The sequence below is a fragment of the Hibiscus syriacus genome, unplaced genomic scaffold (genome assembly GCF_006381635.1).
Source record: "Hibiscus syriacus cultivar Baekdansim isolate YM2019G1 unplaced genomic scaffold, ASM638163v2 tig00110670_pilon, whole genome shotgun sequence".
Taxonomy (NCBI): Eukaryota; Viridiplantae; Streptophyta; class Magnoliopsida; order Malvales; family Malvaceae; genus Hibiscus; species Hibiscus syriacus.
The window spans coordinates 129,102-188,671 of record NW_024062818.1 but is presented as its reverse complement, the minus strand read 5'-3'; the positions used below and the strand labels follow the sequence as shown (position 1 = coordinate 188,671).

The window sequence follows — 59,570 nt, the reverse complement described above, 5'->3', positions numbered from 1 at the left end:
AATTCAAATCTAACTTTGAATTATGTGGAGGTGTTGACTTGAATAAGGGTCAATTGAGAGAAGACCCGACCAATGGACTATCGGGACTATAAACGATTCAAGGTGTAATGTTAGATACAGGTCATCTGAGGTGAAGCATAGATGTTCGATGAAATGCTTGTGAGAAAAAAATGGGGTTATAAATGCAGAGTTGACAAATACTACTAAGATGAACTAAGTATCATTGTTGAAAGTCACCAACAAAGCTAGAATTATTTTGTATAAATGTCATATAATAATTTCTTCATTTAATTCTTGTGGTTAAATATTTTTTAACAGATGATCAAATATAATGAAATCTCAAACAACACATTCACCTCTCAGTCTTTTTCGCTCACATGCACTATCGTTTAGTTTTTGTTCTTCAATTTTCTGCCATGTAAAATTATAAACCCAAGCAGTGCTTTGTCTTTCAGTTTTTTATTTACAAAGAAAAAAATGGAGGAAGAGTTGATGGAACACAACACTGATTGCGTTTATTTCTTAGACTCTTCCCTCACTTGCAAAAAGGTATTTATTTTCTCTTTTGGGCTATCCAGAAGTAAGCTTTTCCTCTTTCGCACTTTCCCATTTTCAGCTCACATTGTGTGTTTTTTGTTGAAATTTTTATGCTTCTGGGATGCATGTCAATAATCTGGATATTCAGTGTTAGTTTTGAACCAAAACCATCTAATTTTCTTTTTTTCTTCTTAATCAAAACTTTTACTACTCCTTATGAAAGATATTCAGTCCATCAGAATAGAAGTGAAAGATGGTCCTAGGCTAAATTTTTTTGATCTTCTTCGGGGAATTGGTTGTGAGTATCGCATAGTGAAATCGCCAGGCTCAATTCGAGAGACTGCTGATACTAGTTTACTGGAATTGTATTGATCTAACTTGTGGTTTTCGGCATCCTGTGAGCTCGTATTCTTTTTAATAAGTTCATATTGATTATGAGACTGATATATCATGAACGAATTGGATTTTTTTACATGTTTTGGAAATTGAGGACTATGTTGCAAGTTTTAAAAGTTGGGGAACCTAAATGCAAGCGCCTGAAAAGTTCAGTGACCATATTGCAAACGTACTAACAGCAGTCTAACGACGTCAAACGGCCGGTTACGTCGGGGACCATATTGCAAACGGACTAAATGTTGGAGGATTGTATTGCAAGTTTTAAAAGTTGAGGGACCTAAATGAAATCTTTAAAAAAATTCAGTGACCATTACTATACTTTACCCTTTATTAAATAAATATAAAAAAGTATTATTCTTGTAAATTATTATTTTTTAATTACAAAATATCCGGCGAAACAAATATTAGATGAGTGGTGCCGCATGTTCTTCCTCATTAGTCCCCAACAAAGATGCAAAAAGCTTCACTTCTGTGTTCTTCAATTCCAATATCTTCACCGCCGGCTTATTTTCACACTTGTCGTCCACTCACACCTCCCATTAGAAGCCGCCTCTCTCGTTCTCTCTTTGCTTTCTCTTCTCTCCGCTTGTCATTGAATAGTCTCCACGGTCATGGCCATGGCCTTTCTCCTCTGCACAGCACTGGTAAACCTTGCTTTTTTTACTTCCATTTTCAGAAGTTTTGGCTCAATTAGAGGGTTCTTTACAATGGCTTTAGCTTTTTTTTTGTTTCACATTTGTTGGCTTGTTTGTATTTCATTTCTTTTCAACCGTTGTGTCTATTGACATTAATTTGGCTACTTCAGCTACTGAAGAAACTATTGAAGCTAGCAACAACGTGTCTGGTTTTGTTGAAATTGGGTACATATCCAGTGTTCATGGGTTACAGGGAGAGCTTTGTATAAAATCCAACACTGATTTTCCTGAACTGCGGTTTTGCAAGGTAGGACATGTTCTTAAGGTTATTATTGGCCTCTGCCTCAGCTTAATGTCTTTAAAATTTTTTATTTTTTTTTCTTTTATCATGAAATTGGTTCACTTCCAGGCTGGGAGAAGATGGTTAAGGCAACAAGTTTCAGGTGAAGAAGCAATTAAAGAAGTAGAGCTTGTTGAAGGAAGGGAACATCCTGGAAAGAAGAGTTGGATACTTAGCTTCAGTGGGATTGAAACAGTGGACCAGGTGAGATGATTAGAGAAGTTTGTTCTTTATATTTGTTTACATCTTAATGAAAGCTTGCCTCTTTACTTTGGATATCTCCTTTGATTTTTCTTTCCCTGCTTTCATCTTGATAAGTTATTGTTGTTCAGGCTAGGCAACTTGTAGGTTCAACTTTATTGGCCGAGGAAGAAGACAGGCCACATCTAGAAGAAGGTGAATTTTATACTCGCGATCTTGTTGGAATGAGAGTCATTCTCAAGGTAATGTACTTATTGGCTCATTAGCCCTTAATAGTCCATGCACAAATCTGGCAACTCCCATAAATGCATCATTTTTCTTTTCACATTTCAACACACCTTAACTTTTGGATTTGCCTTCTAAAGCCTATTATTGTTGTAATTATTTTACAGTGATAAGTATATTGATTTGTTTGTTCTTTTCAATTCTTTCTCATGGTTTTAGATGATTGATTATTTTATTTGTTAATCTTTGTTATGATTGGTGAGGCTTAATTTTAAGATTTCTATATACCACCTTCTTTCAGGAAACTGGTCAAGATGTGGGGACAGTTGTTAATGTTTTCAACAGTGGAGCTAATGATCTGTTACATGTCATGCTCAATTCAGCTGTACCTATGCCTAATGGAAGTGAGGAGCCATCTACTTTGGCTGAAGCTAATGATTCTGGCCCCCTTGTTTGGGTACCGTTTGTCGAGGAAATCGTTCCTAATGTTGATTTGAAAAGAAGAGAAATGCTGATTACTCCTCCAAGGGGACTCCTTGAGCTAAATGTACGAACTGATGAGAGGTCCAAGAAAGAAAGACGCCAACTTGTAAGCTAATATTATTTTGTAATCTACTTGATTCATTGTTTCATTTCTTGCAAGATTCTCCAAAATAGTATTCTGCTTACTTATTTTCTTGTCATCTGGACTTTCCTTTATTGCATTTTTCCTTCTGCTTCTGTTCTCCCGTATATTATTAAGTAAATATTTTTTTTGTATAGAGTACATTGAAATTTTGATATTTATTTCATATGCTCATCTTCTCAAGCTCTTCCATTGATTCTTCTGTCATTTTTTTCACAGTTCGTGTGTTTACATTTTTGTATCAATCAGGTTCATGTCTTGATTCTTCTGTCAACATGTTTCAGGAATGGAAAGAAAGAAAAAAGTTTCAAAAGCGGTTAATATCTGCAAAAAAGAAATTGATTGAAATGGAGCAGCAACATGTATTTCATGGGTTCGGATTTGGAGAGAAGTCACAAGTGAGCCTACTTGCAGATCAGATTGTCAATGTCAATTCCAAATTGCTTCAGCAGGCATTGGAGAATGTTGAGATAGCTTCAAAGAGGTGAAGCATTTATATATGTATATGTAGTGTATAAACACATTTTTTCTCGATTTGCACTTATCAAACTTCCATTTAATTTTTGAACAAATTCATCATCAGTTTCAAATATGGTGGCAAAAACCCAGTTGTTTTCATCTTAGAATCCTTTCAGTTAGAAGGCATTATCTGAACTGTATAAGCGGTGATGGTGATTTACTTTCTATGTTGCTTCTTGAATCAGATGGAGTATAATTGAATCGCTTTCTGGGACTAAGCTGGTGAGAAATAGACTGAAGATATCAGAAAAATGTTTTACTCCATCTACAAGTGGAGAGAAGCTGGGAACAAATTTCACTTTGCACGAAAAGGCACTTCATCTTGTTTCTAAAGGCAAAGTTGCTGTTGTTTTAGCTATGAGTGACCATAAGAACTGGGGAAAAGAGTATGACCTTGATCTCGGTTTCTCAACGAGCACGAATAATTCTGAAACATCCTCCCTTCAGACATTGCTTTCTGATGATGAGAGGTTTGTGAAGGTGGTGCCAAGATAAGAACTTACGTTTGGGAAAAATTTCTTAGTTTGTCAGTTGTTACTGGTTCATGCTACAGAAATTTTCATTTATAAGCTACTGCAATTCATACTGAAGTTCCAATTTATGAATATAAAATCTTATTGCTCGATGCTTGCAGGTAGAACATCGTTCATCTACGCCACTGGTTTTGATTAGTCCAGCCGGTGAAATCAATTCTATGAATAAGATGTTCTCAAGTAACAATTATTTTGGATTTGACCCCGAAAAGGTCAGTATCAGTGTCATTGCCATGGAATATCTTGTGATTTTCTTTTCTGCTCTGGGTTGTAGTCTTTGAATGATTCACAAGACTAAAACACAAGGTGCTGAGTAAAGTTATTTGTAATGTTCATTACAGGCTGTAGGTTTTGCTATCATATTTCAGTGCGGATAGCTGTAGTTTTCAAAATGTTCCTTTTTGTTGTGTTTCACACCCAGAGTGTAAATTAGAATTAAATGAGAAAGTTTTGATAGCCATGCATCTACTTCAGGAATCGGGGTCTGATTTTCAACTAATGAAAGCTTCCAAGGCACTTACTCTTTTAACATTTAATAATACTGGCTGATTCCAACTTCTGGTTTTGGTCGAATCCCAATGCTACCCAGAAAGTTTTCTCATTTCTAGCTTCAACTCTACTAAGGTGTTTGGCTTTCCGTGGCTATCATCTTTATGATCTGAACATTTTTCCATCGAATTCTTGAGGATTCGGAGATCCCTCTATGAGAAAATCCATAATGTTGGGATTTCACTGGCTAGGCCCTAGCAATCATGCTTGTAACTTTGACGTAAATAGGAATTGAAAATGATAGATGTGAACTGCTTTTATCCTACGTGTTTGATGAATATATGTAAACTAACACCTTTATTTACCCAACCAAATTACAGGTTTGGTTCTTGGAAGAAGAGAGGCTGCCGGTTGTTAGCAGTTTGCTGGAACAAAACAGGCATAAGATTTTGATGAAATCACCTTGGGAGATACTGCAAGCACCAGTTGGCTCTGGAGGAGTCATTAGCTTGCTTTCATCTGACAGCATTGTGGAGAACCTTTCCCAGAATGGCGTAAAGTATATTCAGGTTATAAACTTCGTTATATTTTAAACCAGTTCAGTCCTTTTTCCATGAAAAAGAACAGACTAAGGCTTTTAAACTGTTTTATTGATGCTTTCTCTAAACCTTTTAGTCAATAATATATGCTACCAATTCTATGAAAATATCATAAGAGACTCTTGAATCAAGTCCAAAAGTAGGTTTTGTTTCCATGAGTTCAAAGGTGCACATTGCCAATTTTTTCGGCTGTAATCTATTGCCCTTTATTGATGTAGTGAAGTTGATAACTAAGTGAACTGTAACTTGTTAGAAGGAAAGGCGTTACGCTTCTTTTGTGTGCAAGTTTATGTCTTTATAATAGATCCGATAAGCAAGTAGAATGTCTTTCTACAGCATCACTTAAATTCGTGACGTTTGCCCACGCAAACAAGTTCTTGCGCATGCATTATATAATTCAATGCTTGTCTTCTTAGCAGCCTCGTCTTTAACATTTTCCCTTGATTCTTGTTTCTACGGCTCGCATCTTGCAGGTATGCCACTGTGCAAGATATATCGGACAGAGCTCACTGCTGCTCCTTGGGTTGGTCAATGAAAAGGAAGCGGAGATTGGCATTCAAATTTTCGAGCATACGGAGGATGTTGAGGAAGGTTTTGGCATGGTGTTCTCGTTGGATATAATGAAGAAGTTACAAGGAAGATAAATAATCTTCAATTCTATGCCATATCAAAGCCGAATCCGCATGTGGAGCTAGTCGAGAAAAAATGGGTAGATGTTGAACCTTCCTCTCCCAACTCCTACGAGTTTCATTCTACGATTTTCAGTTGTCTAAATGCATGTTCTTTGGATAAGCTTTGCGTTATGGAAATAACAGAATAGAACGAAAATCTTTGCTTTGACTTCATTAATATTCTCAATGTTTAACTTTTGTGTTCATGGGAAAAGCAAAATTCAATCCTACCATCATCATGTGTGTATATATAAAATCTTTGAAAAATCTAATAGAAAAAAGGATGCAATTTAAGTCGATATAAACTAGGCCTGCAGTAGACATCCCAATATTTTAAGCACCAGGTTTTGCCATCTTCTTTATTGTCGACTAATGGCATTCCAAAGATACTCGGCCGCTCGAAATCTGCCATTATAAGAAACCCGAACGTCGGCTACTCAGAGGTTCCATTAAACGAAGAGTTTAACTATGACAGTTCCTATCAGTACTGCTGGATTGGCCTCGAGAAAGAAGAAGAAATCGTCTAGAAGACACCGCAGATTCTTGGGAGTTAGGCAGAGACCATCGGGGAGATGGGGAGATCAAGGACTTTTTGCAAAAGGTCAGGCTTTGGCTTGAAACTTTCGACACTGCCGAAGATGCAGTAATGTCGTTTACATTATCGATTCATTATATTTTGATTATTGAATCCTAAGCTCCGACGCGTTAGTAAAACTGGTTAAATTTTATCTTAACCTATACATTTTAGGCAAATATTAATTTGACCCTAACTTTATATAATATACTAATTTAATCCATAAACTTTGGATAGAAAATCAATTTGATCTTTAAATCTAGTCAAGATTCCCATTATTATTGCTCATCAATGTCATCGATCACCATTTATCATTGATTGTTGTCGCTATCAACCCTTAAATTAAAATTTAGAGCTAAATTATTATTATGCTAATTTTATCAACTAACACATCACACGCGTTAAGATTTTTCTTAATAAAAATAATCAATTTTTTTAAGTTGAATAATTATTTTATAATTTTTCATAGCCTAAAGATTCAATAAATATGTTCTATAATTGAAGGACTATTTACATATTTTATCTTGAAAATTATATGAATTTGAAAATCTTACATACTTTTTTTATAAAAAAAAGTGATATTGAGATTAATATTTAAAATTCAAAATCTTGACACAGTTGAGAACAAAAGATTATCAGTTTAAGGTAATTTTCATGAATTAAACGTGGTAATATAATGCCCAAATATAAAATTACTCCTATAAATCTTAAATAAAGAACTTATGGTACTAAAGTGAAGGGACCAAGTTTAAAATTCTGAAGAATAAAGAGGCTGAGGCCGAAATTAGACCTTTAAAACGAACAAAATAATCACCTATTTTCCACCGTTTATCTTTCCCCACGAGCATCCGTATCTCTCGACCAACCTAAAAACAAAAGATAAAGCCTTATATATAACCAGCTGCAGCTCACAGCAGCAAAATCGGGCGGCCAACGTAAACCCTAATTTCCCAGTAAGCATATATGCACACCTCCCTCTTTCTTTGCTTATTTATATTTCTTAATGATTTATTATTCCATCGGCTTTAGTAATTTTTTTGTTTGTTTGTTAATGGCGAAGGAGGTAAGAAGAAGAAAAAGAAGAAATGGCGGTGCCACTTTTAAGTAAGAAGATCGTGAAGAAGAGGGTCAAGAAGTTCAAGAGACCCCAAAGCGATCGCAAAATCTCCGTCAAGGTATAATCAAAAGTTCCTCGTTATCATTTAAGTTTTGATTTTTTCTTTTCAGCCTTTTTATTTTTGAGCTTAGTTTTTTTAGAAAAAAATGAAAAATGATGATATTGTCGCCCCAGTCTTACTTTGCATATATTCAGTGTCGGTGATTGGCATTGTTATCTGATTTCCATTTCTTTAACTACTAGCTGCAGCTTCACTTGCTCATAAATTATTATCTGGTTTCCATTTCTTTAATGAATTTGAGTGTGGATATGAAGATAGATCTTTTAACACACAGTCTGAGTTTCTATATGCTGATTCAGTATAGATCGACTATCTGATCCAGTGATCCGTTTACCATTGCTCCAATAGGGGTCTTCAGCCTTATAAAGTATACTTTTTTTTAATTCTTTGTTTTACAAAAAGAAGTTGCAATGAATTCTTGTAGTTCTCGCCTGTGGTATCTGATGTCCAGTTTTTATATGTATGTAACTGGGCATTTCGTTTTAAGGGCGAACAAAATTCGTTTACTAGGTCTTGTGACACTGTTAGCTTTTTTCAATCACAAGCTTTCTATGCTAAATACCTGATCACATTGATTTTCCTCATTTACATGTTCATTCTACTTTGTTCGTGTTACTTATCATGTTTATCCTGTTGATTGATGACAGACAAACTGGCGTAGACCGAAGGGTATTGATTCTCGTGTAAGAAGAAAGTTCAAGGGATGTACTTTGATGCCCAACATTGGTTATGGTTCAGACAAGAAGACTCGTCACTATCTTCCGAATGGCTTTAAGAAATTTGTTGTGCACAATGTTGGAGAGCTTGAACTCTTGATGATGCACCACAGGTAACCGTTGTTAGCTTACCAAGAATTAGTATCATTACCGATGTTATATCATTTATGTTTGTGTTATCAATGTGATTTGTTGCTTATCAGGACGTACTGTGCTGAGATTGCCCATGATGTTTCCACGAAGAAGAGAAAAGAGATTGTGGAACGAGCGGCTCAGCTTGATGTTGTCGTTACTAACAAGCTTGCCAGGTTGCGCAGCCAGGAGGATGAATGAAAGCAAAGTTTGTACTGGTTATATTTATTGATGAGCTCTGTTTGTTCAGGTTGGTTTTAAGTTTTTGGACAATTTTGTTGTTTTAGATGTCGAATCATGTTCTTCACTGTGATTTTTGTTAGACATCAGCGAGCTGAACATTATTATAGTACAATTCTAAAACATTCTCGTGCTCTTAAAAACACTTTGCAAGTTTTACTTTACGTCACCTCATGGTATCTGAATTTTTGTTTCTTGTCGGTTGGATATGTGAAAACGTTTGATATATGAATGTTACCTATGGTGGCTGAGTTCTAAGACTGAGTGTCGAAGCATTGGTGATGCATCTGGGGAGTTTGCCACTGAGTGTTTCTGATCTAGTTTTCTATTTTTCATCTTTCAATTCATTATTACCTAAGAGTTACATATCGAGACCGGTTAAGTTTCTGATGCTACACGAGATTCCACCTGTGAATGTGTATGGAAAAATCTAGATTCCGAAACTTGTGGCATCCAAGTTGGAAGGAGCTTCACCATTTAACTGATTTTGGGCCAAGTAAAGAACTTCAAGCCTTGACTGATTACCACATATGTTAATCGGGAGAGTACCGGAAAGACTATTGTTTCCTAGGAGAATCCATTCCGATTAAGATATATCGAAGATGTTTTCAGGAACTGGACCTGTAAGGTTTGAATTTTGACCATCAAATATCAGCGAATTACTAAGATGACGTATTTCCCTCTGTATTTCACCTGCAAAGAAGCGTTCCCAATATATGTTGCTGCAATATGTAGTTATCTTAGCTAAGTTAAGTTCTCAATGTTGCTTGATATACTTGCGGCGAAATTATTTGACAAAGGAGGAAATATTATAGACGGAAGGAGGATGGGATTCAAAAGCTCGGTTGTATGGCCAACTCAGATGGAAAATTGCCATGAGAATCGTTTCCACTCATGACAACAACGAGAGGTTCTCCAAGGGCAGCGGGGTAGTCCCGTGCAGGTTCATGTCGGGGAGATTCACTCAGCCATTAACGCTGCAAGAAATGCAGGTCCAGCTGCATACAGTGGTGGTCGAAGGCCAACTGTATGGCCAGACATTTTGAGGATTGGAAGTGATATGGGTTCCGAATTGGAGAACAGATTGTTCGTCGTTGAAGCTTATCTTAGGGACCATTAGTCTATGGGTTACGCTGTTTGTTTCTGGGTCATCTAAATTAGATCTGGAAGTACGAATAAATTTATAATTACTTTAATTGTACAATTCTAATATCCGATTATCATATGATATAAAATAAATTTTAATGTTATATATGCATATTTAAAACTTTTATATACCATTATCATATGAATCTTTATTATATCTGAAATTGAATTAAATAGATATCTAAATATCTTTTTAGATTTTTTTAAATATGATTTTTTAGAACTTTTTTGAAACAGTTTTTTTTAAACTTACATGCAAATAATTGAGAGTTTAAAGAATTTAAAATTCCCACCATCTACAAAAAAAAGGGATAAATTTTATATATTTAGAACCCTAATTTCACCCCTACATATCACCTATTGAAAGTAAGCTTTAACATTATTCATTTTGGCGCCTGTTCTTCTCCGATGTAATCTCCACCCTTGAGCTTGACCGTCCCATAAAGAACACGGCAGTGGCGGCGATGGCAACAGCTCCGACCGATGCAATTATAGAACCCCAATTGATCTTACTACCATTATCCTCCTCCCCCTCCTCTTCTTCTGCATACTCTTGTGGTGGTGGTTCTCGTTCCTCATATTTCATTTCACTTTCTTCCTCCTTTTTCGCACGACCCATTAATTCCTTCCTTTTCGTACTTTTTAACTCAACAATGGCGTTCTTCAGCTGCCATAACTCGGACTTCAACTCAGTCATCCTATCCTTGATCTCACTCACCATCTTCTCCGATCCTTTCATGGCCTTGACTTCCTCCATCATCATCTGCAAATCGAGCAACCCGTAGCTTCCCCTCTCCAACATCGCTTCCAGAATTTCAACTTCTTTACTCAATTTCTTCTCATCTTTATCGCCGTTATCATCGCTCACCTTCATGGCTTCGTCGATCATTTTCCCGGTTTTCTCAATTTTCTGGGCAACTTTTTTCTTATTGGGATACACTTTACGTCTAGGTACATCAAGTTTTGAAATCTTACCCTTTCCAGATTTCTTCACCCGTTCTTCAGCTCCGATCTCTAATCCTTTCAATTCATCAGTCAATTTCATCGCTTTCAGAATATCTTCATCGTCTCCAACTTTCCCCAAATTTTCATCTCCTTTCAACCCTTTCGCGATCATCAACATCAGAACTTCCCGTTCCAAATATTTGATTTCGAGGTTCAATTGCTTTTCCCCTTCGTCCAATTCTTCAATCCCACGGTTTAACGACGATAACATTCTCCCGTTCTCTAAATTATCAACGACCAATCGAGGCACCTCGCGTCCTAATATCTTACTAAAACGTTTCCGATCCGAAAGCTTACCTTCCAGCTCCATCCCCAAGCGATCCTCACCTTCGTTCTCCGCCATCTGATGAACCCGCGACGACGATGAAGATGAAGACGGCGAAGATGGGACGTTGATGATCACGGAGCTTCCCATTAGATTAACCGAAGAGATTCCCATCGATTCATGTATCCGATAAAAAAAAGTCAAGAATCTGAAAATGAGTTTTGAACATGAAATTGAGCTTTGAATCTGAAAATGATTTATGAATCTGAAAAAGAATTACGAATTCGAAACGTGAAAGAACTGGCTATGAGGATCAGAAATATGATTGAAAGAAAATGAATATTTTATTAATTATTGTGATTTGACATTTTATTGTCATGATTTTTACAAATATGTATCATATTGGTCTTTACAGATTTTAAAGATGATAAAATGATTGATTAAAGTCGAATTGTGACTTTCGAAAGTTTTATATAATGAATTATATTCTTTTGATTTTATTAAGTTGTTAATATTGTATCTCACATTGATTTGTTATAATATCTTATTAAGTTATATTTATCGTGTGATGATTTTTACGTGTATGTAAAAAAATATAAGAATGTGAAGTGAGGAATACTGTGAGCATATCTCTTGGAAAAATTATACCGACATACGATATCAGTAAAACATCCTTAATATTATTTTGATTTGTTAGTGGCATGCATATTATGAATATTATGGTTACTCTGATAAAATTGCTTTAATATGGTTGGTAGAATATATAAATAGTAATATAAATGAATAGTAATTTATATTACTATGTTTTAAAAGTTAATTGATTGCTTTTTAAATAAAGCGGTATTTTGACAATTTTACAAGTCATATGTGCTTTCAACTTTTAAAGCTTTTAAAGTGCAGGTAGAATTTGATTATGGAAATAAGTTTAAGTGTTTCAGACCAGATAATGGAGGAGAATACACAAGTGAATATTTTGATGATTTTTGCATGAAAGAATGCATCAAAAGATAGTTCACAGTTGCAAACACTCCTCAACAAAATGGATGGCAGAGCGGATGAACACGACCTTGTTGGAAAGAACAAGAGCAATGTTGAGGGCTACAGGCCTAGAAAAATCATTTTGGGCAGAAGCAATCAACACCGACTGTTATTTGGTGAATCAGGCTCCATCAAATACAATATAGTTGAAGACACCAATGTAGATATGGACTGATAAACCTGTTGATTATTTAAACCTCCATGTATTTGGAAGTATTATGTACGTGATGTACAACGCCCAAGAAATTTTAAAGTTGGATCCAAAATCCAAGAAATGCAAATTCTTGGGGTATGCTTATGGAGTAAAAGGGTATCACTTGTGGGATCCCACTGCCCGCAAAGTGATTATCAGCAGGGATGTTATCTTTGTAGAAGATAAGCTACAAAAAAAAATAAGAAGATGACAACACTGAAAAGTTAGAGACTACATAGATACATGTGGAAAAGGAATTTGAACAAGGAGATTCTTCTGAAGCAGAACCAACACACGATGATGAAAAACCAGGAAGTTTTGAAGCTCCAATAACTCGCCAATCAGATTGTGTGAAAAGACATCCCAATTGGCACTCAGATTATGTTATAGAAGGAAATATTACATACTGTCTTTTAACATAGGACGGTGAGCCATCAACATTCCAGAAGGCAATAAATAGCTCAAATGCTTCACAGTGAATGACGACAATCCAAGAAGAAATTGAACCCTTCATAAAAATAATACATGGACCTTGTGACACTACCACAAGGAAGAAAGTCAATTGGTAACAAATGAGTCTTCAAAATTAAGCGAAATGGACACGATCAAGTGGAGATCTTGAAGAAGAGCTTTATATGTTACATTGAACTTACATCTAGAGCAGCTAGATGTTAAAACAACTTTTCTTCATGGAGATATTGAAGAAGAGCTTTATATGCTCCAACCTGAAGGTTTTAAGAAAAAAAAGAAGAACTTGGTTTGCAAGTTGAATAAATCTATGTACGGTTTAAAGCAGGTGTCAATGTGTTGGTATAAGAGATTTGATTCCTTCATTATGTGCATTGGATACGACAAACTTAATACAGACCCTTATCCTTATTTCAAGATGTTTGGTGATAACGATTTTGTTATATTTCTGTTGTATGTGGATGGCATGTTGGTTGTAGGCCCCAACAAAGATCTTATTAAAGATTTGAAGGCACAACTGGCTAGGAATTTGAAATAAAGGACTTGGGATAAACAAACAAGACTTTAGGGATGCAAATTCAACGAGACAAATGTAATAGGAAGATTTGGCTTTCACAAAAAAAATTACTTGAAGAAGATCTTGCCACGATTCAACATGCAATACTGTAAGCTAATTTCTACCCCTCTTACTATTAACTTCAAATTATCCTCCAATATGAGCACTGGCAGTGAATAAGAGAGGATGGAGATGTCTCGAGTATCATATGCATCAGTAGTGAGAAGTTTAATGCTCGCTATGATATGCACAAAACCATACATTGCACAAGCAGTGAGAGTGGTTAATCGGTACATGGTGAATATAGGCAAAGAGCATTGGAATGCAGTGAAGAGGATCCTGAGATACATCAAAGGGACCTAAAATGTTGTATTATGTTACAGAGGACAAAAATTAAGCGAAATGATGACGATCAAGTGGAGGTATCGTGCAAAACTGATGGTCAAAGGATATGCTAAAAAGGTTTATTTCAATGAAATCTTTTCTCCTGTAGTTCGGCTAACAACAGTTCAGGTAGTCTTAGAAATGTGTGCTACATTAAACTTACATCTAGAGCAACTAGATGTTAAAACAACTTTTCTTCATGGAGATTTTGAAGAAAAGATTTATATGCCCCAACCTGAAGGATTTGAAAAAAAAGGAGAAGAACTTGGTTTGCAAGTTGAACAAATCTCTGTACGGTTTAAAGCATGTGTCAATGTGTTGTTATAAGAGATTTGATTCCTTCATCATATGCCTTGGATACGATAAACTTAATGCAGACCTTTGTGCTTATTTCAAGAGGTTTGGTGATAACGATTTTGTTATATTTCTGTTGTATGTGGATGACATGTTGGTTGTAGGCCCCAACAAAGATCTTATTAAAGATTTAAAGGCACAACTGGCCAGAGAATTTGAAATAAAAGACTTGGGACAAACAAACAAGACTTTAGGGATGCAAATTCACCGAGACAAATGTAAAAGGAAGATTTGGCTTTCATAAAAAATTACTTTAAGAAGATCTTGTCATGATTCAACATGCAAGACTGTAAGCCAATTTCTACCCCTCTTACTATTAACTTCAAATTATCTTCCAATATGAGCCCTGGCAGTGAATAAGAGAGGATGGAGATGTCTCGAGTACCATATGCATCAGCAGTGGGAAATTTAATGTTCGTTATGATATGCACAAGACCAGACATTGCACAAGCAGTGGGAGTGATTAATCAGTACATGGCGAATCTAGGCAAAGAGCATTGGAATGCAGTGAATAGGATCCTGAGATGCATCAAAGGGACCTAAAATGTTGTATTATGTTACAGAGGATAAAATATTTTATCGATGGGTATGTCGATTCTGGCTATGCAAGTGATTTGGATAAAAACAAATCTACTACATGGTATATGTTCAAAGTTGCTGGTGGAGCTGTAAGGTGGGTTTCAAAACTGTAGTCAGTTGTGGCTACGTCAACAACAGAGGCAGAATATGTAGCAGCTACACAAGGCAGTAAAGAAGTAATTTGGTTGAAAATGCTATTGGAGGAGCTCGAGCACGATCAAGAGCTCTTTGTTTTGTGACAGTCAGAGCGTTTTGCATCTTGCAAGGAATCCAACATTTCATTCAAGGAAAAAACACATACGAGCTCATTACCATTTCGTTTGTGAAAATATGGAAGAAGGGACGGTACATATGTAGAAATTCATACCAAAGACCACATAGCAAATTTCACGACAAAGACGATCAATGCTGATAAATTTACTTGGTGTCGATTCTCTTGTGGCCTGTTATAGACGTAATCAACATGAATGGTACAAGGTATAAAGAATGGTGTGAAGATATGATTGTTCCAATCGAATATTCAAGTGGGAGATTGTTGAAAGTAAAAAAAAAAATGAGGCAGTTCTTGGTGTATTAATGCACCAAATTTTACAGTGCTGAATTTCAAAAATTGTTGTTGCAATTTGTTTGAAAATTGAAAAGGTAAAATTTTTGAATTAGTCCCTAACTTTAGGTTATTTACAAGATTAATCTCTAAACTTCAACTATAAATAGCCTAGGCCTTTGCCATTCATAACCATCCCAAAATCATTCAACTTTCTTCCATCACTAGAAAAATTAGAAAGTTTTCTCGAGAGTTGTTTTCTCCTTTTTATCAAGAGATAATTTTCATTGTTTTTCCTTATTAAATCGAGAGAAGTTGTAATTCTTATTTTCTCATAGTGAAATTATTCTACATTTGCCCGTGATTTTTACCCTATATTATTTAAAGGTTTTCACGTAAAATTTGTGTATTCTTTATCTTTATTTTATTTTCTCAAATTATCAATTACGATTTTACTCTATCCGATAGTTGAATTCTACAACAGAAAGAACCATTAAAGAAGGTGAAAGAGAAAGGAGAGACGCAGTTCAATAGGGAAACAAATTCCCAAAATACGACGTAAATATTGTCTAACTACTAACATTATTCTTATGTGTTTCAAAATTGCAATATTAGTTATTATATTTTAGTTTATTACAATTTAATCCTTATACTTTATAAATAGTTGAGACATTAGTATATATAGATTTTAATAAACATGCTCCTAAATAGTTAAATCAAAAAAATTGAAGATCAAGACTTAATTTATTATTTTGAAACTAACATGGTCCTAAATATGAATTAAAATCAGAATTTTTTCGAGAAAAATAAGTTTAATTATAATGATTTCAAAATTATATGCGACTTAAAATGAAATTAACCATAAATTTTATTACAGAGGGTTATTACTCTTCCATGTACAATGTATCTCCGTCCCTCAATCCACCATAAGATTGGATTTAACGTGAATAAGTTTAAAGAACCTGTATATGGTTTATGTAGAATGAGACCCGAACTTGTATGCATTCTGCGCCTGCCAGAGTGTATTGCCAGAAATCATGGATTGACATACTTAAAGTTTGGATACAGGGAATGAAGGTATTGGTCGTTGTAGCATAGGTAAACATTAACTGTTAATTTGAGTTTACTCTATATGAAAGTACAGTCATTTCAATTCAATGTCCAGGACACAAGGAGTACACTCTTGTAATGAAACCGAGTTTTTCAATTTTCATTTTCATTATTGTTTTCGATTCTCGTAAAATCAAGGTAAGCTTTGCCGTTTACTTTCTGAGCAGATAATTCTTTGAAGTACTTCTCCAACGGGACTTGTTGAAAAATCGCAGGGTTATTTGGATCGATAAGGCTAAGTGCACGGCCTAATTCTGTGTGCAACTTGGAGCTATAAAACGCTGCAATTGATAGCCTCTCTTTGGTTGAATTCACAACTGCTCTATTTTCAATGCTGCGGTACTATGTCCCATCGCTCAAAATCTGAGAGAAAACAGGCATTCGAGGTGAATGATACTATCTGCACGATGCCGACATCGCTCTGCACCATCGAGAACATGAAATTGTTGGATCAAAATACCCTTTGTAAACACTACTTTTTATCGAAATATCGGTTTTGAAATCAGTTTCGATACCTTAGCTTAAGGGAGAGTTTATCGAATAGGTCAACCTTACGAAGATCGAGTGGCAACGTGGTTATATAGAACATATCAGACCAAACTAGCTTCTGATCTTCTGAAACAACAAACAATTGACCAAACCCTTCATTATCATCTGGTGTTTGCCAGAGAAGCTGCTTATCTTCATGGGTAAGTTTGAAGAAATTTTCAATCTCCAACTTGAATTCCTACAATAATTTTACACTAACACCATGATTCACTACCTATATATATATATATGAAACAAAAACACTTGCTTCAACAGTTTCAAGCAACAACTGGTGAGTAGTACTATGTCTTACCTGGAAGCAGGTTTTGAGTGGTACCTTGCTCCACACGTTGGCTATTTGACTGACACCCATTTTTTTAATTTTCTCTTTCTGACACCGTTTGACCAATATTTCTAGAAGTAGCACCATTTCTGCTGAGTTGGCAAAGGCGCGTCCCCGGGGACGCGCTTTACCCGTGTTTTCGCTGAGTTGGATGCCACGTGTGGAAGGCGCATCCCCGGGGACGCGCCTTTGTCAACTCAGCAGACACGTATTTTGTTTAATAATAAATAGTTTATTTTTATTATTATTATAAATTAATAATATATTATGTAAAATGTTTCGATTATAATGTAAGAATTATTAAATGTATTTGTTAATGTGTGTTAAAGGTGGAGTGAATTATCTACATTAATATGATATAACAATATATGAAAACCAGTTTTGACTTTATTGTAGTTATAGGAAAAATGTATGAAATTATAATATTACACATATGGTTATATTATTATTTTTGATTTTGATTATCGATCTATTAATTTTATCAGTTAATTATTTAAATGTTATCAATTTAGTCATCTCATATCAATATTTAACGAAAATATTGATGCATAAGTTAATAAATTAGTATAATTACATATTTAATCTTCAAGACTTACATATTTTATAAAATTAGTCTTATTGAAAATTTAATTTAATAAATTTAATCCTCCAATCAGAACATGAAATGTGTCATCGTATACATAAATTTTTTAATAACTTTTAATTTGTTTAATTTAATATTTTTCTCTACTTAGAAGGTGGAATTATTATTATATTTTAAAAAAATTATAACTAATAATATTAATTATTATATTAAATAAATATATTAAATATATTTATGTATTTAAAAGTTAAAAAATTATTTAGGTGTACATACATTGACAAATTATATAAATGCAATAACATTAAATTATTAGAAACAAAAACATTCATTTAAATACAATATTAATTACATAAGAGTTAACGATTATATGATGATAACAGAGCTGGACATTTTTTTCTATTGTGCCCGATGTTTCTACAATGCCCACATCATATTTCCGTCGACGGGAAGCCCCAGATGCATAGAGACATCCTCCAATGTAATTGTCGCATCTCCACATGGAAGGTGAAAAGTGTGTGTCTCGGGCCTCCACCTCTCAATCAGTGCAGAAATTAGGACAGATTCGAGTTTGTAACCGCCTATAATTGTTGCAATATACCCGAACCCGGCAGAAGCCAAATATGGCAAAATACGTTCCGGTGTCGGTATACGTGGATTTTTAATAAAAGTCTCTAAAATACGATCAGTCCTAAATAATATACATTATAAAAATAAAAATTAATATAAATTCATAATAACTTTAAAATAAAAATAAATTTAAATATTAACATTAATTATAAAAAATATTACCATATCGCTAAAATGTCTGGAGATATGATCAATATCCAATCGCAACAACATTTCGTTTTCCATTATAACTGTAGACAAAACAATATAATTAGCAAAAAAAATTAATAATTCTAAATAAATAATAATTATATAAATATTATTTTAATAAAAAAATAATATTTACATAAATATATTAATATAAAAAATAATAACTATTTAAAAAAATACTAACATAAAAATAAATTTCTTACCACTAATAACAAATTTAAAACTCAAATAGTTGGAGAATTTGAGTTATATAAGAGAGGAGAATATGATTTTAGTGTGAAGAATGAGGGATGGTTGAGGGGGTTTATATAGGGGAGGAGGAGGGATAGTTAGGAAAAACGGATGGGGACATTTATGACATATAATGGAAGGCGCATCTCCGGGGATGCGCTTTCCACACGTGTCTGCTGAGTTGGCAAAGACGCGTCCTTGGAGATGCGCCTTCCACACGTGGCATCCAACTCAGCGAAAACACTGGTAAAGCGCGTCCCCGAGGACGCGCCTTTACCAACTCAACAGAAAAAGTGCTACTTCTGGAAATATTGATCAAACGGTGTCAGAAAAAAAAATTAAAGAAAATGAGTGTCAGTTATGTCAAATAGCCCCGCACGTTTCCATGTATATCCCTTGATAGTCGTCAATTGATGTGCCACCACCACAGTTGTACTATTCGCTATCACTTTTACCAGTGCTTCTTGAACTATTCTTTTTGATTCGGCATTCAAGGCACTTGGAGCCTCATCGAGGAAGATCCTCGGGTTCTTCAAGATGGCTCGTGTTATTGCTTTTATTCGTTTTGTCTTCTCGAAAGTTGAGTTCCATGCTCTCCCACCATAGATAAGGGGAAAAAATGATACATGCTGGGAGAGCATGAAACTCAAAGTTCACGAGGGCAAAAGCAAAGAACGGCGATTGCAAGAGCCGCATATTTGGGCGTCTATCTTTCCCCGATCACCTTCCGATATATTATATCCGTAAAATACCACACACATGTAAGTAGTTCAATTAAACATGTAAAATTTGTTAGTATTACTATTCAAATATAACTACACAATACGGCATGTGTATATAAACTTGAAGCAATATTTCCCACCATAATTATACCTTAAGTCCACCCTCGGCCATAATTAAATGAAAAATCAAATACAATCTATTGAAAAGATTCTTGATGCATTAACCATGGCTGAATCTTTAAAACAAAGAAAAAATGAGTTAAGTAATTTTAGATGAAGAACGTCTCGATCAAATAATAAAGATTTCAATATATTTTATTTTTTAAGATTTCGGTTTCAAAATCTTATTTAGCGGTTTCCGGTTGGCATTTCAATGATGCCTTTGCTTCCACGTGAAGCCACGAAAGAAAACATCCAAAGAAAACCGGGAGAGTTGTTTTTATATAACCTTTGAGACTATTTTAATGATATAGCGGCAATGGTTCCCGTCGTTATCAAGAACACACAATCGATGAATTAATATTGAAACTCCGGTTAATAAAGGTGATTTTTAAGATGGCACCTTACTCCACAAGTTTCCCTAAATGAACCGGTGTGCCACCACCACAGTTGTTCTATGGGCGGCCATCACTTTCACCATTGATTCCTGAACGATTCATTCCGATTCGGCATCGGATTCTCAAGTTCTTCAAAATTACTCTTGCTATTGTTTTTCTTTGATTTCTCCCTCATGAAAGTTGAGCTCCATGCTCTCCCACCAGGGATAAGGAAAAATATCAGACATAGTGGGACACCATGGAACTCAACTATCAGGAGGAAGAAAGCAAAAGAAAAGTTATAGCAAGAACAATAGCCGCAAGAACACATCCAACTAATCCGCGAACTCTAACATCTCGTAAAATGACACTCTGTTGATCGGCATTTTCTTCTTCTCGTTTTCGCCGTTGTTGTTGCTGTTATCTTTTGCCGCCATTGCCTTTGAAGATTAAAAGAAGGAATATAAAAGAAGCGAATGGAGAGAGGGGGAGAGACGCACTTAAATAAGGATGTAATTTCACAAAATACAACTTAAATAATGTCTCATTACTAAAATTATCCTTATATTTGTTAGATTTAAATATTAGTCATTATATTTTAATTTATTACGATTTAATCCGTTAAACTTATAAATAATTGAGACATTAGTATTGATTTTAATCCTTTTAGTCTATTACATGTGTTTTTTAATTATTAATTAAATAGTGATTATCAGTTTAAATAATAAAGAATAGCTCAAATATAATATTAAATATATTCAAAATATCAGTTTCCCATAATAATAAAGATATAGCTCAAATATAATCCAAATTATGAAATGCCCTCTGTGGGACTTGATCCCACGACCTCAAGGTTTAGAACCTTGTGCTCTACCAACTGAAACAATAATATTTGCATGAACCAAGCGACCTCAATTGTTAAAGGAATGCTTATTATTCTTAGAGGTCTCGGGTTCGAGCACCAATGACTGTAAGTGATTTAAGCGTTCACTGTCAAATAGTTTAGAGAGATACTATCATTTTATACACCCCAAATCAATAAAAAAATAATATTTCTAATTATTAAAAAATATGGTTTATTTTTCAACATGTTGGACACAAATTGTTGATGCAATAGATGTAGGCATATTAAAAATTAATGAAATGCTTTAAATTTTGAATTGAAATGTGAGAGGGGTAAGTTGTATAAATTTGAAATGAACGTGATCTTAAAAAGTAATTAAATCATAAAATTAGGGGATCTAGGGTTCAAAGTCGATGCGATCGGTGCCGACCGGAGTGATTCTATACTCTATTTCGACATTATCGCAAACAAATTGCCGGAAATCATGGATCAACATAAATAAAGTTTGGAGACAGGGAATGAAGGTATTGGTCGTTGTATGTAGCATAGGTAAGAATTTAATGTGAATGTGAGTTTATTCTGTATGAAAGTACAATCATTTCAATCCAATCTCCATGACACGAGGAATACACTCTTGTAATGAAACTGAGTTTTTCAATTTTGGTTTTCATCATTGTTTTTGATTCTCATGAAATCGAGGTACGCCTTACCGTTTAGTTTTTGAGCAAAAAATTCCTTAAAGTACTTCTCCAAGGGGACTCGTCGAAAAATCGCAGGGTTATTTGGACCAATAATGCTAAGTGCAGGGCCTAATTCTGTGTCCAACTTGGAGCAATAAAACGTTGCAATTGATAGCCTCTCTTTGGTTGAATTCACAACTGCTCTATGCTCAATGCTGCGGTATATCCCATTTCTCAAAATCTGCAGAGAAAACAGGCATTCAAAGTGAACGATATTATATGCACGATGCCTAGAGAAATAACAGAATGTATACCTCCATGATGTCTCCGATGTTAACGATGAATGCATTCGGAAGTGGCTTTCCGCACTTGCAGGCCTTCGGTTTCGTTGAGATGAAAGAGAATCGTTAAAGCACCTGCATCGGATTGAGGACTGAAACCGACAGTCATATCGGGCTGAGGGCACGGTGGATAGTAATTCATTCTCATTGCTTAAACCCCGTCATCGAACATCTCTCTCATGTCTTCACCATCCATCTTTAAGGCCTTAGCCATGTAATTCAAAATCCTCATAGCTAGATTCTACACTTCAATACAATACAAGTCCATGATCTCTCTGCATCAAGATCATCAAATTGTAGGATCACAAACGCATTTCAGAAACATTTCCTTTTTTAATCGAAATATCGGTTTCGAATTTCGATACCTTAGCTTAAGGGGGAGCTTTTCGAATAGGTCAACCTTCAGTGGCAATGTGGTTATATAGAACATATCAGACCAATCTAGCTTCTGATCTTCCGAAACCACGAACAATTGACCAAACCCTTCATGATCATCTGGTGTTTGCCAAAGAAGCTGCTTATCTCCATGGGTAGTTTGAAGAAATTTTCAGTCTCCAACTTGAATTCCTCCAATAATTCCGGACTAACGCCATGATTCACTACCTATATATTTAACAAAAACACTTTAAGGATGGCAAGCGGGTACAATTTTGTTGATTCCGTACTGCATCCGCTCCAATTGGGGCGGGGATGAGTATAATTTTAGTGGGTAGTGGGCGGGTGTGGATTTAGAAAGTGGTACCCATCGCGGGTAGTGGGCGGGTAATGGGTTTGAGACCTTACCCGCTCCGCATCCGCACCGCATCCACTCTCTCAACATCCGCCCGCCCCACATTCGCATGCCCAACTAAATATCCATTAAATTTTGGACCTTTATGAATTTAGGTGTAATTTTAAGAGACTAATTTATAAATCTTAATATTGTATAAGATATAACTTGTAATTTAACCAAATATTAGGGATAAGTTTATGCATAATTTTTTTTCTTTCAAACCTCTCGTTACTGCGCCGATCTTTCAAATCTCTGGTCTCCACTCTCTAGCTTATTCAGGTACATTTCTTCCTTTTTACTTGAAATTTAATTTTTGTAAGAATCATTTCTGTAGTCATTTCGTTTTAAGCTCTTCTGCATTTCGTTTTAAGAGTTTAATTTTTATTTGCTCGTACTGATTTTTAATTATTTTTTAGATTCATCTCAATGTTTGTTTTAAGCTTAATTTCTTATTGTTATATAAATCAATATCTTGTGACTGAGCGCCCACGTTTTAGGCCAACAGAGTCAGATCGTTACTTCTCAAATCTCTATTTTTAACGTCACTGAATAGAATTAAGTATTTCACTCGTGCTTCTCAAACCTCCATTTTTAACACCATCGAAACTGACTTTTTCAAATTCAAATTTCAACTGAGTATTTTGCAATACTAGTGTTTTATTATGGTGTTTTATGAGAATGATGATTGTAATACTGGAGTATCAGATGTCACATGCTTGAAATTTTAGAATGTTGTGTCAAAGAATAAAAACATTATGTGTTTGACATTTATGTTTCTAGACTTTAATTATATCTTTTATTATGATGTTTGAAGATACTAATTTTTTACCCATTTTGATTTGTTTATTATTATTATTACTATTATTATTATTATTATTACTATAAATATTATTATTACTATAAATATTATTATTATTATTATTATAAATATTATTATTAATATTATTATATATATATATATATATATATATATATACACACATAAATAATAATAAAAAATTACAAGCCAGTTAACCGGCCCAAACCAAACTGAAACCCTAAACATTTAGGGTTTCAGTTAGGGTTTCCTAACCCTAATCCAGCCGCCTCTGCCTCCAGCCGCCTCTGCCTCCAGCCGCCTCAGCCGACGGTCCAGCTTCCAACCGCCTCTACTGCCAGTGCCACGTCTCACCGAAGGCTCCAGAAGGTCGGCCGTAGCCGCACACGTATTTCCCAAATGGTGAGTCACCACTGGAAGTCCGATGACTCACCGAACTCTATCCTTCGGACCGGTCCGAGATGAGCACCGGTGATGGCTATAAAGCCATCACCCAACCTGCAAAGAAAAAAAAAGAGAACAACAGATCCCAGAGAGACAAAACCGAGAGCAAAAGAGACAAAAATAGAGATCAAATCACAACAACCAGTAACCAAAAACAGAAGAAAAGGGAGGAGAGAAGCTTACCGAGAAAGCCACGACCACCGGACCCCTCCAAACCTCAAAAACCGAAGGTAGTTTCCTAGATTTGCTCCGATTGGGAGCTTTTTAAAAGAAAATAACAACGGAACCGTCGTTAGGACGGTCTGATCTACAGGATAGAACCAAAAAAAAATTTCCGGCCGGCGGTAACGATCACGGCGGCAAACGGATGCCGCCCGGTGGCCGGCTTCCCTCATCGGAGGGAAGCTAGAGAGAGGCGAGAGAGTTTTAAAACTCTCTCAGTTTAGAGAGAGAGAGTGAAATGAGATAACTGGCCCTTCGGGCCAGCCGTTTTGGGCTTAAATAGCCCTTCCCAAACGACGCCGTTTTGGGGAGGGTTATTCGTGTAATTAATAATAGTTAAATCCTTTCCGCAGTCCTCCGAACTTGTAAACTTTACATTTTAGTCACTAAATCGAATTCATAATACTTTTAATTTGATCTCGAAATTTTAATTTTATTTATTTTAGTCCTTTTTATTAAAATAATATATTTAGGATAAATAACAGATTTAATCCCTTAATTTTAATAAATAATATTTTAATCCCTAGTTTATATTTTTAATTTTATTTTATTATAATATCCGAATTTTAGATAATTTTATTTTAGTCACTAAATTGTTAAATAAGAAAATAGCATGTTTAATCCCTGTAATTCTGATTAATTATGAATTAGGTTTTTCAATTTTAATTTCACTATATTTTAGTCATTTATTTTAAGTATTTTTTATTGCTTTTAAATATATAGTTAGAATTGTATTTTTTTTTTAATTTTTACTTGTTTATATATTTAAATGTTGTTATAAATATATAATAAATAAATATTTATTTTAAATAAATTATTTTAATATTTATTTTTCAATATCAAAGAAAAGGACAGTCTTAATACAACTGGATGTCCTATTCTGATATTTTAAAATTAAAAATTAAACAATATTATTTAAATTAATATTTATCAATATCAAAGAAAAGAGCTGTCTTAAGGCACCTAGAAGTTTTTTTCTGATATTTTTAAATAAATAAATATTTTTTTATAATTTTGAAATAATAGGATTATAAATTAAATATATTTTTGAATTTTTAAATTTTAATAATAGAGACAAGTTATAATTAAAAAGTACCAATTTTGGGCGTTGTAGGGTGCTAATCCTTCCCTAAACGTAACCGACGAATCCCTTTTATTATTAAAAAGAACGAATTTTTGGTTATAAACGCAGATCAGTTAATTTTTTTATTTGATGTTTTCTTAAAACTCTTTTTATTTTTAGGTATTCGACCTACCTGATCCAAAAGGCCGATGGCGACTCCCAAATTATTTTCAAAAATATTTATTCACATCAATTTCCCTGCCAAGTATAATATTTCGTGCCCGGACGAAAACCGGTTACGACAGCTTGGCGACTCCGCTGGGGACTGGTCAAACTTTTAAAAATCAATTATAAATTGTCTCTATTAATTATAGATTAAAATTTCATATATTTAATTTATAATTTTTTTATATATACATATTTTTATAATATTTATATATATTATTAATATTTCATTTTATTTACAAGTATTTTATTTCATTATTAATTTTTCTGTCAAAGGTTTAAACATTTCTCCTCACACACAACACTTGCATTGCATTACATAAAGCTCTATAATTGAGTTGTCCCTTTTAAGTGGGAGTGAAAGCGACGTCTTCGTGAGAATTTATTCTCCGTGTCAGACCTAGCAAGTAACTTCCGGGGTTCATATGCTCTCTGTCTTCGTGAGAATTTATTCTCCGTGTCAGGCATAGAGAAATGTATCCCCTCGAATTGAACTCGATCCACTTTAGTCTGTGATGGACTAGGGTTAGGGTTAGCACCCAAGGGGGCACTAACAAGGACAATTCGGGTACCTTTATTCTTAGATCTGAAACCTTGCATATAAAAAACCTTAGAAACTCTTCTGATCCGAAGTCATGCCAAAATTTTGTCTAAAATAGGTGTACACACAGGAGAAATGAATTCTAACTTTCTTGTTTATTTATTTTCTTTACTGATTAAATTACATGTATATTTAAATTATTTAAATTTAGAAAAGCATGTTTAAATAAAAAATATTTATGTAAATGTTATTATTAAATTTCTTTATTATAACTAATTTATTTTCTTTTTGTGTGTTCTTTATTTTTCTGTTTGCATAGCATCATACAGGATAAAAGACATTGATCCTTGTGTTAATTGTCTCATTGGAAAGCCTTCATCTATGGATAAAAAGTGTTCAAATCAAGTAATTCTAAACTCAGAAGTAAGACAGTGGGCTGAGGACTTACAAAGACAAGAAGGAGACAGTCTGCAGGATGATTATGTATCTGACTTGGCCAGTTATACTCCAGTTTCACTAAAAAGAAATGATATGCAAGATTTGCGAAGTATTTGGGAAAGTTGGGATTCAAACAAAAAATTGCAGTTTTATCAGACTTACGGAGACATCCCATATTTGCTCTATGTCGAAGTTGATGATGAATTACTCAGAGCCCTAGTTCAATTCTGGAATCCAGGGTACAATTGCTTCATTCTCAATAAAGAGGATTTGGTCCCTACTATTGAAGAATACACAACTTTGCTACATATAGATGGGGATTTGGAGAATCGAATCTATTCAAAGTCAATTAAAACTCAACCCTTTCGAGTTAAATTAGCAAAGATTGCCGGGGTACGAGAAGAATGGGTAGCATCCCGTACAAAAACAAAAAGGCGAAAGCGAAGGCATTGCTTGGACCAACATTAAAGAACTTATTCAGAGTCATCCAGATATTAAAGTACGATTCGATTTATTTGCTCTGAGTATGTATGGTATGGTCATCTTCCCAAAAGTATTGGGATATGTTGAAGCTGCAGTGGTAGATTTATTCGAACAGCTACCGAAAAAGATTAATCCTGCTTCTGCAATCCTAGCAGAGACCTTCAGATCGTTAAATGCTTGTAGAAAGATAGGAGGTGGATGATTTTCAGGGTGTACCCAGTTGTTATATGTTTGGATCCGTAGTCATTTCTGGAAGACAGAAAAGGTTTCATACCGACGCTTTAATACGGATTACTCACCATTAAAAGAATTTCTGGAGCAGGAATGGCCGAAAGAAATTAAGAAAGATATGTGGATTAATGCCTTTCGAAATCTGCAAAGCAATGACATTGTTTGGCGAGCCCCGTGGCAAATCCAAAGGGAATTCTTTTACAGATGTGGAGATTACAACTGGATAATGCTACTCGGATTATGTGGAGGAATTGGATATGCACCACTTCTGGTTATAAGACAGTATGAAGGTCGTCAATTTGTACCTGTCACTGCTGGATTACAGTCATCTGAATTCGCATTCCATAGCAAAAATTATAAAAGAAGTATCATGGAAGCCGTTACAGCTTGGAAAACAACTTTTTGTATCCGAGCTAAAGCAGCAAAAGAAATGCTAACTCCTGATTATGAAGAATGGAGATCTGTCAGGAAAAACGAAAATATTCCTCTATCAGATCAAAATGAGGATATCTCTATGGAAGATCGCATTAAGGTGGTTCCGTCAGAGATTGAAATCTTGAGAGCTGAGTTTGAAGCAGAAAGAGAAGGCTGGTCGAAAGAATTAGAGCAAATGAGACAAGATAAAGCTATGTTGGGGTTGACATTGACTTTCATTCATCACAATGTGCAATATTGAGAAAGATAAAGAAAAAGGTGATGATGAGTTCAGAGCATTACAGAAAAATTACCAGGAGTTATAAATCCCGGAAAGCATCAGGATCAAGCCAAGCAACAATACAGATGACCAGAGAATTGAACATCGAGAAAGACGAGTTGAAGATCTGAAAGGAAAGAATAGCCGTCTACTCAAAAACCTTGAGAAAGGAAAGCAAAAAATGGAAGATTTTGAGGTCGACAGAAGAGAGCGAATTATAAAACACAAGGCTGAACACCGTGAGATCATGAATGAAATGCGAAGAGAAAGGGATCGAGCCAAAAATTTAGAAGATATGAAGAATGACATCTTTGATAAATTTGAAGGCGAGAAAAATATCATGTTCAAGGGATTTGAATCTGAAATGAACCGTTGATTGCCGACTTGAAGTCAGAGGCCAAAAGATGGAAGAATCCAATGTTGAAAAAGAAAAATGGGAGCTGGAAGAAAAAATTTCAACACCAGACTTGAGGTAGAACAGGAAGTGGCTAGAAATTGGATGCAAAGATGCAGAAACAAGGATGTTCAAATCCAGAAGCTTAATCAAAGAACACAAGAAGCACGAACAAACTGAAGAAGATCTGGATCAGTCTAGAAATAAAAACTCAGAGTTTAATGCTTACATTTCGCAACTTGAAGAATCATTGTTTCAAGAAAAGATTCGTCTAGGACCTAATGACCTCAAGAAAGTAATGAGGAAATGCTTCACTGCGAAGACGCATTAAGATCTTGAAAAAATTCTGCACAATTGTCAAGTCAGAATCACTGAGTTAGAGCAAACTCTTGAAGGAACGAATGAACAATGGCAAAAGTCAACTGATTTCTATGTTGAAAGAAGTGAAGAAAGATAATATGGTGTTCGAGGCCATGGTTCAAATGAGCGAAGTTGCTAGATATGTTGGGGATTAGCTGTGAAGCCAAAATAATTGAGCATCAGTTGATCCAGTTTCTAGGTGTGAAAGAAGGTGTCATGGTTAATGAAAGAATTATAGAACTTAATAGGAAAGCTATCCTTATCTGTAGTTATAATTATAAAGAAACTTTTGTATGCCGATGAAAGTTGTTCTATGACAGTTAACTTTTTGGGATCAATACCTTTTTGCATACATACATTTTGCATGCATTTATCATTCATTTCATAATTTCTCTATAATAATTTTATAATTTTTTATTAAGATAAAATTCATTAATTAAAATTTGGAAAGAATAATATCAAAGATTTTTCAATCGCAGTTATTCTGGCCAAAGAGAATACAACATCACTACGTACTAGACAAGCTACTAAGAGAATTATGGAGGATAAATACAGCGTATTGAGGAATAACATCATAAAGAACAGAAGAAATGAGATGAAGCTGGAAAAATTGAAGCCAGTATTGCAAATTCACAAACAGTATGATGCAGAAAATAGGACATGTTTAAAAGGAGGCTATCATTGGAAAAATGCCTGAAATCCTGTATCTTTAGACCAGAACCCATATATCCTCTAGGTTTTCCACCAGAATCAATTTATCACTCTGGTACTACACCTATACAAATCAATGCTCGTACATCTGCATTACAAGAAGCCAAACCACATGAAGATCAACAAGTGATCCTGCATCTTCAGCAAAAATCCGCTTATATCCGATGTGAAATAGGGATCTTATACTGAGCATTTGATCCCAGATTTGAATGAGCTGAATGAGAAACAAAAATAAATGAAGAACTGACCAGACAGATCAAGCTTAGAAGAACGAATGAAATCTGTGGAAATAACTGAATCATTCTATGGGTTTGACGCTAGTGATTGAGTTTGGTTCCAGACCTAATCCTCCCCATCAAGTTCAAAGCCCGAATTTGAAATATGACGGTACACATGCCCTTCTCCACATTACTATGTTTTGGTCGCAGAATGCATGATATGTGAAGACGAGAAATTGTTAATTCACTGCTTTCAGGATAGTTTGACAGGACCGGCTTTAAATGGTATACTCAATTGACCAAAGCCAATTAGATCCTGGAAAATCTGGCTAAAGCATTCTTAGAGTAGTATCGCACGTAATAGACATGGTTCCTGATAGATGACTCTCCAAATTTGGAGAAAAGAATAATGAAACATTCAGACAGTATGCCCAGAGATGGCGTGACACGGCAGCCCAAGTTCACCACCTTTGTCAGAAAAAGAGGCCACAGTAATATTTGTTCATACCTTGAAGGCTCCTTATTTAAATCATTTAATGGGGAATGCAACAGAAATTTTGCAGATTGGGTCATTTCTGGAGAACTCATTGAAATGTCTTGAAAAGTGGCAAAATTGAATCAAATGAAGGTCTAGTTCCAAAAGACCTACGTACCGAAAAAAGGAGAATGAAGTACAATGCAAATTCTTACAGCAAGGATTCATCGAAAAGTGTTACAATAACCCAGCCAAGGGTTAAGAAGAGGAAACAAACACTAATCGAGCAGATTCCAGAGGATCTCGAAAGGAAATGAAAGGTTTCTTTTACACCTTTACCAGTACCTATCCTGAGATCTATGATCACTGTTAAAAGCAGATGTATACGGCCTTATCCTTTGGTTCCCATGCAACCACCATTCCCTCCTTGGTATGATACAAAGGCACACTGTGTTTATCATGAAGGAATCACGGGTCATTCTATTGAAACTGTTTGGCATTCAAAAGGGTGGTTCAAATTTTGATCAACACTGGGAAGTTGGAATTCAATACACCATCTGCATCAAATCTCCATTGCCAATCATGGAGATAAAACGGAATGAATTGAAGAGAACAGAAGAAAGCAAAAACTGACATTTCTGAAATTAATCTCCGTTTGTTTGGGTATTCCAACAACTCTCTTTAGCCGGTATAATTCCACAACAATTCAGGCCAAAGCAAATGAAGGCAAGAATTATTGAATGAATAGCATCAGGAGAAAGGGCTAAAATCAACTATGTCCTGGATTTAGGGATTTAGTGCAAAAATTTGATGACAAGAGAAATAGAATTCTTTGAAGAAGAACCAGGGAAAAAAGAAGATGATATTTGCTCATCAGAGGTTAAAACCTAGTCAAAGAATAATGATCCTGTGATCATTAATGTGAAATCTACGGTGATTCCTGCACCAATAAGCCGAAAGTAGTTATCACCACTCCTCTACCATTTCCATACAAAGATACCGCAGGGTACCTTGGAATTATACTACCAATGTTTCATGGTAGGAGGATCTGTTTCTCTAGAAAAACAGAAGAGAAAATACAGAGTTTGGGTACAACACGACGTCTGAAGCAATAGCGAAGTCGGTTTCTTTACAAGAAGTGAGATGTTACTCTCCCGAACATCCAATGCTTCAGAACAAGTGAAAGCAAAAGGAAAAGCCATGGCAATACCTCAGAAGGTATTTGATGATGAATCCCCTCCAGCATTCAATGAGCCTGTGACAGAAAAACAAGCTCAGAATTTTGAAATTCTTAAAACATAGTGAGTATAGTGTGGTTGACAACTACACAAACAACAAGAGAATTTCTATTCTTGATCTATTGATGAATTCAAGCACATAGAATGCTTTGATGAAATCTCAATCAAACATTTATCCCTGAAGATATATCCCTCAATAAACTTGACAGAATTGTGGGACATATAGCCGCTGACATTACATAACGTTCACGATGATGAAATACAGAAGGCGGAATGGGGTCAGTAAAGCTTTGAACATCACGACACATTGTCTGGTCATGTGTTACCAGGAGTATTGATTGACAATGGATCCGCTCTCAACTTGATGCCTCTAGTCACACTTCAAGAATGCCTGTGGATCATCACACATGAAGAGTTATCAGAATGTAGTGCGAGCATTTGATGGTACTCAAAAAGAGGTGCTTGGGAAAATGGAAATACCGTTGTTAATTGGACCAGTCGTGTACAATATTGACTTTGTGGTGATGGACATCCACCCTACATATAATTGTCTATTAGGGAGGCCATGGATTCATTCAGCAGGAGCCGTTCCTTTCATTACATCAAAAATTGAAATTTGTTGTTGATGGACAATTAATATGCGTAGGAGCTGAAGAAGAAATCATTGCGTCGATAACAAGTGATGTTCCATATATCGACACCAATAATGATGCTCTTGAATGCTCTTTCCGAGCTCTCGAATTTGTAAATGCAACCTTTATTGCAGAAGGAAGCAAATTCCATTCCCAAATTGTCTGATTGCACCAAGATGACGTACAACAAACTTTAGGCATCGGAGCTAAAGCTGGGAAAGGTCTAGGAAAGAATCTTCAAGGGATTTCAGTTCCTGTCAGTATACAGATGAAGAAAGATCGTTTTGGGCTTGGATTTAAGCCCAATTTTCAGCAAAAGAACAAAGAGATGAAAAGAAGATGTGAAGACAGAAAGGCAAAATTGAAAGGGGGAGAAATCCTTTGGGAACACATGTTTTTTCCACAGTTGAAGACCATATTCAGATCAGGGGGAATAATTAATGTAGAACACAGCTTGTTGAAGCCTTTAAAGAAGAAAAGTTGACGAAAGATCAAGATAGTTGAAGAAGCTATGAATGGATTATTTATCAACATGATCATGAATGACAACAAGACTGGCCAATACTTGGATAAGATTCGCCCATGTTTTCCTGGAGAAACACTCAACAATTGGACCACTAAGATCTTCCTATAGTTTTTAATATTAACGCAGAGTAATATTCAGAACTAATCTTATGTTTAGCTCAAATATGAAAACTTTTTGTTATCTTGTAAAAGAAATTATGTTTAAATAAGGTTTTTTAAAATTTTCAGATGGCAATCTTCTTTACATTTTATTACATTTTTACATTTCATAAATTTACTATATTCTTTCGGAAATATGTCCGACTTAAATTTGCAGGTGTCACAGTGTTAATAGCATGTTTTATTCCTAAATTTAATCCAGTGATAAATTTAGAGCACCTATAGTCTGGAAGAAATCAAGGTGTGAGGATGAAATGGAATGTGATGTTCCTACGAACTATTAAGATTGGTAGAAAAGAAGACACAAATTCTACCCCACAAAGAAGAGGTCCTGTGAATTTGGGAACAGATGAAGAATAAAAGAGGTGAAAATTGGTACTACTCTGACAATTCAATAAAACAAGAATTGATAAATCTCCTTCAGAATTCAAAGATATCTTTGCCTGGTCTTATCAAGATATGCCTGGTTAAGCACAGATATAGTGATACACAAGCTTCCAATCAATCCGATATAAACCGGTCCAACAAAAGCTCAGACGAATGAGGCCAGAAATGTTGTTGCAAATCAAAGAAGAAGTAATGAAAACAGATCAATGCAGGTTTCCTACAGGCATCTAAATACCCAGAATGGGTAGCCAACATTGTTCCCGTACCAAAGAAAAATGGAAAGTTCAAATGTGTGTGGATTACAGAGATCTCAACAAGCTAGTCCGAAAGATAGTCTTTCATTACCCCACATAGACACATTGGTGGATAATACTGCAGGGCACGCGTGTTTCATTTATGGATGGATTTTCAGGATATATCAGATAAAATGAATCCTGAAGACATGGAAAAAACAACATTTATAACCATGTGGGCACATTCTGTTATAAAGTGATGCCATTTGGATTGAAAAATGCAGGGCAATCAAAGAGCCATGGTAACTTTGTTTCATGACATGATGCACAAAGAGATTGAAGTATATGTAGATGACATGATTGCCAAATCCCGAAACTGAAGAAACATATTCAAATTTGAGGAAGCTTTTCCAGAGATTGAGGAAGTATCATTAAAGCTCAACCCCGCTAAATGCACTTTTGGAGTAACTTCTGGGAAACTTTTGGGATTTGTAGTCAGCAAAAAGGAATCGAGATTGATCCAGATAAAGTCAAAGCAATTCAAGATCTTCCACCACCCAATACAAAAAGAAGTTCGAGGTTTTTTGGGAAGATTAAATTATATATCTCGTTTTTCTCAATTAACTGACAATGTGATCCATTGTTCAAATTACTTCGAAAGAACAATCTGAAGTCTGGAATGAAGAATGTCAAGAAACTTTGGATATTATTAAGAAATATTTATCCAATGCCCCAATTTAGTATCACCAATGCCTGATAGACCATTAATTCTCTACTTAACGGTCTTCGAAATTCGATGGATGTGTATTAGGACAGCATGATGAATCTGGAAGAAAAGAAAAAGCTATTTATTATCTGAGCAAGAAATTTACTGTGAAATTCGATATCCACCAATACAAAATTATGTTGTGCCTTGGTGTGGGCTACTCGAAGACTCAGGCAATATATGTTATACCATACTACTTGGTTGATATCAAAACTTGATCCTTTGAAATTCTTAATGGAATCGCCAGCTTTGACAGGCAGAATGGCTAGATAGCAGATGTTATTATCTGAGTTTGATATTGTATATGTCAACCAAAAAGCAATAAAAGGAAGTGTAATAGCTGATTTCTGGCCAGTGTGTATCAAATGATTATCAGCCTTTGAACTTCAATTTTCCCAATGAAGATGTTGTGCATATCCATGAATGAAGAAGTCAGAACAAATGATGAATTACCAACGGATGCTTTACTTTGACGGAGCATCTAATGCTTTGGGACGAGGAATTGGGGCAGTGTTAATTTCTCCAGAAAATGTTTATTATCCCTTTACAAGTAGACTGGAGTTCTTTTGCAGCAATAACATGGCAGAATACGAAGCTTGTGTCATGGGATTGAAAGCAGCTATAGAAAGAAAAATCAAATGTCTCAAAATATATGGAGATTCATCGTTAGTGGTGTATCAATTGCGAGGAGAATGGGAAACAAAAGATCTCAAATTGTTGAAATATCGAAATTTTACCCTCGAATTAGTAAAAGAATTTGAGAGAGTTACCTTCAATTATCTCCCTCGAGAAGAAAATCAAATGGCATGCTTTGGCTACATTAGCTGCTATGTTCAGGCAACTAAGAAAGTTGATATGATGCCAATCAAAATGCAAGTATATGAAATTCCTGCACATTGTTATAATGTGGAAGAAGAAGTAGATGGTAAACCATGGTATCATGATATTCTTCATATATCAAAAATCAAAGTTATCCACCAAATGCATCGGAAATGATAAAAGAACCTTGAGAGAATGGCTGCTGGATATTTTCTTGATGGAGAGATTATGTATAAAGAAGCAATGATCAAATGCTATTGAGATGTTTAAATACCAGCGAAGCTCAAAACGTCATTGAAGAAGTACACAGTGGAATGTGGAACACATGCAAATGGTCTTTCCATGGCCAGAAAAATAATGAGATATGGATACTATTGGGCTACTATACAGATTGCATTGATTATGCAAGGAAATGTCATAAATGCCAGATATATGCAGACAAAATTCATGTACCCCCATCTCCTTACATGTAATGACAGCACCCTGGCCATTTCTATGGGAATAGATGTCATTGGGGAATCACACCAAAAGCATCGAATGGCATTGCTTCATCCTTGTGGCAATTGATTTTTACCAAATGGGTTGAACTGCTTCATATATATTAAGAGTCCACAGTCTGTAAATTCATAAAGAAAGATAGTTTGCCGATATGGTCTACCAGAAAGGATTACAGATAATGCTCTGAACTTGAACAACAAAATGATGACCGAACTTTGTGCGCATTTTAAGATTAAACATTCAAATTCAGTGGCATATCGTCCAAAGATGAATGGGGCAGTTGAAGCAGCAAATAAGAACATCAAGAATCATTACAAAGACCACTGAAACTTACAAGATTGGCACTAAAGTTACCTTTTTGCTTTATGCATACCGAACTACTGTTCGAACATCTACTGGGGCAACTCCGTTTTCTTTAGTCTACGGATGGAAGCAGTCTTACCATTGAAGTTGAGATACCATCGCTTCGAATATTGAGAGAAACAAAATTGGATAATCTGAATGGATCCAAGCTAGAGTTGATCAATTGACCTTTTGAGGAGAAAAGATTGAAAGCTATTTGCCATGGACAGATGTATCAAAAACGGATGATGAGTCTCATGACAAAAAGTACATCCAGAGAATTCCAAGAGGGTGATCTAGTACTAAAAAGATCTTGCCTATACATAAAGATTTCCGTGGGAAATTGATGCCTAATTGGGAAGGGCCTACGTTGTAAAAAAGGCCTTTTCCGGAGGAGCATTGATCTTAGCAGAAATGGATGGAAAATTCTGAGAAATCCAATAAACTCGGATTCTGTCAAGAATATGCTTGAAGAAAAAAAAAAAAAAGAAAAGAAAAAAAAAGAAAGAAAAAAGAAAAAGGGGGTCAAGGTGAAAACCCACAAAGGGCATCTTGTAATCAAAGGAAGGATTTGAGTTGAAAACCTGAAAAGGCGGCTCAAATGCAGGTTGACATTAGGCATCTGACAATTGAACTCTCTGAAGATTTTGACAGTTTGGAAGAAATTTCACATCTACAAGCATTCGACAACGTTTGAGATCTTCCAGACAAAGCTTACATCATTCTCTAAATTGTGTCAACTTGATTAATTTAGAAATACTTATGCTTATAATTTGTTGAGACATTTGAATTTTTATCATTCTTATGCTTGCCATAACTTTGAATACAATTCTATTTATTTCAAGTTCAATTTATTTGAGATTCAATTTATTTTTGAAAATTCAATTTATTCTTTTATTGAAATAACATAATTTTGAAATAATTAAGATTTCTGATATCACTTTATGTTAATATTTTTAAATACATGGAATACGAAATAAGCAATCATCATCATCTTAAAGCCATGACATTAAGGTTTTTACACTGGATGTCATCGACAACAAGATTGAATCTCCAAATCTACTCATCAATTGCTCCCAACTGATCACTATTCAGTTATTGCTCATCTGTTTTCAAAAGTATTGCAAGACAATAGAAGGCAACCTCTCATCATTGATCTTAGAGAAAGAGACATGACTAGAAACCTAGAAGTATTTTCACCTCATCGGTCAAGTGGAATAACTTTATTCCTTCCAACCCATACTAGATCCATTTTCAGCACTCATCAAGAACATACTTCTGGATACTCAAAGATGGCTCATTGTCATAAGCTTCAAGAGCCTTACAGATCCTTTCTGTCAATTTGGCACTTTTGTACATGTTATAACAGTTCAACTTTGTTCTTGGATCACATGAAAGCCATCATTTCTTTGTCAATGGAAAAGCATCAGCACATGAAGGAAGCAGAATAAGAGAAAATCTGTTCTTAATTGGCAGAATTATGAATATAGCCATTGTCAGTGTAGTAGTATGAAAATGTTTCGAATCTACAAATTATGGTTTTACATCTAATAGTATGTGATATCCCAGTCCAAACCTTAACTGGAATAAGCAATGTACTCATAGCATCTCTGGAAGTGTTTGAGTTATCTGATCTGTTTGTCAAACCAATCATGAATTGGGAAGATGAATGTGATCATAGTATCTTCTGGAAGTGTTCTTTGAGTTATCTGATCTGGTTTGGCAGAACCAATCATTGAATTGGGAAGATGAATGTGCTCATAGTATCTTCTGGAATTGTTCTTTGAGTTATCTGATCTGGTTTAGCAGAACCAATCATTGAATTGGGAAGATGAATGTGCTCATAGCATCTTTTGGAAGTGTTCTTTGAGTTATCTGATCTGGTTTAGCAGAACCAATCATTGAATTTGGAAGATGAATGTGCTCATAGCATCTTCTGGAAGTGTTCTTTGAGTTATCTGATCTGGTTTAGCAGAACCAATCATTGAATTTGGAAGATGAATGTGCTCATAGCATCTTCTGGAAGTGTTCTTTGAGTTATCTGATCTGGTTTAGCAGAACCAATCATTGAATTTGGAAGATGAATGTGCTCATAGCATCTTCTGGAAGTGTTCTTTGAGTTATCTGATCTGGTTTGGCAGAACCAATCATTGAATTTGGAAGATGAATTTGCTAATAGCATCTTCTGAAAGTGTTCTTTGAGTTATCTGATCTGGTTGGACAAAACCAATCATTGAATTTGGAAGATGAATTTGCTAATAGCATCTTCTGGAAGTGTTCTTTGAGTTATCTGATCTGGTTGGACAGAACCAATCATTGAATTTGGAAGATGAATTTGCTCATAGTAGAAATAAGGAGACTCAATAGCATCTTCTGGAAGTGTTCTTTGAGTTATCTGATCTGGTTTGGTAGGAACTACAGAACCAATCATTGGAATTAAAAGATGAACTGCATGATCATCTTCATAAGAAGCTCTTTCAGCTTCTTTTGCTTATCCCTTTCCCAAAAATCATAGCACAGTTTCGTCTTTGCTTGTAACTGGGATCATTGCATAATGGCTTCCCATCTTTTACCGGAAGAAGTGCGTCAGCATCCTTAGTCATTTGAACAGCACATATAAAATCTATCAATTTTGCAATTGATGAATCTGAACCACATCTCTCCATAGCTATTGAAGTTTCAGCCTCTGAGAATCCCATTTTTGTCAAGATTAACAGTTTATTCTCCTCATCAGAATCAGAATTCAAGATTTCTCGGTATTAGAAGAAATATCGATATCTGTGAAATCATCTTGAAAGGTCACTTCATAATCAGATGAGTTGTTACAGAATCAACATGTTACATGAAGGCAAGCTTTTCAAGAGCCTATACTATTGAGTTTTATCTCAGAGGTTTGTGACATATATCTACATCTACATTTGTCAAAGATGATAGATTCTCTGATTTGAAGAAGAAAGATTTATTGGGTTTCTACAACTGAAGAAATACTCAGTTCACCAATCTGAAATCAAATAACTTAACATTCATGCATCATATTTATGTGTTTGCAAAAATAGGTGCATTTTCATTCATTTTCATCCATATTGAATTTTTAACAGGAATTCCAAAGATTCTTAGCAAAGATTTAAATCCATTACTTGATGGATTAGATTTTCCAGTTCGAGTTCATAATGAAGAACTCATCTGAAGAAGAAGAAAAAGTTCATAATGAGAAGAGCTTGTTCAACCTTTTGCTCAAATCCATCATTTGATGGATCAGCTTTTCCAGAGAAAGTTCATAATGAGAAGAACTCATCTGAAGAAGGAAGAAGAAATTCATAATGGGAAGAATTTGTTCAACCTTTTGCCTGAATTCATCACTTAATGGATCAGCTTTTCCAGAGAAGGTTCATAATGAGAAGAACTCATCTGAAGAAGGATGAAGAGTTCATAATGAGAAGAATTTGTTCACCCTTTTGTTTAAATTCATCATATGGATTAACATTGCCAGGTAGAGTTCATAATGAGAAGAACTCGTCATCTAAGGAAGAAGAAGTTCATAATGAGAAGAATTTGTTCAACCTTTTGCTCAAATCCATCACTTGATGGATCACTTTTCTAGAGAAGTTCATAATGAGAAGAACTCATCGAAAGAAGGAGAAGAAGTTCATAATGAGAAGAATTTGTTCAACCTTTTGCTCAATCCATCACTTGATGGATCAACTTTTCTAGAGAAAGATCATAATGAAAAACTCATCGAAAGAAGGATGAAGAAGTTCATAATGAGAAGAACTCATCAAGAGATTATTCAACCTTTTGAATGACTCTATCACAGAAAGAAAGAGGTCAACATCATCCCCAGGAAAGTTCATAATGAGAAGAACTCTGAAGAAAGAGAAGATTTTATTCAACATCTCCATCATATCAAGTGAAGCCAAATGGATAAAAAAATTATTATCTTTCGTCTTTGCCCTATTCTTGTTAACACACGAATGAGCAAAGAGGGGCAGCTGAAGATCTAATTTTTTTTACCCATTTTGATTTGTTTATTATTATTACTATAATATTATTATATTATTACTATAAATATTATTATTACTAAATATTATTATTATTATAAATATTATTATTATTATTATTATTATAAATATTATTATTAATATTATTATTAAATATATTTATATATATATATATATACATAAATAATAATAAAAAATTACAAGCCAGTTAACCGGCCCAAACCAAACCGAAACCCTAAACATTTAGGGTTTCAGTTAGGGTTTCCTAACCCTAATCCAGCCGCCTCTGCCTCCAGCCGCCTCAGCCGACGGTCCAGCTTCCAACCGCCTCTGCTGCCAGTGCCACGTCTCACGAAGGCTCCAGAAGGTCGGCCGTAGCCGCACACGTATTTCCCAAATGGTGAGTCACCACTGGAAGTCCGATGACTCACCGAACTCTATCCTTCAGACCGGTCCGAGATGAGCACCGGTGATGGCTATAAAGCCATCACCCAACCTGCAAAGAAAAAAAAAGAGAACAACAGATCCCAGAGAGACAAAACCGAGAGCAAAAGAGATAAAATAGAGATCAAATCACAACAACCAGTAACCAAAAACAGAAGAAAAGGGAGGAGAGAAGCTTACCGAGAAAGCCACGAAAAACCGAAGGTAGTTTCCTAGATTTGCTCCGATTGGGAGCTTTTTAAAAGAAAATAACAACGGAACCGTCGTTAGGACGGTCTGATCTACAGTATAGAACCAAAAAAAAATTTCCGGCCGGCGGTAACGATCACGGCGGCAAACGGATGCCGCCCGGTGGCCGGCTTCCCTCCGATGAGGGAAGCTAGAGAGAGGCGAGAGAGTTTTAAAACTCTCTCAGTTTAGAGAGAGAGAGTGAAATGAGAAATGAGATAACTGGCCCTTGGGCCAGCCGTTTTGGCTTAAATAGCCCTTCCCAAACGACGCCGTTTTTGGGGAGGTTATTTGTGTAATTAATAATAGTTAAATCCTTTTCGCAGTCCTCCGAACTTGTAAACTTTACATTTTAGTCACTAAATCAAATTCATAATACTTTTAATTTGATCTCGAAATTTTAATTTTATTTATTTTAGTCCTTTTTAATTAAAATAAATATTTAGGATAAATAACAGATTTAATCCCTTAATTTTAATAAATAATATTTTAATCCCTAGTTTATATTTTAATTATTTTTTATAATATCCGAATTTTAGATAATGTTATTTTAGTCACTAAATTGTTAAATAAGAAAATAGCATGTTAATCCCTGTAATTCTGATTAATTTGAATAGGTTTTTCAATTTTAATTTCACTATATTTAGTCATTTATTTTAAGTATTTTTTATTGCTTTTAAATATATAGTTAGAATTGTATTTTTTTTTAATTTTTACTTGTTTATATTTAAATGTTGTATAAATATATAATAAATAAAATTATTTTAAATAAATTATTTTAATATTTATTTTTCAATATCAAAGAAAAGGACAGTCTTATACAACTGGATGTCCTATTCTGAATTTTAAAATTAAAAATTAAAAAATATTATTTAAATTAATATTTATCAATATCAAAGAAAGAGCTGTCTTAAGGCACCTAGAAGTTTTTTTCTGATATTTTAAATAAATAAATTTTTTATAATTTTGAAATAATAGGATTATAAATTAAATATATTTTTGAATTTTTAAATTTTAATAATAGAGACAAGTTATAATTAAAAAGTACCAATTTTGGGCGTTGTAGGGGTGCTAATCCTTCCCTAAACGTAACCGACCACGAATCCCTTTTTATTATTAAAAAGAACGAATTTTTGGTTATAAACGCAGATCAGTTAATTTTTTTATTTGATGTTTTCTTAAAACTCTTTTAAAGAAAAATAATTTTTAGGTATCGACCTACCTGATCCAAAAGGCCGATGGCGACTCCCAAATTATTTTCAAAAATATTTATTCACATCAATTTCCCTGCCAAGTATAATATTTCGTGCCCGGACGAAAACCGGTTACGACAATGTTTTATGTACTTTAAGATCTATATTAACACTTAACTCATATAATTATTGGTTTATTTTATTATGTTTCTTAATAGATATGTTTGTTTTATGTTTGTTGTTTATGTATAACTTAAGTTTGCTGTACGGCGGGTCTAGCCGGATACGTCTCCAGTGGGTAGTGGGTGTGGGGATGGATTTGAGAATGTATCCGCGTGGACTGGTGTGATTTGAAATTTTTTACCTATTATAGATAGTGGGCGGGTGATGAATTGAAAAATATTAAATTGATATGGGGATGGGGAGGGAGTATCCACACCCGACCCACCCGTTTGCCATCCCTAAAACACTTGCTTTAACAATTTCATGAAACAACTGATGAGTAGTAAGAACTATGGCTTACCTGGAAGAATCCCCAGTCCTTGCAAAGCAGAGTGTAATCTTTCGAGTTCGGAGTCGATGAAACCGTCGGCAGCCAGCTTCTGAAGATCGATGATGGGGACAGATGGAAGGTGATGATTGGCGGGATGGAGGGAGATTCTTGATGGGGACGATGGTATCTATGTGGGATTTTGGTGAGGGGTTCTTTGTCAAGTTCTTGAACACTCGGAACTATGAGAGATCTCCCAAAGATGAAGGACTCTGAACCTTTTGGCGACAAGTCGACAACATTGACGCACAAGGCTTAGGGTTGGTGCTTTCAACTTCGGGGTTTCAATAATGGGAGTGAAACCTTGCAATTTGCATTATTATATAAATGAAACTTCTCAGCTCCACACAGTGGACAAACAAAACCGCCATGCTACTGCTAGCCTACTAGAACTAAATGATTTAAGAATAACTGTGACTAAATGAAAATTCACCTAGGGACCTGCGGGGAATTAACCCAAATTGAGTTAGTGGCTTAGTTGTCTCATGCCTGTCTGCTTTTTTTCTTTTTTCTTTTCCATTGCTATTGCCTTTTTCTCCTCATCGTATCTTCTTGACAAAGTCCACTAAGCCATGAACTGCCACCGCCTCTAATTCGCCGGAGTTTCACCACCGTTGAGGTCCATTCAGGCCGAAAGATGCGTTGGTCCCTGAGAGGGGTCCATTGGTGGAAGTGTTTGAAAGATGGTGACCGCATAGATGGATTAGTGAGTATTGAAATTGTGGTGTATGTATATATTAATAATTTAATTTTATATTTTTAAAATTTTACTTTTTAATTTTTAATATAATTCTATAAATTCATATTTTTTAATATAGAATTATATGTCTGTTCTTATATGTGGACCATATGGATAACAATTTTAAATTTTGTAAAAAAAATAAATTAAAAAGGCATCCTGAAATGGCTTAATCCATGCACAAGTTTTATGTCACCGTAAATAATAATTTCTCATATATATGAAAAGAAAATCATTCACGCACAAACCTTCATCTCTCATAAAAGTCAACAATATACAATTGAATTATTACTACTAATTTAATACTATTATTTCGTTCATCACTTTAAATTATAAATGAAACATCAATTTAATTAGATATTGATCAACGTGTCAAATCACTAATTTAATGGAAATTAACATCCTGGTTATTTTGTATTCTATCATTGTTTACTTGATATATATATAATTAATAATTAAGATTTTTTTAACAAATAATACCTAGATTAATTTAAAAAAAGTGAGAAGAGTTAAATAAATATAAAATTATTTTTGATAAAAATAAAAAATATTTATCATTCGAATTCCTACTACAAGATCATATTCACATGTTCTTTATTATTACTCATAACAAATTTAATTTTTGTGTTGTACACTATTTCATTGTTCATAAAATATATATTTATTTCCGTTCAATTGGATGTGAATTGAAACGAATCTCTAAGAAAATCGACCCGACTAACATCCCTAGGAGAGAGACTGTCCAATTTGCAAAACAATCTCATGTAACGTATTTGAATTCTACGTATGGTCTCAAGTCCAATTAAGTAAATACATAGCCCAGCCCAAACTAATAGTGTTTGCACATGTATAGCCCATAGACAGAAATAATTGGGCATGCATGTGCTCCATAAGAATTTTAAAAGTAATATAATATTTTTAATCTTTAAAAATCAACAACAATAATAAAATATTTCAAATATATATATAACTTTTTATTTAAGAAATCACTTGTGTAGCTCTTACGCCTTGACAGTTGTACTTATACATCTACTCACATTATAAATTTTAAAATTATACAAATATTCAATCATGATTTGAAAATTTTATATTTTAAAAATATTATTTATCTATTCAAATTATATTTGTATGAAATAATATAATAATTTAAAAATAAAAAATAAACGTGTACATACACATTTAACACGTACCAAAAAAATAATTAATAAAAAAATAAATATATTTTTTTTCTAAAAAAGTAAAAGGGTAAAAAAATCACGTTGCATTTGGTTCCATATATATGGTTCAAAGATTCCAATCAATCAAATTACATGAATGGACCACAGTACATGTGATACGCCCAATTAGAATCACAAACCTTTTACATCCACAAAGTTAACCGCCCAATTAGAGCCACAATTTTAAAAGCATTTTCAGGAAATTTTACATCACTCATCCATTCTCGTTTGGTTTGACATGACAAATTTCATATGTTTAAAAACATTATTCCAATCTCCTCCTCCTAAAGTTATACCTTTATGTTTAAAAACAGAGCTCGAGTTTTTTTATAAATTAAAATTCGTTAATTTTAATAAAAATATATTTAAAATTAGAATTGAAGTTTATAATCATAAATTAAATATATAATTAAAGTATTCTTTTTATCAATATGCTAATCACTTGAGATCATATAATGATCATATAAAAAATTCAAAATATTTAGACAAAAGATAAATATGAACATATACGACTATATCAGAACATGAACTATAATAGGGGATCAACACTACTAAGAGATCTCCCAATAGCCGATAAATGGACTCTCTTGTACGCCGGTCACCGCTTAGGCCATCTCCAGTCCTCATCTCTACTCTACAACATCTCTACTCTAAAGATGAAACAATAATTCATCTCTAACGATATCTCTACATTATCACCAACTCTACTTTATTCACAATATTTAACTATTATAATATTAATTTTACAAATATAAAATAAAACATATACATTTCTAAAAAATATCAAGATAAAAAGTATTAATAAAACATTCATAAATAACATTGTGAAAATAAAAATAAATAAGAAAATTACAAAGAGTAATAATAATGCTCAATTAGTGCATTTCATAGAGCAAAATTAATATGTTTATTCATCTAATTTCAATATATTTTTATTTATCTTACAATTTAATCTACTTGAATATATTATATTATGTTTAATATAATAAAATAAAAACTAAAAATCAAAAAAAATTGTAGCGTTCAATTTTAGATATCTTCAAAGTGGAGATGAGTTTGGCGCAGTGCTAGACCACTCAAAATGGAGATATGCGCCACATTCTTGTAGCGTTAGAGATGCCCTTAACGGTGGCCAACCCTTATGCAACTCATGAACCCCACGAAAACAAAAGAAAAGAAAAAAAAAAAAGAAAGGAAAAATGAGAGTAAAAAAAAGTCAAAGCAACTCTCTTTCATCTCAATCATATTCGGGGAAAAAATGAGCTCCCCATTTACAAGATATAATATTATTATTTTAAATATAATAAAATAATGATAAAATAAAATGGTGTTTACACACACTATTACAAACTGCATATACTTTGTCAACCTTTACATGATAAACAAATATCTTAGTATATGAACAAAAAAATATTTATCTGAATACAATCATAAATATAAGAAAAATAATATCGAATCTATTAAATTTAGTTAAATTGATATTATAATTAATAAAATACATAGGATGATTTGAAATAGAATATATTTAAGCATTTAATATATCATGAAATATTTGTTTAAAAATTGATAACATCATGAAATCAATTTATTATATTTGTTTCCTCTCAACATAGCAAATAGAAAACTATAAATTTAAAATACACGTTTGTTATTTAATTAACAAAGAGAAGTGAAAAGTCAATTGGCACTTAAACAAGCAACTTTGAAATAAAAACAATTTAGAGGTCTTACTTATGTTTGATATCACAATATTTTATTTTATTGGTAGATGAAAAATGAAGAAAGGTTTTCATTTTTAATTATAAATTGTTGATGATCTAACAAATTGTTAATAAATTACAATATTTTGGAGAGAGTGAATTTGTCAAAATCATTTTTAGTTTTAAAAAGTGTTTCTTTTTCTATAAGTATGAGTGTATTTTTTAAAATTGGGATCGTTATTTTAGGTTAAATACCGAATACTTATAGAATTATATTTTTTAAAAAATTTAAAATTAATAATTTTAAAGGTCTCCATTTAAAATCAAGAATAAAAGTAGGTTAAATACGATGCTCAAAATTGATCTTTTTAAAATACGATGCTCAAAATTGATCTTTTTAAAAATTATACATTATCTCAATTAGAGAACAAGAGAACCACACAATTAGAGAAAAAGAGAACCACACAATTAGAGAAAATCTGGGTTGTATGCCTCCTTAAAAAAACCTCTCTAAACTCATATAGAGAAAAAAAGAACATACAATTAGAGAGAACCACACGAAACCTATGAATCAGCAAAACAACTCAAGCCATAAAAACAAAATACCAATGCAAAGCAAATCACAAAAAAACAAACAAATCGAGACACCTAATCACCAGGACCAAGGTCATTTATGTTGTTTACCCAATAATCTATCAATCTCATGAAAATCATTCCACCAGGACAAGGTTGAAGTAAGATATCCCTCAACCAATTTCATACAACTTTGGAGTCGGTTTCAATAACTATAGCAACCTTTTCTTTCCATTCAGTCTCGATAAACACTTCCAAAACATACTTAGCTGCATTAATTCAGCATAATATGCTCTCAGATTCTTTACAGGACCAGAAAAAAGAGCTCGAATACAACTATCCTCAAACCGAAGTACTCCTCCACACCCAGCCATGTAAAACCCTAAACTCGAATAGGCCTAAAATGTCACATTGGACCACCGAGTCAACCTCTGATTTTTAAAACTTGTTCATTTTCTTTTCAAAACATACAATATGGTATCAAAATAGACCACATAACAGTTATAAAAACATATTATGAATCGGAGCTTTGTGACACATAATTTAAAAACCAAAATAATACAAAATCAGGGTTAAATATCTGAATACAATAATAAGGGTCCTATGAATATATATGCCCACTAAAGCTGTAGTACAATACTCCGAGGAAGATGCTTGAAGTCCTGCTGTGACAATGCTCCTCAAACTGCTCAAGCTAATAACATACGAACGGAAAATATCTGAACGTTAAGCTTACAAAACCCAACAGTAAAATCGCTAATCTAGAGCAACATTATGAGTATCATAAACATAAGCATACTAAAGATAAGGTACTAAGAAGTAGGTACATACATACTTTAGTCAAGTGCTATCTACTTAATGTTTACCTGTTCCATAACTGAAGTAGGAGTCTCATACTTTCCTTAATCTCTTGAACTTTACCAACAATAAAGAGGAATCCCAGATATCTCTACTCAGGTTGCCCTTTCACGTTCCATGTTTTCAAACCACATTTTGACATTAACAAAATCCTCTTTTAAGTATGACCAATTTAAGTCTAGAAACCATCTTCGACCTCCTTTTGAGTATTATTTATTATCTTGAATACACTTTCAAACAATTGACTATTATTCTCCGTTGAAGTTATAAAAATAAACTGCTTACAATCGACTTAATATATTATTATCACCAACAGTTTTACTTCTTGTTATCTTCTTAATTATCCTAACATTCATGTTTAAACGTGTTATATCCTTCCATTTATTTAATTTAAATTTTATAAATAATTTAATTATTTCTTAATTGCTTTCCACTTTTATAAATGAAAAAGGCTATATCATGGTGAAGACACCTAATTTCGTCCGATTTAATTAATATTATTATGTTATATAATATTATAAATTATATTATATAATTATCTATGGGTTATCTATGGGTAAGGTCCATTAGTTTTGAATCCTTATATTTTGGTCTTCAAATTGAGATATTTGAAAGTATGATATAGTTATTGAGTTTGGCGCGTGTTTCATTTTAGTCCACCCGTACAAGCATGACCTGTTTTTAAAGGGAAAGGGGCTAATCCCCTTTCTAGTCCCTCTAGGTTTTTAATGCTCTAATTTGCCCCCAAAATCCGATTTTTGTCTCGAAATCCTCTTTAAATTGACCCCCAATTTTAATTTCTTTTCATTTTCGTCCCTTATTATTCTATATATTTAATTATATCTTTTATTATCTTTTATTTTTTTTATTTTTCCTTTCTTTTTATTACCTTTTTTTACTATTTTTTATAATATATATATATATATATATATTATTTTTATTTTTTATTTTACCTTTTTATTTGTTTTATTCTTTTTATTTATATATATTTTATTTATTTTAATTTTTCTATTTTCTATTTTCTATTTTCTATTTTCTTCCTTTCTTGTTAGTATTATATGCATATATATTTTTTTTTATTTTATTTCCTTTTTATTTTATTTATGTTTTTTATTTTATTTATTTTTTTCTTCATTCTTTGCTTTTCATTTATTAATTTATTTTAGTTATTATTTTATTATTTTTTATTCATTACTGTTTTTGTTTTAGGAATTATTTAATATTATTAATTTATTTTCCTAACATTTTTTACTCTTTTTTTAGAAAATTTCAATCGATCAAAGGTAAGTAATTCGAATCGGGTAATTTAAATTTTTAATTTTCGCAAATAAAGACAACTAAAAAATTAATTGGTACCGAAAGCGCGGTTCAAGGGTTCTAATCATTCCTTGACCGTAACCGACTCCCGAACCCGTCACATTTCTGGTAAAACGTAGATCAGGTAAGATGGTGTCCGATCCACCTAAATGTTTTTTAAAGTGACCGGTGGCGACTCTAACCCAATTTTTCCTAAGTCGATGCCCAATTTCGAGCCCACCCGAAAGATGGCCTCGACAGCTTGGCGACTCTGTTGGGGACAAGTAAGTGAGTCAGGCCGAAATTAATTTCCGGTTTTTCCTTTTTTAGCGAAAATTACAAGTTTAAATTTTAATTTATTTATTCGATTCTAATTATTTGATTATTTTTCAAGTAAATAGTTGTACTGACATTTTTTTTTCAATGATTTCAGATTTTTGAAAAGTTTCTATCTCTGGCTCTATACCCGAGCTCCGAAACCTTTTTAAGTGGGGGTGAAAGCGACACCTTCGTGAGAATTTATTCTTCGTGCGGGCCTAGCAAGTAACCTTCGGGATTCATATACCTTATGTCTTTGTGAGAATTTATTCTCCGTGTAGGCATAAGGGAATGTATCCTCTCGAGTTTAACTTAGTCCACATAAGCTTGTAATGGACTTAGGACTAAGCGTATGGCAAGCCCAAGAGGCCACCAACAGGGAGAACTCGAGTACCTTTTTAGAACCTAAACCGGAAGACTACAAGGAATTAGAGCCCACCCAAAACCTCATTTCAAACCATAGGATGCCTGAATTATTTCCTGCCTTATTTTATGTTCAAAGCATGCGAACTAGACAAATATGCGGCTAGGATTTGTTTGAAAATTAGCATGCAGGATAGAGATCATGTCCGTGTAGGAATAATAAACACGTAGGGTAGATATCATGTGGGGTAGGATTTTTCATTTTTATTATTGTTTTGATTTACCTCACTAACTCTTTTTATTTTCGTTCTCTTTTATTTTGTTTTCATCATTTGCATCATTTAAAAGAGGTGTTGATCCACCAAGAACGTGTTTGTTAAACATGAATAATCTGCATTAATAGACAAAGGGGTTATAATACAAGAGATGAAAAGCTCAGAAGTCCAGCTGTGGTCAGAGAATACGCAGGATATACCGAGATTTACACTGTGCACACCAAAAGTCGACTTTTTGAGCTGGTAAAGGTTGCAGAGGCAAGAAAAGAAAAATGTTATTAACCTGGAGAGCTCCTTCAAAGACAATAGGCCATTGTTGACCAATCCAAAAAGCAAACAAATGAGTTTTCCCCCCTTCAATGGAGGCTTGCAAAGGCGCTTTCGTTGAGGGCATACTCAGCAGAGAGTGAAACCAGAGATGAAACCATCCGAGACTTCTTGGGACAAGTACAAAAAATAGCTCGTCACCTGCACAATTCAGCCAGAGGAGCCGGAATGGTTCGATAGGGTATTCAACCGGTGATAGAAAAAGGCGGAAGACTTATCAACTTGTCAGAGGTTGTTTGGAATCTATGCAATCAAAATGTTTTTTGTCTCTCCAGACATAACACTTTTGTCCCTAATAAGGATTATTCATAATAACAGACACATTTTTTGGATCAATACCTCAGACATTTCATGCATCATGTATTTAGACATATTTTGCATTTTTTATTTTCTTTGCATTCGCAAGAACTAACGGAAGAATATATCAAAAAAAAGGGAATAAATACTGGATACACCGCCTCAAGCATTGGACACACCCCATCCGCATAATACCTTCTTGAAAAAGAAGAAAATGGAAGCCAAAATTGCTCAGATTGAGGAGAACATATTGAAGCTCCAGAGAGAGTTGGAAGACAAGATAGACCAGAGTAGTCTGAGTACTCTGAATACAATCATGAAAAACTAAGAGTCATTGGTTGATCAAATTATGGCCAAGTTGTCTGGTCTACATTAAGCGAGTGCACCTGGGGCAAGTTCATCGGAAGGGGTAGCTAAGTCACCTACCCCACAAGTGGTTATCACACCTGGAATCTTACCGGATCTTTAAGGGGACTTATCCACTGCAAAAGCAAAGACCCCATCTGCTGCAAAGACCACACCTGTTGTAAAGATACAGACTATTATATTTAACCCTGAGAACAATCCGGATTATTAACATATACCGGATTTGGACGAAGAAGACAAAGCAAAGAAGATGGAGAAGAAAATTAAGCAGTTGGAGGAGAAAATGAAGGTAGTTAGAGGAGACCATGACTACCATAGAGTCGATGTCGCGGAACTCAGCCTAGTTCCGGACTTGGTTCTTCCTCCGAAATTCAAGTCCCCGGAATTCGAGAAGTTTGACGGAAACAGATGCCCATCCGTACACATCACCATGTTCTGCCGAAAGATGACAGGATATGGAGGAAAAGACCAACTCCTGATCCACTACTTCCAGGAGAGTCTGTCGGGCTCAGTCATCCGGTGGTACAACCAGCTAAGTCGATCAAATATCAAGACTTGGAAGGACCAGGCTAAGTCAATTCTGGAACAATACAAGCATGCCAATGACATAAGGCCAGATCGAGTTATGCTACAAAGTATGGAAAAGAAGCATAACGAGAGTTTCAGGCAATAAACACAAAAATTGAGGGATTTGGCTGTGCAAGTTCATCCACATTTAGATGAAAAGGAAACCCGAAAGCTTTTTATACAAACCCTGAAGACTCCATACTTCAGACACCTGGTTGCAATCACATCAGGAAGCTTCTCAGACTTAGTTATTACAGTAGAAATGATTGAGTCGACCATAAAGCAAGGCAAGATTAAGGATGTGGAGGCTAGTAAGAAACCTCTTATGAGGGAGAGAGATGGGGAGGCCAGTAAGAAACCTCTTATGAGGGAGATGGATGGAGAGATTAACAACATCAAACACGTCAGTAAAGGTATTACAATCTCCAGCCCAAAATCAACTGCAACTGTACCGACATGTAATTCTAAACAAGATTCCAGAGAACCTATGAGGGAAAATGAACATTTCGACCATATTCTCATGACCTACAAAGAGCTTTACTAGCAACTTCTTGACACCCACGTAGTGTCACCATATCTGGTGGAACCCATGAAGCCCCCATACCCCAAGTGGTATGATGAGAATACTTATTGTGAATATCACGACGGTGTCCCAGTGCACATTATTGAGAACTGTTACGCATTCAAGAGAGTCATACAGAAGATGTGTAACCAGAACTGGATCGACTCAACAACTTGGGGGCATCTGTAACACCCCTAACCCGTATCCGACCCGAATATGAGTTCGACGTGTCACATTGACTTTTCAAACTTTGACACTAAAAGAAAAACAAGGAAATTTTAAACTTTCATTAAAACAAAATATGTTAATTTACATAAAAAAGACCAAGAAATACAAAATCGATTAGATCATTCCTAATTAATAACTTATTACATGCCAATTCTCTATACACAACCAAAATACCTACTTTGTCAATTACTTCTGATCTGATCTTTTAGTAGTGATGTTGTCGTTGCCACTTCTATTACTGCTCTTCTTGTTTCTTGGTACCTACGTGTAAATCACTTACACGCTAAGTCATAGACTTAGTGAGGCAATAAATGAACATGTTGTCGTTGCCACTTCTATTACTGCTCTTCTTGTTTCTTGTTTCTTGTATCACTTTCACTTTAATTTATCTTTCAATTGCCCATTTACATTATTGAGAACAAAGGTACGTGAGTACATTGAGGTTGTGCACTAATGTTGTCACCACAGCTCGATAAATTCCCACTAGGAGCAGTGAATATTTGTCCCGAATGACCACTACGTCCCGAAGGACCACTGGATACGTCCCGAATGACCATTGGATATGTCCCGAAGGACCACTGGATACGTCCCGAAGGACCACTGGATATGTTCCGAAGGACCACTGGATATATCCCGAAGGACCACTATACCCTCGACTCTTGGCATGCCAACTATACCTACAGCTCTCATATCATATAGCATGGGCTTAAATATGAACATATTTCTCATTTCATATCTCTTTTATCACTTTTCATATACACACATATGATCATTTTCATTATTCAACATACCTGGATTATTTCTCTTGTAATGGAATCATAATAAATTATGCATGATATCACTATAACAATAATATATGTATGCATGTACATGAGTATAAAATCATGAATTCAACTATCAGAGATATACTTATCACAAGTCTTATCTCTATACACTTTAACTATAAAATGCACTCACCTTAGCCTGACTTGATTTGAATCGATTCTAGAACTTATCTCTTTCTCGATCGTTTCTAATCCCTCGATCGTTGCGGAACAAAGTTACGTTCACTATCTATATAATTATACATTTATGCATATTAGTAATCCAATTGTATACTCTAATATTCCAATTATTATACTAAAGGAAAGACCAATTTTATTTCTTGTATAAAGTAGGTATCGGTACATCCCTAATTGAGGTATAGATACCCTGCCTGGGGTATTGATACCCTATATGGGGTATAGATACCCTGATAACATTATGGAAATTTTTATCTTTAGGGGGTATCGATACCCCCTATAGGGTATTAATACCATACTGACATTCTGTAATTTTTCGTTCAAGAGGAGGTATCGATGCCCCTTCATAGTGTATCGATAACCTATGACCAGAAATTATATTTTGAACACGAAAATCACCTCATTGCTGCTCAAACACTTCCTATTTCATTCTTTTACATATACTTAACTTATCTACTCATACTTGAACTCATTAATACTCATTCAATACATCATTAACTTCAAAATCCACTCCTCAACATAAAATTCAGGAATCATACTCAAATTTTAATATGTTCTAAATCAAATTCTAACACTTCATACTCCTTAATTAGGTTGATGACAAGTCAAATTTAACTTCAAATTCAACTTATCAACTCTTTTCCATAAATTCAATTAAAAACCCATTTTCTTTAATCTCTTATAACTTCTTCATCTTTTGATTATAAGACAACTTAAGCTTAGTTATCATCTAATGATTGAAACCCAACTTAAATTTCAGCTAATAATAAACTATTAAGAAATCTTATCTTTGCAAGTTAGAGTTCACGACTGGGAGAATGAAGAAGAAAACTCTGGAGACTTTGATATCTTCTTCCCCAACCCACGTGTACTAATATATATCCCTTCTTTAATTAATTCCTTCTTTGCCCTTCCATTCCTTCTTCCTTTCAATTCAATCCTATACAATAATTACATATAAATCTTTATACTATTTAATCATTATATTTTAATCACCAAATTCTGAGACTTTATAATTTAGTCACTAACCCACAGTTTGGGATGTTACAAATCTCTCCCACTTAAGAAAATTGGTCTTCGAATTTTCATTGTACAAATAGATGGGGGTACTGAATCTTCATGTCCTCTTCACGTTCGCACGTCGCTTCTTCTACCTTGTGATTTCTCCACAACACTTTGACTAATGGAATAATCTTGTTCCTTAATTGTTTAACTTCATGAGCTAAAATTTTGATCGGTTCTTCCTCATACGTCAAATCCGATTGCACTTCTATTTTTTCTGGTGACACGATATGGGAGAGATCGGATCTATATTTCTGTAGCATTGAAACATGAAAGACATTGTGAATTTTCTCCATTTCAGGTGGCAAAGCTAATTGATATGCCACTGATCCCACTCTCATAACGATCTCATAGGGTCCAATGAACCGAGGACTAAGATTTCATTTATGTCCAAACCTCAATACTTTCTTCCATGGAGATACTTTCAAGAACACTTTATCTCCGACTTGAAGCTCAATTTCTTTCCTTTTTAAATCAACATACGATTTCTGTCTATCAGCTGCAGCTTTCAGATTATTTTGAATTACTTGAAATTTCTCTTCTGTTTCCTGAATCAACTCAGGACCAATAACTTCTCAATCCTTAAGTTCATACTAATTCAAGGGCGTACGACATCTTCTCCCATATAAAGCTTCATACGGAGCCATTTTGATGCTTGACTGATAACTGTTGTTATACGCAAATTCAATAAGTGGAAAATACCTTTCCCACGATCCTTTAAATTCAATTACACAAGCTCTTAGCATATCCTCCAGAATTTGGATAGTTCGTTCAGACTGACCATCTGTCTGAGGATGAAACGATGTGCTAAAGTTCAGTCGTGTGCCCAATGCTCCATGTAAAGATTTCCAAAATTGTGATGTGAATCTAGGATCCCAATAAAAAACTATGGAAACAGGTACACCATGCAACTGTATAATCTCTCTGCTATACAACTCAGCATACTTATCCATAGAGAAATCAGCTCGAATAGGAATGAATTGAGATGACTTAGTCAACCTGTCTATAATCACCCATATTGAATTTCTTTTGTTCGGAGTTAAAGGCAACCCCGTTACAAAATCCATCGTTACGTTCTTCCATTTCCACTGAGGAATTGAAATTGGTTGTAACAGTCCCGACGAAACCTAATGTTCAGCCTTAACTTGCTGACAACTCAAACACTTAGATACGAATTCTGTAATGTTTTTCTTCATTCTCGACCACCAATATCGACTCTTGAGGTCCATATACATTTTGTTCCCTCCTGGGTGCATCGTTAATGGACTACAATTTGGAATCACTAGTCTCCCTTGATAATACAAGTTCCCATCTGACTTGATCTCATAATCATTTAGCTCTTCATTCTCTAATTATTGCAATTTCCTCAAACACATTTCATCTTTTCTTTATAATTCCTTAATTCGATCCAACCATGATGGCTTGATAGTCAATTCCACATAAATTGCACCATCTCTGCCAAATGATAGTTTGGCATCCAAAGCTCGTAAGGCTGCAAACATCTTTCTACTTAAGGCATCCGCTACCACATTTGCTTTTTCGGGATGGAAATCAATCACAACATCATAATCCTTGAGAAATTCCACTCATCTTCTCTGTCTTAAATTCAACTCTTTCTGAGTCATCGAGTACTTTAAACTCTTATGATCCATATACAAGTAGCACTTTTCACCATACAAATAGTGACGTCAGATCATAAGAGCAAACACTACTGCCGCCATCTCCAGATCCTGTGTAGGTTAATTCTTTTCGTGGGGTTTTAATTGTCTCGAAGCATAGGCCACCACCTTGCCTTCTTGCATTAACATACGTCCCAAACCATTATGAGACGCATCACTATACACTACAAAGTTCTTGTCAGACTCAAGTTGGACTAACACTGGAGCTTCTATCAAAATATTCTATAACTTTTCTAAACTCTCTTGGCATTCCTGAGTCCACACGAATTTTACTTCTTTTCTCAATAACTTAGTTAGAGGTAAAGCTATTATCAAAAAGTTTTTAACGAACCTTCGATAATAACCAGCTAACCCCAGAAAACTTCGAACTTCTGACATATTCTTTGGAACTTCCCACTCCAAAATAGTTTTAATCTTTTGAGGATCCACTCGAATTCTTTATGCAGAAATTACATGTCCAAGGAATGCCACTTCATTCAACCAGAATTCACATTTAGAGAATTTAGCATAAAGTCTTTTGTCTCGTAAAATTTGTAAAACGATCTTTAAGTACGAACTATGTTCTTTTTCTAACTTCGAATACACTAAAATATCATCAATGAACACCACCACAAACTGATCCAAATAGGGTTGGAATATTATGTTCATTAGATCCATGAAAGCAGCTGGTGCTTTCGTAACTCCAAACGGCATCACGATAAACTCATAATGTCTATATCTCATTCTAAACATCGTCTTTGGAATGTATTTCTCTTGAATCTTCAATTGATGGTACCAGAAGCAAATCAATCTTCGAGAAAACTGAAGCTCCCTTTAATTGATCAAATAAATCGTCAATTCAGGGAAGTGGATACTTGATCTTGATAGTTACCTTATTAAGCTGTCTATAATCGATGCAAAGACGCATTGATCCATCCTTCTTTTTGATGAAAAACACTGGAGCTCCCCACAGTGAGACACTTGGTCTTATAAATCCTTTATCTAACAACTCCTGTAACTGTATCTTTAACTATTACAATTCTTTTGGAGCCATTCTGTATGGAGCCATGGCAATAGGCGCAGTTCCAGGCATTATTTCAATATGGAATTCTACCTCTCTTTCTGGAGGTAACCCTGACAACTCTGCAGGAAATACATCGAAAAACTCTCTCACTGTAGGAATTTCTTCTATCTCTTTGTCTTTGGCTCTTACCCCCAACACATTAGCAATGAACCCTTGACATCCTTGTAGCAGTAACTTCTTTGCAGTCATCACTGATATCACATTCGCCAACGGATTCCATCTTTCACTAAATACAATGACTTCTACTCATTCTTAACTTCTCAACGTTACTCTTTTCAGTCTACAATCGACATTAGCATAATAATGATATAACCAATCCATTCCCAGTATCACTTCAAATTCTTCGAAGGGTAATTCCATCACATTAGCAGAGAATTCAATTTCCTAAATTCGTATGGGACACCCTCGACTCACCATATTTACCCGAGCACTGTGCCCCAACGGATTCGTCACTATCACCTCATTGCTAGTAGTTTCTAACTGAATGTTCAATTCTCTCACTAACTTACTAGTAATGTATGAATATATAGACCCCGTATCAATCAATACCATAACATATTTATCAAACAACAGAAAGGTACCTGTTATAATCTCTGGATCATCCCGATTCTCTTTGGTCTTGAGATTGTACACTCGAGTAGTGGAACGTATCTCTTGTTGAGCAGAGGACTCTGACCGACTTCTTACTCTGCCTCTACCTCTTCCCCTTTGGCCTGTAGAAATAGACCTCTCTGGCTGTGCAGATTCACCGGCTACCCTGGGATAATCTCGAACAAAATGTCCGGTGTCCCCACATCTAAAGCAAGCTCCATAAATCATTCTGCATATCCCAGAATGATTTTTCCATAATCTGGGCATTGTCTGACTTGACTCTGATTAAATATTCCAGCTCCAGATCCCACTGATTGAGTTGGTCTGCCTCTCATCGAATTTGATCCTCTAGCGGAGGATGCCACTGACTCTGATCTAGCTTGGGGTCGAGAACCAATATTTTCCCCCTTTTTGATAGTGTAGCACTCGATGTTGCACCCATTCTTTTCGATATATGAGCTCTGAGATCTCCAAACCTCTAATTCTGAGTTATTTTTAGAGCTTTAGCACGATTTACTACCTCTTGAAATGATGATAGATTTAATACAATCAACATTTCTTTCAACAGAGGACGCAATTCCTCTATGAACCAGTCACAAGTATCCTTCTCTGTACGAATAAGCTCGGTAGCAAAACGGCTCAACTTGTTGAAGTCACACTCATACTCATACATTGTACGGTTCCATTGCTTCAGATTCATGAATTCTTGCTTCATCTGTCAGATGAACTGATCTCCTATATATTTATGCTTGAACTCCTATAAAAATAATGACCAAATTACCTGATCACTAGTTATTCTCAGTGTAACATTGGTCCACCAAATCCTTGCTTGCCCTCTCAGCAAGGAAACTACTCCATCTAGTTTCTCAGCATCGGAACAATGAAGTCCCTCTAGCATAATTTTCACGTCATTGAGCCAAAGGTCCATAGCAGCAGGACCTTCTTCGGCTTCACCTTTAAACTCTAGAGTTCCTAAACCCTTCAACTTATTTACAACATTTATTCTTGGAGTTAAAGTGGCAGGAGGTTGGAAACGTGTCAATACAACGTCTATTATCCTAAAAAACACATATTGATCATTCACAGGCACTCCAGAGGGTGTCTGTTCTTCACTCTGCCTGGCCAGGGCAGGTGAATTACTGCTTTCAGCGAGTCTATCATCTCTCGCTTTATTTCTAGAACTACCTTGTCTGGACATCTATTAAGACACAATCATATTATTCTATTAGCAAAACAACATACTTACTATTCAATCAGATCAGAAGTTTTCTCTATTTTGTTTGCATGTATACATTATAAGACACTCTAGACTTCGATTTATGCCGAGAATCGACTAAACCTTAGCTCTGATGCCATTAAATGTAACACCCTTAACTCGTATCCGACCCGAATATGAGTCTGAAGTGTCACATTGACTTTTCAAACTTTGACACTTAAAGAAAAACAGAGAAATTTTAAACTTTCATTAAAACAAAATACGTTAATTTATATAAAAGAGACCACAAAATACAAAATTGATCAGAGCCTTCCTAATTAACAACTTATTACATGCCAATTCTCTATACACAACCAAAATACCTACTTTTTCAATTACTTCTGATATGATCTTTTAGTAGTGATATTGTCGTTGCCACTTCTATTACTGCTCTTCTTGTTTCTTGGTACCTACATGTAAATCACTTACACGTTAAGTCATAGACTTAGTGAGGCAATAAATGAACATGTAACAATAGATTCATGAATATGAATTCTTACCATTTGATCATGACATTTCAATATGCATGTATATATTTCACTATAACATATATAATCATGTGATGCACATATGAAACTTACCTTCTTGTATCACTTTCACTTTAATTTATCTTTCAATTGCCCATGTACATTATTAAGAACAGAGGTACGTGAGTACATTGAGGTTGTGCACTAATGTTGTCACCACAGCTCGATAAATTCCCACTAGGTGCAGTGAATATTTGTCCCGAATAATCACTACGTCCCGAAAGACCATTGGATACGTCACGAAGGACCACTGGATATGTCCCGAAGAACCACTATACCCTCGACTCTTGGCATGTCAACTATACCTACAGCTCTCATATCATATAACATTGGCTTAAATATGAACACATTTCTCATTTCATATCTCTTTCATCACTTTTCATATACACACATATGATCATTTCCATTATTCCACATACCTGGATTGTTTCTCTTGTAATGGAAGCATAATAAATTATGCATGATATCACTATAACAATAATATATGTATGCATGTACATGAGTATAAAATCATGAATTTAACTATCAGAGATAGACTTATCACAAGTCTTATCTCTATACACTTTAACTATAAAATGTACTCACTTTAGCCTGGCTTGATTTGAATCGATTCTAGAACTTATCTCTTTCTCGATCGTTTCTAATCCCTCGATCGTTGCGGAACAAAGTTACGTTCACTATCTATATAATTATACATTTATACATATTAGTAATCCAATTGTATACTCTA

At 34.5% G+C, this 59,570-nt stretch overlaps 1 protein-coding gene and 3 pseudogenes across 2 annotated transcripts; 3 read left to right on the top strand and 1 right to left on the bottom strand.

Moving 5' to 3' along the window:
* Window positions 1-1,358: 1,358 nt before the first annotated feature.
* Window positions 1,359-5,947, top strand: LOC120137429 (annotated as a pseudogene).
* Window positions 5,948-7,165: 1,218 nt separating this feature from the next.
* Window positions 7,166-8,755, top strand: LOC120137431 (60S ribosomal protein L32-1-like). 2 transcript variants are annotated; one of them, XM_039153179.1, is made up of 4 exons: window positions 7,166-7,297; window positions 7,405-7,519; window positions 8,170-8,351; window positions 8,442-8,755. In XM_039153179.1, exons 2-4 carry the CDS (start codon window positions 7,430-7,432, stop codon window positions 8,569-8,571), a joined length of 402 nt encoding a protein of 133 aa, XP_039009110.1. In that variant the 5' UTR covers window positions 7,166-7,297; window positions 7,405-7,429; the 3' UTR covers window positions 8,572-8,755. The 2 variants fall into 2 exon arrangements, with proteins under 2 accessions (XP_039009110.1, XP_039009111.1); XM_039153180.1 differs by having other exon boundaries at window positions 7,255-7,297; window positions 7,421-7,519.
* LOC120137468 lies at window positions 7,611-7,685 on the top strand (annotated as a pseudogene).
* A 12,677-nt stretch (window positions 8,756-21,432) lies between the features above and the next one.
* Window positions 21,433-42,347, bottom strand: LOC120137435 (annotated as a pseudogene).
* Window positions 42,348-59,570: the final 17,223 nt, after the last annotated feature.

Bases quoted from the DNA above. Each gene is read 5' to 3' on its own strand.
- LOC120137431 (XM_039153179.1), top strand. From the start codon at position 7,430: ATGGCGGTGCCACTTTTAAGTAAGAAGATCGTGAAGAAGAGGGTCAAG. The intron at 7,520-8,169 runs GTATAATCAAAA...GATTGATGACAG, and splicing joins ATCGCAAAATCTCCGTCAAG to ACAAACTGGCGTAGACCGAA. The intron at 8,352-8,441 runs GTAACCGTTGTT...GTTGCTTATCAG, and splicing joins CTCTTGATGATGCACCACAG to GACGTACTGTGCTGAGATTG.